Source organism: Oncorhynchus masou, chromosome 30 (assembly GCF_036934945.1).
Source record: "Oncorhynchus masou masou isolate Uvic2021 chromosome 30, UVic_Omas_1.1, whole genome shotgun sequence".
Classification (NCBI taxonomy): Eukaryota; Metazoa; Chordata; class Actinopteri; order Salmoniformes; family Salmonidae; genus Oncorhynchus; species Oncorhynchus masou.
In genome coordinates this window covers 2,438,563-2,509,519 of record NC_088241.1, presented here as the reverse complement: position 1 = coordinate 2,509,519, position 70,957 = coordinate 2,438,563, and the positions used below count along the sequence as shown (strand labels likewise).

Genomic DNA, 70,957 nt, shown 5'->3' with positions numbered 1-70,957 from the left:
GTGACAAGAGTGCACACTTGTATGTTTGTCAGAATAGTTCTATGGATGAAGAGGTTGGGATGAAGTTCTAATAGAATGTAATTTTATTCAGTTACATCTTCATTGTCCCCAGAGTGAGAACACCTTCAGATCATTGGAGCGTCATTGGCTTTGAGACTGTCCTGAATGCGTGCATTTAACTAGCACAAGCAGATACAAACAAAAGAATGTTCAAACTCCAAAATTCTAATTGGTAAACTGCAATGCACCATGCACACCACAGGAGGCTGCTGATGGAAAGATGGTTCATAATAATGGCCGGAATGGGGCCAATGGAAACCATGTGTTTGATACGATTTCACCGATTCCGCTCCAGCCATTATCACAAGCCCGTCCTTCCCAATTAAGGTAACACCAAACTCCTTTGATGCGCACTTATCAGGAGTTGGCTGTGTATTGGTGTTTGGCATCATCAGTTTAATACAGCATACAGTAGTCCTCCTGACCAGAAGAAGAAACCTGGGCATAAGTAATAGGCAAAGCATGTGTTCTTCTGACACATATGTGATGGATATTCCAAGCTGATGTTCTATTGCTTCCCCAGCATCAGAACAGCACAGTCAGTCATTGGTAGTCATGAGAATCAACTCTCCCTCTTTTGGGTCTTGTGTTACATGGTATAATTAACCTCTTTCTATATACATACAGTTGAAGTCGGAAGTTTACGTACACATAGGTTGGAGTCATTAAAACTCGTTTTTCAACCACTCCACAAATGTCTTGTTAACAAACTATAGTTTTGGCAAGTCGGTTAGTACATCTACTTTGTGCATGACACGAGTAGTTTTTTCAACAATTGTTTCCAGACAGATTATTTTTACTTATAATTCAGTGTACCACAATTCCAGTGGGTCAGAAGTTTACATACATTAAGTTGACTGTGCCTATAAACAGCTTGGAAAGTTCCAGAAAATTATGTCATGGCTTTAGAAGCTTCTGATAGGCTAATTGACATAATTTGAGAAAATTGGAGGTGTACCTGTACCATGTATTTCAAGGCCTACCTTCAAACTCAGTGCCTCTTTGCTTGACATCGTGGGAAAAAATTTAAGAATCAGCCAAGACCTCAGAAAGAAAATTGTAGACCTCCACAAGTCTGGTTCATCCTTGGGAGCAATTTCCAAACCACGTTCATCTGTACAAACAATAGCACGTAAGTATAAACGCCATGGGACCTCCTAGAGATGAACATACTTTGGTGCGAAAAGAGCAAATCAGTCCCAGAACAACAGCAAAGGACCTTGTGAAGATTCCTTGATGCCCTTCCAGACTCCCTCTGCCTACCCAAGGACGTCAGAAGACAAACATTAGTTAACCACCTAACTGAAGAACTCAATTTAACCTTGCGCAATACCCTAGACGCAGTTGCACCCCTAAAAACATTTGTCATAAGAAACTAGCTTCCTGGTATACAGAAAATACTCGAGCTCTGAAGCAAGCTTCCAGAAAATTGGAAAGGAAATGGCACCACACCAAACTGGAAGTCTTCCGACTAGCTTGGAAAGACAATACCGTGCAGTATCGAAGAGCCCTCACTGCTGCTAAATCATCCTATTTTTCCAACTTAATTGGGGAACATAAGAACAATCCGACATGTCTTTTTAATACTGTCGCAGAGCTAACTAAAAAGCAGCATTCCCCAAGTGAGGATGGCTTTCACTTCAGCAGTAATACATTCATGAACTTCTTTGAGACAAAGATCATGATTATTAGAAAGCAAATTACAGACTCCTCTTTAAATCTGCGTATTCCTTCAAAGCTCAGTTGTCCTGAGTCTGCACAACTCTGCCAGGACCTAGGATCAAGAGAGACACTCAAGTGTTTTAGTACTATATCGCTTACACAATGAAGAAAACAATCATGGCCTCTAAACCTTCAAGCTGCATACTGGACCCTATTCCAACTAAACTACTGAAAGAGCTGCTTCCTGTGCTTGGCCCTCCTATGTTGAACATAATAAACGGCTCTCTATCCACCAGATGTGTACCAAACTCACTAAAAGTGGCAGTAATAAAGCCTCTCTTGAAAAAGCCAAACCTTGATCCAGAAAATATGAAAAACTATTGGCCTATATCGAATCTTCCATTCCTCTCAACATTTTTAGAAAAAGCTGTTGCACAGCAACTCACTGCCTTCCTGAAGACAAACAATGTATACGAAATGCTTCAGTCTGGTTTTAGACCCCATCATAGCACTGAGACTGCACTTGTGAAGGTGGTAAATTACCTTTTAATGGCATCAGACTGAGGCTCTGCATCTGTCCTTGTGCTCCTAGACTTTAGTGTTGCTTTTGATACCATCGATCACCACATTCTTTTGGAGAGATTGGAAACCCAAATTGGTCTACATGGACTGGTCTAAATCTTATCTGTCGTAAAGATATCAGTTTGTCTCTGTGAATGGTTTGTCCTCTGACAAATCAACTGGACATTTCGGTGTTCCTCAAGGTTCCGTTTTAGGACCACTATTGTTTTCACATACCCTAAGGGAACATTTTGACAATCACCGTATGGTTAGTGAGAAAGTCCCTATTGGAACTGTACGGTCCCTTACTAGACGTCCGAAAACATTTTAAAAATTCGGGGACGGCGTCGGGCCGAGCGGCAGGGCCAGACCTACCGGGAAGTCATCAAATGAACTTTGTCGGACATTCGGTTTTCGTTTAATAAAATAAACAAATTTTGGCCCATTTTTCCGCTATGCCGGAAGATCCCACAAGAGGGCATAAGCAATCATATTGCTATTGAACAAAACATCCCGAATCACGACGTGCCATATCTCGAAAACTGAAAATATTTCGAAGCCGAAACTTGGTGAGCGTAGGTTTGGCATAATGGGAAGATGGCCCCGAACAAGATGGCGTCTAGGCCTCAACGGTTTTTGAGTTATGGCCATATTTCTGGGATTAAAGGTCCAAAATGAAAATAGAGAAAAGATTTTTTCACTTCACGTCAAAGTCAAGGAGCCTCCGGTGTCAATAAAAAAAAATCAGCCATTTATCTATCGTCATTTAAGAGAAATCGTACGATGACCAGATCGTGATGTTCAGATATAGGTGTTTTTTTTTTCAACGGTTACAGATCCAGTTGCAGGGTGTTCATACGAATATTTTTAAAATGTGCTGCGGAGCTCTGCGACATTTCTGTGATTTTCTATGATTTTCTGAAATAACACACACTCACTAAACCCTCCGTAAATAACTCAGTTCTTAACGTAAAGACTTAAATTGGATTCTGTAAAGGCATACCCCAATGAGGATATGAGTTTATTTATAGCTTCCTGTGCCAACCGGAAGTGCCATAATTGGTGTCTCAGGGGCTGTTTGGAAGGGTTAAAAAAATCTGATCTGTCCAAAACTTCATATGTGTGATTAGACAACCCCCATGAACTGTAAATCAGTCATTTTTCCCAACAGATGTCAAAGAAAAGCTCTCACACACACACACAGCAAGGATGGAGTGACAAAGCGTGGTGTTTAAAGACACAGAGAGCAGGCAATGGCATAAACATAATCCCAAGGCCGTGCCGAGTCCAACGAGGTGCCCCGCTTGACCGTAGCTCGCTCGGTCTGAGCGCAGCGACCATGAGAAAAATAGGCCCACAATGATGCCTGCACCACAATGTCATTTGATTTTGGGTGACAGCGGCGGAACCGTTAGGTTTAGAAGGACAATTCAAACACAGGACTGTTCCTAAGGTCCTCCCGATCTGTGCAAGCCTAACCTTGACTGTGTGGCATTAACCTTTCACAGTTAAAAGAAGGTGTTTACAAAAAAACAGTGTGCATTGACTTCTCTCCCCATAGGAATACATTGCCTGCTCCCCTAAATACAACCTGGAGTCTATATGGGTTATGAATGCTGTATGAACCTGTCTTCTATGACATTCCATCAGACCACTATGAGGTCTATCTGTGTCGATTCTAAGCTTCCTGGAGCAACCGGAAGTGGTTAAATTGACCCAAAAGGTATTTGGATGTACATCACCTCGAAAGGTGAAAAGGCCTCTGCATTATTCAACCCTGTGTAGATCAGTCAATTCTCAACTTAAAGACTTAAAACTCAGGATTCCGTAGGTTTCTATGTCAGTAAAGACATGTGTGTATTTATAGCTTCCTGTGCCAACCGGAAGTGCCATAATTGGTGTCTCAGGGGCTGTTTGGAAGGGTTAAAAAAATCAGATCTGTCCAAAACTTCATATGTGTGATTAGACAACCCCCATGAACTGTAAATCAGTCATTTTTCCCATAAAAATTCAAAGGAAAAATAAATCACACATATACACAACTTGGATGGAGGGACGTATTGGGGTGTGTAGAGACTGACAGTGCCTCCAATAGTTAGCTTTGTTCGAGCTAAAAAAGAACCGTCAGACCTAGAGTTCCGAAACTTTAGAATCCTGTTCTAGACCTCAGGTAGATAGTGCGTGGTGAGTTACGGCGCTCTAGGAGGTTCTCGGACCGAGAAACAGCGTCGAACATTTGCAATGACTTCAATTCATTTTGACCATTACGAAAATGGCGACATTTAGAAATGTCCCAGAGACACAAGACTAGGTGCATTGTGACCGTCTCGGCCCATAGAGACAGAACCCAACATCTCGGTCCGATAGCTCATTCAAGGACCCCGTAGCAAGGCATGGAAAAAAGTGGATTTTCAGCACCAATTAGGCTTTTACTCGGACACCAAATGACCTATCGGGCCGAAACTCGGGATTCGGGGTCGCCTCACATAGGACTACACATAATGTCCGAACTGGCCCCGTAGCTAGAAAGTAACTATGTGTTTTATGGGTTTTTTACGTTTTGTACCGAAGGCCTTGTGAATTTTGGGCCAGCTCTGAAGTATGTTATACTTGGCTCCTAAATGAGTTGGGAAAAGTGGGTTTGGTGTCAGTTTGTATCAGCTTGGTGTCAGAATGATATCAAATTGACTGATGGACGGTGACTTGCAGGTGACTCTTGTCCATTAGCAATATGTTTAAGCGGTGAGGTACCATCACCAAAAGCGACATTCTGAAATCAACCCAAACGAGCGATGGAGAGGTACCAGTATCACTGCCCAGCCATCCCTATGTCATCGGGCCAGTCAATTTGGCATTCCTGCATGATTTTTATAGCATGACAAATTGGTGATGGTGACTGCCCAGTTAACCATATGGCAAATGCACAGTGACTTTGCAAAAGTGAGACAACATTTGCAATATGTTTTAACAGTGAGGTACCATCACCAAAAGCGACATTCTGAAATCAACACTAATGAGCAATGGAGAGGTACCAGTATCACTGCCCAGCCATCCCGAGTTCATTGGGCCAGTCAATTTGGCATTCCTGCATGATTTTTATGGCATGACAAATTGGTGATGGTGACTGCCCAGTTAACCATATGGCAAATGCACAGTGACTTTGCAAAAGTGAGAAAAAATTACCAAATGGACATTCTGAAATCAACACAATAAATGGCATCACCATAGTGTCCAGACTGTGCCGAGTCCAACGAGGCGCCCCGCTTGACCGTAGCTCGCTCGGTCTGAGCGCAGCAACCATGAGAAAAATAGGCCCAATATGAAGCCTGCAACAGTACGTCATTTGATTTTGGGTGACAGCGGCGGAACCGTTAGGTTTAGAAAGACAATTCAACCACAGGAATGTTCCTAAGGTCCTCCTGATCTGTCCAAGCCTAACCTTGACCGTGTGACATTAACCCTTCACAGTCAAAAGAAGGTGTTTACATAAAAACAGTGTTCATTGACTTCTCTCCCCATAGGAATACATTGGCTGCTCCACTAAATACAACCTGGAGTCTATATGGGTTATGAATGCTGTATGAACCTGTCTTTGGTACCAGTCCATCAGGCCACTATAAGGTCTACCTGTGTCGATTCTAAGCTTCCTGGACCAACCGGAAGTGGTTCAAATCGCCCTAAAAGTGTATACCCATACACTGCCTGCAATTTGATGGACATAGTGCATTGAACCCTGTGTAAATCAGTCAGTTTTCATGGTAAAGACTTAAAACTCAGGATTCTCTAATGGAATACCCCAATGAGGATGTATGTTGAGTTACAGCTTCCTGTGCCAACCGGAAGTGCCATAATTGGTGTCTCATGGGCTGTTTGGAGGGGTTAAAAAAATCAGATCTTTCCAAAACTTCATATATATGATTAGGCAACCCCCATGAACTGTAAATCAGTCATTTTTCCCATAAAAATTCAAAGGAAAACTAAATCACACAGATACACAACATGGATGGAGGGACGTATCATTGGGGTGCGTAGAGACTGACAGTGCCTCCAATAGTTAGCTTTGAATGACATCAAATTGACTGATGGACGGTGACTTGCAGGTGACTCTTGTCCATTAGCAATATGTTTAAGCGGTGAGGTACCATCACCAAATGGACATTCTGGAATCAACCCTAACGAGCGATGGAGAGGTACCAGAATCACTGCCAAGCCATCCCGAGTTCATCGGGCCAGTCAATTTGGCATTCCTGCACAAATTTTCAGTGACTTTGCAAAAGTCAGAAAACATTTGCAATATGTTTTAACAGTGAGGTACCATCACCAAAAGTGACATTCTGAAATCAACCCAAACGAGCGATGGAGAGGTACCAGAATCACTGCCAAGCCATCCCGAGTTCATCGGTTCAGTCAATTTGGCATTCCTGCATGATTTTTATAGCATGACAAATTGGTGATGGTGACTGCCCAGTTAACCATATGGCAAATGCACAGTGACTTTGCAAAAGTGAGACAACATTTGCAATATGTTTTAACAGTGAGGTACCATCACCAAAAGCGACATTCTGAAATCAACCCAAACGAGCGATGGAGAGGTACCAGAATCACTGCCCAGCCATCCCGAGTTCATCGGTTCAATCAATTTGGCATTCCTGCATGATTTTTATAGCATGACAAATTGGTAATGGTGACTGCCCAGTTAACCATATGGTAAATGCACAGTGACTTTGCAAAAGTGAGACAACATTTGCAATATGTTTTAACAGTGAGGTACCATCACCAAAAGTGACATTCTGAAATCAACCCAAACGAGCGATGGAGAGGTACCAGAATCACTGCCCAGCTATCCCAAGTTCATCGGGCTAGTCAATTTGGCATTCCTGCATGGTTTTTATAGCATGACAAATTGGTGATGGTGAATGTCCAGTTAACCATATGGCAAATGCACAGTGACTTTGAAAGAGTGAGAAAAATCACCAAATGGACATTCTGGAATCAACCCTAACGAGCGATGGAGAGGTACCAGAATCACTGCCAAGCCATCCCGAGTTCATCGGGCCAGTCAATTTGGCATTCCTGCACAAATTTTCAGTGACTTTGCAAAAGTCAGAAAACATTTGCAATATGTTTTAACAGTGAGGTACCATCACCAAAAGCGACATTCTGAAATCAACCCAAACGAGCGATGGAGAGGTACCAGAATCACTGCCAAGCCATCCCGAGTTCATCGGGCCAGTCAATTTGGCATTCCTGCATGATTTTTATAGCATGACAAATTGGTGATGGTGAATGCCCAGTTAACCATATGGCAAATGCACAGTGACTTTGAAAGAGTGAGAAGAATCACCAAATGGACATTCTGGAATCAACCCTAACGAGCGATGGAGAGGTACCAGAATCACTGCCAAGCCATCCCGAGTTCATCGGGCCAGTCAATTTGGCATTCCTGCATGATTTTTATAGCATGACAAATTGGTGATGGTGAATGCCCAGTTAACCATATGGCAAATGCACAGTGACTTTGCAAAAGTGAGAAAACATAAACAAATGGACATGATGAAATCAACACCACGAGTGATTGAAAGGAACAACAATCACTGCCCGGCCATCCCGAGTTCATCAGGCCAGTCAATTTTGCATTTCTGAAGGATTTTTGAGAATGTCATATTTCTTATGACATTTGGCCCCCACAAAACATATGCCTTATGCACAAGCAAAAAAAAAAAAACATTATGATAATAAAATATGACTAAAGTATGTTGATACAGTTCTTATACGTGTGTAACTGACACAAAATTCGAAAATTTTTCAAAAAACGGTCCAGAAAGCACTTTTTTAGGGGTGTGTGAAGTTTTTTATGAAATTTAATAATTTTTGACTTTTGACTTCTGACTTCTTATGAAATCATATTGCAGATGGACAAAACACATGCAATAATGCGCAAGTAAAAAAAAAAAAAAAAAAATTATGATAATAAAATATGACTAAAGTATGTTGATACAGTTCTTATACGTGTGTAACTGACACAAAATTCGAAATTTTTTCGAAAAACGGTCCAGAAAGCACTTTTTTAGGGGTGTGTGAAGTTTTTTATGAAATTTAATAATTTTTGACTTTTGACTTCTGACTTCCTATGAAATCATATTGCAGATGGACAAAACACATGCAATAATGCGCAAGTAAAAAAAAATTAAAAATTATGATAATAAAATATGACTAAAGTATGTTGATACAGTTCTTATACGTGTGTAACTGACACAAAATTCGAAAATTTTTCGAAAAACGGTCCAGAAAGCACTTTTTTAGGGGTGTGTGAAGTTTTTTATGAAATTTAATAATTTTTGACTTTTGACTTCTGACTTCCTATGAAATCATATTGCAGATGGACAAAACATATGCAATAATGCGCAAGTAAAAAAATTAAAAAAATTATGATAATAAAATTGGACAAAAGTATTTTCATACAGTTCTTATACATGTGTAATTGACTAAAAAAGCGAAAGAATTTCGAAAAACGGTCCAGAAAGCACTTTTTTAAGGGGTGATAAGTTTTTGACAAAAAATCCATTTTTTCAAAATTTGGCTTTTGGATGTTGACTTGGAGTCCAATATCAATATGAAAAACCATGGTGGAGCGCACACGCCACCTGTTGGATTTTTGAAGTGTTACAACTGGCAATAGCCATATGGCATATGAAGTAAACTTTGCATGAATCAACGCCGCTTTGGGTGGTATTGGCCAATGTGTACATGGTTTGTCCTATGCCAATAATTTGCCATTCATTTTTGTCCACTACGGGGGTGAATTCCCTTACTATATACAGTGCCTTGCGAAAGTATTCGGCCCCCTTGAACTTTGCGACCTTTTGCCACATTTCAGGCTTCAAACATAAAGATATAAAACTGTATTTTTTTGTGAAGAATCAACAACAAATGGGACACAATCATGAAGTGGAACGACATTTATTGGATATTTCAAACTTTTTTAACACATCAAAAACTGAAAGATTGGGCATGCAAAATTATTCAGCCCCCTTAAGTTAATACTTTGTAGCGCCACCTTTTGCTGCGATTACAGCTGTAAGTCGCTTGGGGTATGTCTCTATCAGTTTTGCACATCGAGAGACTGAAATTTTTTCCCATTCCTCCTTGCAAAACAGCTCGAGCTCAGTGAGGTTGGATGGAGAGCATCTGTGAACAGCAGTTTTCAGTTCTTTCCACAGATTCTCGATTGGATTCAGGTCTGGACTTTGACTTGGCCATTCTAACACCTGGATATGTTTATTTTTTTAACCATTCCATTGTAGATTTTGCTTTATGTTTTGGATCATTGTCTTGTTGGAAGACAAATCTCCATCCCAGTCTCAGGTCTTTTGCAGACTCCATCTGGTTTTCTTCCAGAATGGTCCTGTATTTGGCTCCATCCATCTTCCCATCAATTATAACCATCTTCCCTGTCCCTGCTGAAGAAAAGCAGGCCCAAACCATGATGCTGCCACCACCATGTTTGACAGTGGGCATGGTGTGGTCAGGGTGATGAGCTGTGTTGCTTTTATGCCAAACATAACGTTTTGCATTGTTGCCAAAAAGTTCAATTTTGGTTTCATCTGTTTCATCTGACCAGAGCACCTTCTTCCATATGTGTGTCTCCCAGGTGGCTTGTGGCAAACTTTAAACAACACTTTTTATGGATATCTTTAAGAAATGGCTTTCTTCTTGCCACTCTTCCATAAAGGGCAGATTTGTGCAATATACGACTGATTGTTGTCCTATGGACAGAGTCTCCCACCTCAGCTGTAGATCTCTGCAGTTCATCCAGAGTGATCATGGGCCTCTTGGCTGCATCTCTGATCAGTCTTCTCCTTGTATGAGCTGAAAGTTTAGAGGGATGGCCAGGTCTTGGTAGATTTGCAGTGGTCTGATACTCCTTCCATTTCAATATTATCGCTTACACAGTGCTCCTTGGGATGTTTAGAGCTTGGGAAATCTTTTTGTATCTAAATCTGGCTTTAAACTTCTTCACAACAGTATCTCGGACCTGCCTGGTGTGTTCCTTGTTCTTCATGATGCTCTCTGCGCTTTTAACGGACCTCTGAGACTATCACAGTGCAGGTGCATTTATACGGAGACTTGATTACACACAGGTGGATTGTATTTATCATCATTAGTCATTTAGGTCAACATTGGATCATTCAGAGATCCTCACTGAACTTCTGGAGAGAGTTTGCTGCACTGAAAGTAAAGGGGCTGAATAATTTTGCACGCCCAATTTTTCAGTTTTTGATTTGTTAAAAAAGTTTGAAATATCCAATAAATGTCGTTCCACTTCATGATTGTGTCCCACTTGTTGTTGATTCTTCACAAAAAAATACAGTTTTGTATCTTTATGTTTGAAGCCTGAAATGTGGCAAAAGGTCACAAAGTTCAAGGGGGCCGAATACTTTCGCAAGGCACTGTATATAGTGAAAACAATAGTGGTCCTAAAACGGAACCTTGAGGAACACCGAAATGCAGTTCGTTCCAGTCAGTGGCAGCAGAGAACTGGAAGGAAAGGCGACCAAAGGAGGAATTGGCTTTCGGGGTGACCAGTGATATATACCTGCTGGACCGTGTGCTACGAGTGGGTGCTGCTATGGTGACCAGTGAGCAGAGATAGGGCAGGGCTTTATCTAGCAGAGACTAGTAGATAACCTGTAGCCAGTTGGTTTTGCGATGAGTATGAAGCGAAGGCCAGCCTACGAGAGCTTACAGGTCGCAGTGGTGGGTAGTATATGGGGCTTTGGTGACAAAACGGATGGCACTGTGATAGACTACATCCAGTTTGCTGAGTAGAGTGTTGGAGGCTATTTTATAGATGACACCGCCGAAGTCAAGGATCGGTAGGATGGTCAGTTTTACGAGGGTATGTTTGGCAGCATGAGTGAATGAATCTTTGTTGCGAAATAGGAAGCCAAATTCTAGATTTAATTTTTGATTGGACATGCCTAATGTGAGTCTGGAAGGAGAGTTTACAGTCTAGCAAGACCCCTAGGTATTTGTAGTTATCCATGTATTCTAAGTCAGAGCCGTCCAGAGTAGTGATGCTGGATGGGCGGGCAGGTGCGGGCAATGATCAGTTGAATAGCATGCATTTAGTTTTATTTGTGTTTAAGAGCAGTTGGAGGCCACGGAAGGAGAGTTGTATGGCATTGACGCTCGTCTGGAGGTTAGTTAACACAGTGTCCAAAGAAGAGCCAGAAGTATACAGAATGGTGTCGTCTGCGTAGAGGTGGATTAGAGAATCACCAGCAGCAAGAGCGACATCATTGATGTATACAAAGAAGAGAGTCGGACTGAGAATTGAATCCTGTGGCACCCCCATAGAGACTGCCAGAGGTCCGGACAACAGGCCCTCCGATTTGACACACTGAGCTCTATCAGAGAAATAGTTGGTGAACCAGGCGAGGCAATCATTTGAGAAACCAAGGCTGTTGAGTCTGCCAATAAGAATGTGGTGATTGACAGAGTCGAAAGCCTTGGCCAGGTCGATGAATACAGCTGCACAGTAATGTCTCTTATCGATGGCGGTTATGATATCGTTTAGGACCTTGAGCGAGGATGAGGTGCACCCATGACCAGCCCGGAAACCAGATTGCATGGCGGAGAAGGTACGATGTGATTCAAAATGGTCAGTAATCTGTTTGTTAATTTGACTTTCGAAGACCTTAGAGATGCAGGGTTGGAAAGATATAGGTCTGTAGCAGTTTGGGTCTAGAGTGTCTCCCCCTTTGAAAAGGGGGATGACCGCAGCAGCTTTCCAATCTTTGGGAATATCAGACGATACGAAAGAGAGGTTGAATAGGCTAGTAATAGGGATTGCAACAATTTCTGCAGGTAATTTAAGAAAGAGATGGTCCAGATTGTCTAGCCCGGGTTTTGCAGCTCTTTCAGAACATCAGCTATCTGGATTTTGGAGAAATGGTGGGGGCTTGGGCGGGTTGCTGTGGAGGGTGCTGGGCAGTTGACCGGGGTAGGGGAAGCCAGGTGGAAAGCATGGCCAGACGTAGAGAAATGCTTATTGAAATTCTCAATGATAGTGGATTTGTCGGTTGTAACAGTGTTTCCTAGCCTCAGAGCAGTGGGTAGCTGGGATGAGGTGCTCTTATTCTCCATAGACTTTACAGTGTCCCAGAACTTTTTTGAGTTTGAACTGCAGGATGCAAATTTCTGTTTAAAAACGCTAGCCTTAGCTTTCCTAACTGCCTGTGTATATTGGTTCCTAACTTCCCTGAAAAGTTGCATATCACGGGGGCTATTCGATGCTAATGCAGAATGCCACAGGATGTTTTTGTGCTGGTCAAGGGCAGACAGGTCTGGAGTGAACCAAGGGCTATATCTATTCCTGGTTCTACATTTCTTAATGGGGCATGCCAATTCAAAATGGTGAGGAAGTCACTTTTAAAGAATAACCAGGCATCCTCTACTGTCGGGATGAGGTCAATGGCGTTCCAGGATACCCCGGCCAGGTCAATTAGAAAGGCCTGCTCGCAGAAGTGTTTTAGGGTGCGTTTGACAGTGATGAGGGGTGGTCGTTTGCTCGCAGACCCATTACGGATGCAGGCATAACATATCAAGACTGTTTCAAGGACAGCTTTTTTCCATCTACTCAACATTGCAAAAATCTGAAACTTTCTGTCCAAAAATGATACAGAAAAATGTATCCATGCTTTTGTTACTTCTAGGTTAGACTACTGCAATGCTCTACTTTCCGGCTACCCGGATAAAGCACTAAATAACTTCAATTAGTGCTAAATACGGCTGCAAGAATCCTGACTAGAACCAAAAAATTTGATCATATTACTCCAGTGCTAGCCTCCCTACACTGACTTCCTGTTAAGGCAAGGGATGATTTTAAGGTTTTACTGCTAACCTACAAAGCATTACATGGGCTTGCTCCTACCTATCTTTCTGATTTGGTCCTGCCGTACATACCTACATGTATGCTACGGTCACAAGACGCAGGCCTCCTAATTGTTCCTAGAATTTCTAAGCAAACAGCTGGAGGCAGGGCTTTCTCCTATAGAGCTAGATTTTTATGGAATGGTCTGCCTACCCATGTGAGAGACGCAGACTCAGTCTCAACCTTTAAGTCTTTACTGAAGACTCATCTCTTCAGTGGGTCATATGATTGAGTGTAGTCTGGCCCAGGAGTGTGAAGGTGAACGGAAAGGCTCTGGAGCAACGAACCGCCCTTGCTGTCTCTTCCTGGCCAGTTCCCCTCTTTCCACTGGGATTCTCTGCCTCTAACCCTATGACAGGGGCAGAGTCACTGGCTTACTGGTGCTCTTTCATGCTGTCCCTAGGAGGGGTGTGTCACTTGAGTGGGTTGACTCACTGATGTGATCTTCCTGCCTGGGTTGGCGCCCCCCTTGGGATGTGCCTTTGCAGAGATCTTTGTGGGCTATACTCGGCCTTGTCTCAGGATGGTAAGTTGGTGGTTGAAGATATCCCTCTGGTGGTGTGGGGGCTGTGCTTTGGCAAAGTGGGTGGGGTTATATCCTTCCTGTTTGGCCTTGTCCGGGAGTATCATTGGATGGGGCCACAGTGTCTCCTCACCCCTCCTGTCTCAGCCTCCAGTATTTATGCTGCAGTAGTTTATGTGTCGGGGGGCTAGGGTCAGTTTGTTATATCTGGAGGACTTCTCCTGTCTTATCCGGTGTCCTCTGTGAATTTAAGTATGCTCTCTCTAATTCTCTTTCTCTCTTTCTTTCTCTCTCTCGGAGGACCTGAGCCCTAGGACCATGCCTCAGGACTACCTGGCATTTGGACTCCTTGCTGTCCCCAGTCCACCTGGTCGTGCTGCTGCTCCAGTTTCAACAGTTCTGCTTGCGGCTATGGAATCCTGACCGGTTCACCGGACGCGCTACCTGTCCCAGTCCTGCTGTTTTCAACTCTCTAGAGACAGCAGGAGTGTTAGAGATACTCTTAATGATTGGCTATTAAAAGCCAACTGACTTACTGATTTACTCCTGAGGTGCTGACTTGCTGCACCCTCGACAACTACTGTGATTATTATTATTTGACCATGCTGGTAATTTATGAACATTTGAACATCTTGGCCATGTTCTGTTATAATCTCCACCCGGCACAGTCAGAAGAGGACTGTCCACCCCTCATAGCCTGGTTCCTCTCTAGGTTTCTTCCTAGGTTTTGGCCTTTCTATGGAGTTTTTCCTAGCCATCGTGCTTCTACACCTGCATTGCTTGCTGTTTGGGGTTTTAGGCTGGGTTTCTGTACAGCACTTTGAGATATCAGCTGATGTACAAAGGGCTATATAAATACATTTGATTTGAAGATGCTTTAGGAAACAGCTACAAAAGTATCTAAATCCACAGTAAAACGAGTCCTATATAGACATAACCTGAAAGGCCGATCAGCCAGGAAGAAGCCACTCCCTGAGGAGGGAAAATGGTGTGGATATATTGAAGCAACGGCTCAAGACATCAACCGGGAAGTTAAAGCTTGGTCGCAAATTGGTCTTCTAAATGGAAAATGACCCAAAGCATACTTCCAAAGTTGTGGAAAATGGCTCAAGGACAACAAAGTCAAGGTATTGGAGTGGCAATCACAAAGCCCTGACCTCAATCCCATTGAGAATTTTTGGGCAGAACTTGATAAGCATGTGCGAGTAAGGAGGCCTACAAACCTGACTCAGTTACACCAGCTGTCAGTAGGAATGGGACAAAATTCACCCAATTTATTGTGGGAAGCTTGTGGAAGTCTACCTGAAATGTTTGACTCAAGTTAAACAATTTAAAGGCAATGCTACCAAAAACTAATTGAGTGTATGTAAATGTCTGACTCCCTGGGAATGTGATGAAATAAATAAAATATGAAATAATTATCTCTACTATTATTCTGACATTTCACATTCTCCTAAAATAAAGTGGTGATCCTAACTGACCTAAGACAGATACTTTTTACTTGGGTTAAAAGTCAGGAATTGTGAAAAACTGTGTTTAAATGTATTTGGCTAAGGTGTATGTAAACTTCCGACTTCAACTGTATATTATTCTCTTCTACTTTCTTATGACTCTTCTACTTTCTTTCATTCTGCACATAAACAATATGTTTCATTGTCACATACACAGGTTAGGTGCAGTGAAATGTGTTGTTTTACAGGGTCAACCACAGTAGTATTCAAGGGCACATCGGCAGGTTGCCTGTGGATCTCTCCATGTGTCTGTGGTAGGAGGGGTGGGTCTGCTGGTTCTCTCTGGATCTCTCCACGTGTCTGTGGTAGGAGGGATGGGTCTGCTAGTTTTCTAGTGAAAGTTCACATTTGAGAGTAGGCTTGGTTTTGTCTTCCGGGATATACAGTACCAGTCTAAAGTTTGTACACCTACTCGTTCCAGGGTTTTTCTATAAAAAAAACTATTTTCTACATTGTAGAATAATAGTGTAGTAACTACATGATTCCATGTGTTATTTCATAGTTTTGATGTCATCACTATTATTCTACAATGTAGAAAATTGTAAAAATTGACTGGTACTGTATATATATATGTACAGTGGCGCAAAAAAGTATCTAGTCAGCCACCAATTGTGCAAGTTCTCCCACTTAAAACGATGAGAGGCCTGTAATTTATCATAGGTACACTTCAACTATGACATACAAAATGAGAAAAAAAATCCAGAAAATCACATTGTAGGATTTTTAATGAATTTATTTGCAAATTATGGTGGAAAATAAGTATTTGGTCACCTACAAACAAGCAAGATTTCTAGGTCTCACAGACCTGTAATAACTTCTTTAAGAGGCTCTTCTGTCCTCCACTCGTTACCTGTATTAATGGCACCTGTTTGAACTTGTTATCAGTATAAAAGACACCTGTCCACAACCTCAAACAGTCACACTCCAAACTCCACTATGACCAAGACCAAAGAGCTGTCAAAGGACACCAGAAACAAAATCCATTGTGTACACTGGTGTGCTACAACTTTGAGTTAAAGCATCTTAGTACATGGCTGCTCTGTAAAAGGGATGTCAGATGTGTGTGTACCTGGAGCATCGATTAGGGGAACTTTGCCCATAGCAGCACTGAAGCGACAGTGCTTACCTTGACTTGTCTGTTTCAAGTAGCTTAAACCAAAAACAAATATAGACACTATTTTCAATGTGTTTTAATTACAAATTCAGTAACAACAAAGTTTTCATACCAAAACAAAAAGGATGTCAATCAAGAGTATGGAGCTGTAGACAAGCATTTTGAAACAAGTGCAGAGTACATGGGGATGATGTAGGGAATGTAGAGACATGATTCTGGCTAGATCCCAAACTGCTTCCTTTCCTCCACCCCAGGCCTCATGACTGCTGAGAACAGTGTATGGATGGGCTGGGTAGGTCTCAGGTTATCTATACTGCTGAGAACAGTGTATGGATGGGCTGGGTAGGTCTCAGGTTATCTATACTGCTGAGAACAGTGTATGGATGGGCTGGGTAGGTCTCAGATTATCTATACTGCTGAGAACAGTGTATGGATGGGCTGGGTAGGTCTCAGATTATCTATACTGCTGAGAACAGTGTATGGATGGGCTGGGTAGGTCTCAGGTTATCTATACTGCTGAGAACAGTGTATGGATGGGCTGGGTAGGTCTCAGATTATCTATACTGCTGAGAACAGTGTATGGATGGGCTGGGTAGGTCTCAGGTTATCTATACTGCTGAGAACAGTGTATGGATGGGCTGGGTAGGTCTCAGATTATCTATACTGCTGAGAACAGTGTATGGATGGGCTGGGTAGGTCTCAGGTTATCTATACTGCTGAGAACAGTGTATGGATGGGCTGGGTAGGTCTCAGGTTATCTATACTGCTGAGAACAGTGTATGGATGGGCTGGGTAGGTCTCAGGTTATCTATACTGCTGAGAACAGTGTATGGATGGGCTGGGTAGGTCTCAGGTTATCTATACTGCTGAGAACAGTGTATGGATGGGCTGGGTAGGTCTCAGGTTATCTATACTGCTGAGAACAGTGTATGGATGGGCTGGGTAGGTCTCAGATTATCTATACTGCTGAGAACAGTGTATGGATGGGCTGGGTAGGTCTCAGGTTATCTATACTGCTGAGAACAGTGTATGGATGGGCTGGGTAGGTCTCAGATTATCTATACTGCTGAGAACAGTGTATGGATGGGCTGGGTAGGTCTCAGGTTATCTATACTGCTGAGAACAGTGTATGGATGGGCTGGGTAGGTCTCAGATTATCTATACTGCTGAGAACAGTGTATGGATGGGCTGGGTAGGTCTCAGGTTATCTATACTGCTGAGAACAGTGTATGGATGGGCTGGGTAGTTCTCAGATTATCTATACTGCTGAGAACAGTGTATGGATGGGCTGGGTAGGTCTCAGGTTATCTATACTGCTGAGAACAGTGTATGGATGGGCTGGGTAGGTCTCAGGTTATCTATACTGCTGAGAGGTGTCCAGTCCTTGGAGATCAGTGATCATAGAGTTAAGAAGTCAAGGAAAATATCTAAGAATGCTGGTTGGCACGACCTACAAAAAGGAAACTGGGGTGCACTGTCATTGGCTAACCTACACCATTTCCCCCTTGCCTGGTTAGCCGTTGTAGTGGATGCTGATTGGATGACGGTATGAAAGTTTGATCTAATTAGTGACTTAGTTCTTTTTCTTGCCCTTGCTGGCAGCCTTGGCTGGCATTGCCGTGGGAACGGCTGCCTGGTACAGAGCAGCTGACACTTTGTTGATGTAGTAGAGGGCGAACAGAGAGAATATCAGACTGGAGAGAGAACAAAATGAAACAGTCAGCACAGCAACAGCACAATATGGTTTGAGAAGAAAAAAAAAATACACCCAAAGTTCATTGATAATAGTAGTACATCATTACTATTCCTTTTTTCCCTATACGATTTTATTTGATCAACAATACAAAACATACAATCGACGACATCATACAAACATCAACTACATCAATCCTGCCCAGTCCCACCAGCCCTCACCCCCCTATCTCCAGCGCCCGCATCACTTTCTGCCACATGGCCTCAAACAGCACAAATTTGTTTCTCTCCGTCTCCTGCGCACTTTCAATTTTTTAGATAGTAAAGCATTTGACTTTTCCATTGCGTGAACGACAGATGATTGATGAGAAGTGTTGTCCTATCCATCGGGTATCTCACTGCACCCTCATATGCCATGTCTTTAAATACGCAGACAGACTCATGAAAAGCTCATTTACATTGTAATACTTCTGAGCCATCTTTCCAACTCCACCCATAACTTTAGGATTTTATAGCAATTCCAGAAGGTCATGAATTATTGAGTCATTAGTAGTTTTACACTTCAGACCTCTCTGTCTCTTGTATAATATATTCACTACATGAATTTATGCTGGATTAAGCATCAGACATTTTTGTAAACTGTAATGTCGTTAGTTATGGTCCAACATTACTTCGATCTTGTGCCAATATCAGTTTTTTTTTTTAAATCTTGGTTCCAATAGTTTCTATTTCTATCTAAGAGATTGTCAGTTGGATAGGCTCTCTGCTATTCCATAAGTCCTCCATGTCATCACTGAGTTCAGTTGTTAAGAGAGTTTCTGTGTGTGGTGCGCCTGAGTTTTTCAGTAGTCTGGGAGTTCATACTTACCATGTGGTGACACACACACGGTGCACCAGCCCAGAGGCAAACAGAGAGAGGCACAGGCACACCAGGACTGGTGGACAGGAGAGAAATGAACACCCGTTAAAACAGGACCGAGTGGGTGCTGATCCGCTATACTATTCAGATGCACCCATACTCATGACTAGAGGCTCAGTGAATGTGTGTGAAACACAGGAAATAGATTCTGTGCATCACTCTGTAGTTGTGAAGACGGACTTACTCTCTGGGAAGATCTTGACCTGGAATCCCTTGCCGAAGATGAGGTTTTCCAGGTTATTGAAGGCCTGGTTGGAGAAAGGGTTAAGGAGGGAAACACACAGTGGGAGAGAAGAGACACCTAATGTGGTGGTTTTATTAGACCTTTAGACTTTCAGTGATTCTTACTATATTTATTTATCCCCTTACTGTATTTATTTATCCACATACAGTATTTATTAATCTTGCTCCTTTGCACCCCAGTATCTCTATTTGCACATTCATCTTCTGCACATCAATGACTCCGAGTGTTTAATTGGTATATTGCAATTACTTCGCCTCCATGGCCTATTTATTGCCTTACCTCCCTTATCTTACCTCATTTACACACACCTTATATAAACTTTTTGTACTGTATTATTGACTGTATGTTTGTTTATTCCATGTGTAACTCTGTATTGTTGTTTGTGTCGAACTGCTTTGCTTTAGTCTTGGCCTGGTCACAGTTGTAAATGAGAACTTGTTCTCAACTAGCCTACCTGGTTAAATAAAGGTTAAATAAAAAACCCTGCCACCATGACTCACAGTGCTGCATTTGGACTATAGAACCAACCAACTATCTGCTTCCATCACTTGGGAACTCAAGGGAGCACAGAACATAAACAAAGACTATCTGTCTGGCTTTACAAACAGCTTACTCTGACAAGTTTACAACCCTAAGCTTATCTGAGGTCTACCTAGATTGCATTGTATGCAGTGCTGCTATGTTGTGGTGTGTTTTGGTGTAAGGAGGATACTGTGAGGGAGCAGATGAAGAGGACAGAGCCCAGGAAGCCTCCCAGGATGGTGAGCAACTCTGTAGAGCCCAGCTGTCTGCTGAACATCTGCATCCCAGCAAACACCAACACAGAGAACAGACTGGACAGAACCAGGGATGTGCCTGTGTTCACCGCTAGAGGGACGGGAGAGGCAGATTACACATAGATGATTGTTGTACTACGGTCAAACTAAGGGACTGCAGCTGGACTGAAGAGGCCAGATTCTAACATAATAATAACATCAACAGTTGGGTTTATATTTCATCTTTGAGTGACAGAAACATAAAATAACTAGCCTATACGAAACATTTCGCTGCATCTTATTAACAGCAATCTTTACGCCACGTCAGTGTACACTCTTGAAAGATTCCGTGTGGAAACACCCTCTCCCGAATAATGAAAATACCTAACTACGTAGCGACAAGAAAACTTTATCATACATTTTGACAAAACAGCCTACCTACCGTTAAACTGAAGAAATATATATTGTTGGCAAGTGTATTCTGCACAAAATAGCTACGTAACTAACAAAGTTAGCAATGGATGGCAAGTCTAGTTAAACAGCTAGCTATTGTTAGCTAGTTTCCATTACGTTTGTTTTCTATCCCTCAATACATATGTTCAAAGCACAAACATTGATCAAAATTAAACAGTAGCCTTGCATAACTTACCCATGTTTTGATATTTAATCTATAATTACGTTTTTGACACAACGGATCATGCGTTTTCGATATCCTTTCAAAACACAGGCAGCTCCAGGAACAAACTCCGTTTCTGCTACCCGGAACCGGTGAGAGGTGGCACACGTAGGAGTCGAATGTGAAGTGCCAATCAGATTCTAGCGACGCAAAAAGTGCGTCAAGACTGACACACCCACCGCACAATTTTTTTCAAGGAAGGTTTATGAAATAAATACTAGATTACACAGGTAAAATACGTTAATCTTAAAAAAAAAAAAGAATAACACTTTGACATATAGAGGTGTAGCAACCATCAGATATCACCACATTTTAGATTAATGTAAAAAGCATATTAAAAGGAAGGAAGGAATGGTAGGTATAGCTTCAGCTTGATAAAACATATTTTTTAGGTAAACACTTTAGAAAGGTGGTACTAAAACCCTATGGTACACAGGACCATTTATCATGGTGAAGAGAAAGATGGTTACTTGTGTCTATACATTCAGCGTAGCAATTAGGATCAATATGCTGGAGTTTTTACAAATCATCCTCTCCGCCTTGGTACATACAGTAGCTCTGTTTCCATCTACAACGCCCACAATCCTGAAACACAGACCACAGCTTAAAATAAATAAAAATAATCTGACTATTGATGGATAGATAAAGGCTGTGTCAAAAGTGAGAAGGCCAGATTTGAACCTATGCTGTCACCGTATCGGATACTGCAGCTTTGACCATCCACATCTTAACCAGCTCTGTTGTCTTTATCACTACGATCACCATCCAGCATCAATAACATCAACTATGTCTCCTTGACACTATTGAACAGTCACAATGTGTCACACACTTGGACAGCTATGTACAAGTGCTGGGAAGGATGGACACTACATTCCAGACCGAACATTGATGTGAAACACTGCTCTCGGTTATAGTGGCTTCTTCTTCAGTCCGAACACTGCGATGAAGAGTAGGATCTCCACAAATGCAGGGAGAACACTACGGGAGATAGAGAGGATGGCAGCATTATAAGCAAAGCATCAACCTGAACGAGGCAAAAATGACCCAAATAACTCCAGGACACACACACACGATGTCCGTCTGTCTGTTAGTCAGTCAGTCTGTCTGTCAATCACACACAAACCTGCAGAAGGCAAAAATAACCCAGTATGTCCAACACTCCCATCTCTGGAAGACAAAGAAAGACAGGGAGATGGACGCGCTGCAGTGGACAGCCAACGCTGGAGGAGACGTCAGTCAGGGAAACAAAACCTCTGAGGAGAAGCACACACACACACACACACTAACCTGCAGAAAGCAAGGATCCACCAGTATATTTCACATGCCCATTGTTCAAACAGAAAGAACAGCAGAGCCACAGAGGCACTGGCATGGGCTGCAGTCGCTAGTGTGTGGATGGAGAGATGGATGCATGGATGGTGTATGGGGAGGGAGTCCTGAGTCAGGGAATCTTAACCACACCAATAAAGAGATGACTTCCTCAACCTTATATCCGTGTCCATATTAACGTCCCCTTGTTGATCTGAAAGAAGAGTATAACTTCCTGCATACATCTATCAATTCCCTCCCATGTTATTCACTATTCCCAGAGTCACACTGTGCAGGCTTTCATTCTTGCCCAGCACCAAAACTCAGCTACTCAACAAAACATCAAGACCTTGAGTACCTACTTGTTGATGTGACTGGCCACACAAAATTAGTACTGTGCAAGAACGAAAGCAAACTGTAGTTCTCCAGGACTAGGACTGGTGACCACTGCTGTACTATGCATTATGTATACTTTGGTAATGTACAGAGTTTTGTGGAAGAGTTTTGAGAACATGCAAAGGATACAGAGGAGGCCCTGGGTGCAGTTGAACATAGACACACCAGAGAAGAAGCCAGCCAGCTCTATAGCAAACAGACCCATGGTGACTGACAATGCTACCACCAACCTAGAAGAGAGAGACAGAGAAAGATAGAGGAGAGAAAGATCGAGAGTGTGTAAGACATGTGACTATTCAAAACCTCTAGCAATTATTTTGGGATATACTGTGTGTGTGTAGGGTTAGGAGTCCTGTCCTGGGCGAAAGATGCTTACTTGGTGTCCTCCTTGTCGTATTGGTCCTGTGTGAAATCCAAAGGCAGGCAAGCTTCAACATTGTTCTCCTGTGGGCCAATGAGTATGATTACTTCAGAGATAGATCTACGCAGTGTCACTAGATTCCGAGCACGGTTGAAACACAATATACACTGCTCAAAACAATAAAGGGAACACTAAAATAACACATTCTAGATCTGAATTAATGAAATATTCCTATTAAATACTTTTTTTCTTTCATAGTTGAATGTGTTGACAACAAAATCACAAAAAATTATCAATGGAAATCACATTTATCAACCCATGGAGGTCTGGATTTGGAGTCACACTCAAAATTAAAGTGGAAAACCACACTACAGGCTGATCCAACTTTGATGTAATGTCCTTAAAACAAGTCAAAATGAGGCTCAGTAGTGTGTGTGGCCTCCACGTGCCTGTATGACCTCCCTACAACGCCTGGGCATGCTCCTGATGAGGTGGCGGATGGTCTCCTGAGGGATCTCCTCCCAGACCTGGACTAAAGCATCCGCCAACTCCTGGACAGTCTGTGGTGCAACGTGGCGTTGGTGGATGGAGCGAAACATGATGTCACAGATGTCCTCAATTGGATTCAGGTCTGGGGAACGGGCGGGCCAGTCCATAGCATCAACGTCTTCCTCTTGCAGGAACTGCTGACACACTCCAGCCACATGAGGTCTAGCATTGTCTTGCATTAGGAGGAACCCAGGGCCAACCGCACCAGCATATGGTCTCACAAGGGGTCTGAGGATCTCATCTCGGTACCTAATGGCAGTCAGGCTACCTCTGGCGAGCACATGGAGGGCTGTGCGGCCCCTCAAAGAAATGCCACCCCACACCATGACTGACCCACCACCAAACCGGTCATGCTGGAGGATGTTGCAGGCAGCAGAACGTTCTCCACGGCTTCTCCAGACTGTCACATGTGCTCAGTGTGAACCTGCTTTCATCTGTGAAGGGCACAGAGCGCCAGTGGCGAATTTGCCAATCTTGGTGTTCTCTGGCAAATGCCAAACGTCCTGCACGGTGTTGGGCTGTAAGCACAACCCCCACCTGTGGAAGTCGGGCCCTCATACCACCCTCATGGAGTCTGTTTCTGACCGTTTGAGCAGACACATGCACATTTGTGGCCTGCTGGAGGTCATTTTGCAGGGCTCTGGCAGTGCTCCTCCTCCTCCTCCTTGCACAAAGGCAGAGGTAGTGGTCCTGCTGCTGGGTTGTTGCCCTCCTACGGCCCCCTCCACATGTCCTGATGTACTGGCCTGTCTCCTGGTAGCGCCTCCATGCTCTGGGCACTACGCTGACAATCACAGCAAACCTTCTTGCCACAGCTCGCATAGATGTGCCATCCTGGATGAACTGCACTACCTGAGCCACTTGTGTGGGTTGTAGACTCCGTCTCATGCTACCACTAGAGTGAAAGCACCGCCAGCATTCAAACATAAGCCAGGAAGCATAGGAACTGAGAAGTGGTCTGTGGTCACCACCTGCAGAACCACTCCTTTATTGGGGGTGTCTTGCTAATTGCCTATAATTTCCACATGTTGTCTATTCCATTTGCACAACAGCATGTGACATTTATTGTCAATCGGTGTTGCTTCCTAAGCGGACAGTTTGATTTCACAGAAGTGTGATTGACTTGGAGTTACATTGTGTTGTTTAAGTGTTCCCTTTATTTTTTTTGAGCAGTGTATTATAGAAGAGCATGTTGATGATGTATCATCTGGTGTCTTCTAGATGCCAGATACAGGCATGAAACATGTCACACACAGAGGATATGGTTTTTCCAGAACCTTGCCAGTTCTCAGAACATACCCGTGACCAGAAAATGGTGATGACGATGACGAGGTGAGCAGTGAGAGTCAGGAATCGAGCCGGGACCAGGCTGCTGACTGCAGACATTGCCCCAGCAAAGATGTACCTAGAATAAAGAGGCGGAATAGGCAAACGTTGACAAGTAACGTTAATGCTAATATTGTCAATAGAAACAACAAAATCCGTGTGTTGACTTGAGCAATACAATATTGGCTGTATACAATGTGTAGACTAAGTAACGTTACTATTAGCAAATGTATAAACTAATGTATCCGCACACTCACCTTGATAGTGCTAGCTAATGTACCCAACACAGGACATACGACGTTATTCAACTCGTTAGTCAATATTTGGAGCCAAAAACTAGCCACATTTGATGATGTATTTACTATTAATTGAAACAACTGTGTGTAGGACTAGAAACAACAGACGCTTCAGCTGCAGGCATGGTTTAGCTCGTTGCTACAATTTAAATCCGGGGTGCGTTCAAGAACGTAAGGTTTCGTTAACGATTTAGGACGGAAACAGACCAGTTGAGGCTGAGGAACGCGTGAATGCGTCATTCTCGTAGCGTTTTATAATCTCACGTCGCCATCTAGTGGCTAGAATCAAATCTAATTTTATTGGTCACAAACACATATTTAACAGATGTAATTGCGGGTGTAGCGAAATGCTTGTGTTCCTAGCTCCAACAGTGCAGTAGTTTCTAACAATTCACAACAATACACACAAATCTAAAATTAAAATAATGTAATTAAGAATTATATAAATATTAGGATGAGTAATGTCGGAGTGGCGTTGACTAAAATACAGTAGGATAGAGTACAGTATATGAGATGTCATATAGGTAGTGTCATATGCAATGTATGCATCAATATCAGTGTTCTGTTTTCTCCAGACATGATATGCAGTGGCAGTAAAATAATGTCATTCATTTTTGTGTCAATTACACTTTAAACCAATCTGCCCAAAATATTCTGAATGATTACGCGTGAGGCCTACACAGTGAGGAACACACACACACACACACACACACACACACACACACACACACATACAGTAGCAGATTTAGGTATAAGGCATCTTGCCCGGGGCCCCGCACAAAAAAAAATTGGAATGGTGGCATTTCTGCGATCAGTTTTCTATCGCTCATTTGCACTTCAAGTCAATGATATCATATCACAAGTGGGACTGTGGGTCAATTAACCATGCCGGAGTGGGTGCCCTGATTCTAGTTTGTGAGCTAGGCAGTCTACTGCCTGGGAAGGTCTCCCACTCAGAAGTATGAGATGGGGAGGGGGCGGGGGTAGGATGACCTCAGTACTCCCCACTTGAAGCCCGAAGTAGAGGGACGGGGGAATCTATGAAATAGCGCACCTCTAACTTTGTACAGTACAAATGCAATTAGTAAAATCAGTCACGCTACGAAATATTACCAAATAAACCACAATTCATTCATAATACTGTGAATAATATATAGTTTCAGAGACATATTGTTGCATTTTTTCTGGTTTGTGCGAAATCGTTAAAAATAAAATAAAACCAGTCTGTACACCACCAAGGTGAATTGGTTTAGTCTTGTCTCTTGGTTAACAGTGTTGGGGGATGAGTAATGTATTAATGCTAGAGTGACAAATCAACCCAAATTTGTTTCTATTTGTCTTTGTAACTTCTTTTTGAAATTTACAAGTCTTATTTTTGTATATATTTTTATATTTATATAGTTTTAAATGTTTAGTTTATTTATTTGTGTTGTTCCAAATGTCAGAATAAAAATGACAGTTAGTGCAGAATGGTGCTTTTGGGAGGGAGGGGGGGGGGGGGTCGCTCAGGGAGCCATAGAAGCTAGAACCGCCACTGCACACGCACACACACACACACACACAGATAGAGCGAGAAAGAGAGCACTTAAACCTGTTTCACTCAGCAGAAATCGCCACGCATGCTCTATCCCCCACTATTGAACATCACCTTATCAGCGCGAGCCCAGTGGAAAGGGACCGAAGTCAACGCTGCGCACTCCAGACCATATACATCCGGTCAGACTAATATGCGATAGCCTATATCTAGGCTACATATGGTTCATTGACCAAGCTATTAACATTTTCCTTATTCACCCTAGGACAACATATTTGAGTATATTACTAGGCCTAGGCTACGATTGTGAATTTGACAGACCAGGCTACATTCGCATCAACACCGCGTTTTATCCTAAAGGATGGCTGAAGCAGAACTCCAGGCGTTTACGTCTATGATGGACGCACTCGTTCAAATCAGCGTAAGTGTGGTGATGATTAATTAGACCTATTTGTTGACCATAAATGTGATGTGGAGACTGGAGCCTATTTTGTTATTCTGTAGGCCACCAGACCAAGGCTATAGCAAACAGATGTGGTTTGGTTACCTGTATATCAATTGGCCGTCTCCTCATATATATATGTGTGTTATTAATATTGCATAATGTTTTTAGTTAAACTGTGTTTTCAGCACGCCACGTAGGCCAACCTACATAAGATATAGAGGCCTTCACATCCGTTTTGGCATCAACATTGCATCATCCTTCATACATAATTCTTAGGCTATATTTTTCTTCAATGTGAAATGGTCTGCTTTTGTTATTCGATTGACTAAAATTGAACCAGACATTCATTAATAAGTCTGAGCTATAAATTAGAAATGGGTAGCATTTGGCTCCAACACTTTGGCTTGACGCCAGCGGCTGGTCACTATCGGCTGGTTATTGACACACCTAGCTATGAGGTAAAAGGAGGATTAAATGGATAGGATTCAAAAATAGATATACTGGCTATCTGTCTAATGCGTACCCCAGCATGCACAGACAAAAACAAGGGGTCCGATGATACGATTTGCTATCTCGCAACACGGTGAGCAGGGAACGGATGATGTTTGTCGCCATAGAAACGGGATTCAGGGAGCGCCAGCACGCGGCGGCGGTCTTGGCTCTCGTGCAACATAGGTGCAGAACCCCCCCTGAGCGCAGAAAGGACCCGCTGACACCGACTATTCTGGCCGAGCCAGGGAAAGAAAAAACATTGATAGAGAGAGAGAGGTGTAGTCATTCTTATTGAAGCCTAATCGATGTGAATGCTATTTTCCCGGTAGCCAGTCGCCTTGGGCCATCATTAATCCCATTGATATTTCTATATAGCCGGCCTAGGGAAGGTGAAGTCGGCTAGGACTTGCCCGGTAATATAGCCTATTTTGTGCATTGAAATCCATTTGAATGTAATTCATTGTTCCCGTAAAATGAATCTCTTCTCACCATCATGGTGGCTTGTATTAACTGAACCGAGGAGGGTTAGAATCAAGCAACTAGTCCTACAACAGCGCTATAGATAGAGGGATCTATTAGTCCTCTATACGGGGTTTACATCATGCTGTTGGCCAGACAGAGCCTGAATGAAGTGATGACACTCATATTTAAGGAGACTGGCTGTAGGGCCTTAGACAGCCCTGGCCTGGGTATTTATACACACACACACACGCCTGCTTTCTCCTTTCATGTGTCCAACATAAATTCTAAACCAAGAATGGTTCAATAATGTAAGATGCTGTTTCTATCTCCCTCTCTCTCATTCAATTAAATTCAATTCAAGGGGCTTTATTGGCATGGGAAACGTGTTAACATTGCCAAAGCAAGTAAGGTATATAATATATATAAAGTGAAATAAACAATAACAATTAACAGTAGACATCACACATACAGAAGTTTCAAAACAATAAAGACATTACAAAAGTCGTATTATATATATATATATATATATATATATATATATATATATATATATATATATACAGTGTTTTTACAATGTGCAAATGGTAAAGGACACAATATAAAATAAATTAGCATAGATATGGGTTGTATTTACAATGGTGCGTGTTCTTCACTGGTTGCCCTTTTCTCGTGGCAACAGGTCACAAATCTTGCTGCTCTGATGGCAAACTGTGGAATTTCACCCAGTAGATATGGGAGTTTTTAAAAATTGGATTTGTTTTCGAATTCTTTGTGGATCTGTGTAATCTGAGGGAAATATGTCTCTCTAATATGGTCATACATTGGGCAGGAGGTTAGGAAGTGCAGCTCAGTTTCCACCTCATTTTGTGGGCAGTGAGCACATAGCCTGTCTTCTCTTGAGAGCCATGTCTGCCTACGGCGGCCTTTCTCAATAGCAAGGCTATGCTCGCTGAGTCTGTACATAGTCAAAGCTTTCCTTAATTTTAAGTCAGTCACAGTGGTCAGGTATTCTGCCGCTGTGTACTCTCTGTGTAGGGCCAAATAGCATTCTAGTTTGCTCTGTTTTTTTGTTAATTCTTTCCAATGTGTCAAGTAATTATCTTTTTGTTTTCTCATGATATGGTTGGGTCTAATTGTGCTGCTGTCATGGGGCTCTGTAGGGTGTGTTTGTGAACAGAGCCCCAGGACCAGCTTGCTTAGGGGACTCTTCTCCAGGTTCATCTCTCTGTAGGTGATGGCTTTGTTGTGGAAGGTTTGGGAATCGCTTCCTTTTAGGTGGTTATAGAATTTAACAGCTCTTTTCTGGATTTTGATAATTAGTGGGTATCGGCCTAATTCTGCTCTGCATGCATTATTTGGTGTTCTATGTTGTACACGGAGGATATTTTTGCAGAATTCTGCGTGCAGAGTCTCAATTTGGTGTTTGTCCCATTTTGTGAAGTCTTGGTTGGTGAGCGGACCCCAGACCTCACAACCATAAAGGGCAATGGGCTCTATGACTGATTCAAGTATTTTTAGCCAAATCCTAATTGGTATGTTGAAATTTGTGTTCCTTTTGATGGCATAGAATGCCCTTCTTGCCTTGTCTCTCAGATCGTTCACAGCTTTGTGGAAGTTACCTGTGGCGCTGATGTTTAGGCCAAGGTATGTATAGTTTTTTTGTGTGCTCTAGGGCAACAGTGTCTAGATGGAATTTGTATTTGTGGTCCTGGTGACTGGACCTTTTTGGAACACCATTATTTTGGTCTTACTGAGATTTACTGTCAGGGCCCAGGTCTGACAGAATCTGTGCATAAGATCTAGGTGCTGCTGTAGGCCCTCCTTGGTTGGTGACAGAAGCACCAGATCATCATCAAACAGCAGACATTTGACTTCAGATTCTAGTAGGGTGAGGCCGGGTGCTGCAGACTTTTCTAGTGCCCGCGCCAGTTCGTTGATATATATGTTGAAGAGGGTGGGGCTTAAGCTGCATCCCTGTCTAACCCCACGACCCTGTGTGAAGAAATGTGTGTGTTTTTTGCCAATTTTAACCGCACACTTGTTGTTTGTGTACATGGATTTTATGATGTCGTATGTTTTACCCCCAACACCACTTTCCATCAGTTTGTATAGCAGACCCTCATGCCAAATTGAGTCGAAGGCTTTTTTGAAATCAACAAAGCATGAGAAGACTTTGCCTTTGTTTTGGTTTGTTTGGTTGTCAATTAGGGTGTGCAGGGTGAATACATGGTCTGTTGTACGGTAATTTGGTAAAAAGCCAATTTGACATTTGCTCAGTACATTGTTTTCATTGAGGAAGTGTACGAGTCTGCTGTTAATGATAATGCAGAGGATTTTCCCAAGGTTACTGTTGACGCATATTCCATGGTAGTTATTGGGGACAAATTTGTCTCCATTTTTGTGGATTGGGGTGATCAGTCCTTGGTTCCAAATATTGGGGAAGATGCCAGAGCTAAGGATGATGTTAAAGAGTTTTAGTATAGCCAATTGGAATTTGTTGTCTGTATATTTGATCATTTCATTGAGGATACCATCAACACCACAGGCCTTTTTGGGTTGGAGGGTTTTTATTTTGTCCTGTAACTCATTCAATGTTATTGGAGAATCCAGTGGGTTCTGGTAGTCTTTAATAGTTGATTCTAAGATCTGTATTTGATCATGTATATATTTTTGCTCTTTATTCTTTGTTATAGAGCCAAAAAGATTGTAGAAGTGGTTTACCCATACATCTCCATTTTGGATAGATAATTCTTCATGTTGTTGTTTGTTTAGTGTTTTCCAATTTTCCCAGAAGTGGTTAGAGTCTATGCATTCTTCAATTACATTGAGCTGATTTCTGACATGCTGTTCCTTCTTTTTCCGTAGTGTATTTCTGTATTGTTTTAGTGATTCACCATATTGAAGGCGTAGACTCAGGTTTTCCGGGTCTCTATGTTTTTGGTTGGACAGGTTTCTCAATTTCTTTCTTAGAATTTTGCATTCTTCATCAAACCATTTGTCATTGTTGTTAATTTTCTTCGGTTTTCTATTTGAGATTTTTAGATTTGATCTCTCTCCTCTATTTAGAGCAGTTAAGTTATTCCTCTGCCTCATTCTCACTCCTGTTTTCACTTCCCCCTCTTTCCCCTCACACCCTCTGCACCCTCCTTATCCCCCTCCCTGCTCCTCTAACTCCTCTCCACGTCTCTCTACTATCTCCAACCCCTTATCCCCCTCCCTGCTCCTCTAACTCCTCTCCCCGTCTCTCTACTATCTACAACCCCTTATCCCCCCTCCCTGCTCCTCTAACTCCTCTCCCCGTCTCTCTACTATCTCCAACCCCTTATCCCCCTTCCTGCTCCTCTAACTCCTCTCCCCGTCTCTCTACTATCTCCAACCCCTTATCCCCCCTCCCTGCTCCTCTAACTCCTCTCCCCGTCTCTCTACTATCTCCAACCCCTTATCCCCCCTCCCTGCTCCTCTAACTCCTCTCCCTGTCTCTCTACTATCTCCAACCCCTTATCCCCCTCCCTGCTCCTCTAACTCCTCTCCCTGTCTCTCTACTATCTCCAACCCCTTATCCCCCTCCCTGCTCCTCTAACTCCTCTCCCCATCTCTCCACTATCTCCAACCCCTTATCCCCCCCTCCCTGCTTCTCTAACTACTCTCCTCATCGCTCTACTATCTCCAACCCCTTATTCCCCCTCCCTGCTCCTCTAACTCCTCTCCCCGTCTCTCTACTATCTCCAAACCCCTTATCCCCCCTTCCTGCTCCTCTAACTCCTCTCCCTGTCTCTCTTCTATCTCCAACCCCTTATCCCCCCTCCCTGCTCCTCTAACTCTTCTCCCCGTCTCTCTACTATCTCCAAACCCCTTATCCCCCCTTCCTGCTCCTCTAACTCCTCTCCCTGTCTCTCTTCTATCTCCAACCCCTTATCCCCCCTCCCTGCTCCTCTAACTCCTCTCCCCGTCTCTCTACTATCTCCAACCCCTTAACCCCCCTTCCTGCTCCTCTAACTCCTCTCCCTGTCTCTCTTCTATCTCCAACCCCTTATCCCCCCTCCCGATCCTCTAACTCCTCTCCGTGTCTCTCTTCTATCTCCAACCCCTTATCCCCCCTCCCTGATCCTCTAACTCCTCTCCCCGCGTCTCTACTATCTCCAACCCCTTATCCCCCCTCCCTGATCCTCTAACTCCTCTCCCTGTCTCTCTTCTATCTCCAACCCCTTATCCCCCCTCCCTGCTCCTCTAACTCCTCTCCCTGTCTCTCTTCTATCTCCAACCCCTTATCCCCCCTCCCTGCTCCTCTAACTCCTCTCCCTGTCTCTACTATCTCCAACCCCTTATCCCCCCTCCCTGATCCTCTAACTCCTCTCCCCGTGTCTCTACTATCTCCAACCCCTTATCCCCCCTCCCTCCCTCTCTCGTCCTCCAGTCTAACATGAAGAGTATGGAGCGGGAGCTGCATTGCCCGGTGTGTACTGAGATGGTGAAGCAGCCCATCATCCTGCCATGCCAGCACAGTGTGTGTCTGCTGTGTGCTGCTGAGGTGTTAATCCAGAGAGGATATCCTGCCCCAGACCTCCCCCCAGAGCCCAACTCCCCGGCCGCCTCCCCCAACACACGCTCCCCGCGCGGGGCACGCAGGCCCCCGCCCAAGACCACCGACCGCCTGGACCGCGTCCTCAGACCAGGTGGGTTAATGTGTGTGTGAATGCTGATGTCGATCTCACTTGTGTGCCAGTGCCTACTTTTTTTGTCCATTAAAATAACATCAAATTGATCAGAAATACAGTGTAGACATTGTTAATGTTACATTGTTAATTTTAAAAGGCTAATTGATCATTACAAAACCCTTTTGCCACTATGTTATTACAGCTGAAAACTGTTGTGCTGATTAAAGATACAATAAAATTGGCCTTCTTTAGACTAGTTGAGTATCTGGAGCGTCAGCATTTGTGGGTTTGATTACAGGCTCATGATGGCCAGAAACAAAGCCCCTTTCTTCAGAAACTCCTCAGTCTATTCTTGTTCTGAGAAATGAAGGCTATTCCATGCGAGAAATTGCCAAGACACTGAAGATCTGGTACAACGCTGTGTACAACTCCCTTCACAGAACAGCGCAAACTGTCTCAAACCAGAATAGCAAGAGGAGTGGGAGGCCCCGGTGCACAACTGAGCAAGAGGACAAGTACATTAGAATGTCTAGTTTGAGAAACAGACGCCTCACAAATCCTCAACTGGCAGCTTTATTAAATAGTACCCGCAAAACATCAGTCTCAACTTCAACAGTGAAGAGGCGACTCCGGGATGCTGGCCTTCTAGGCAGAGTTGCAAAGAAAAGGCCATATCTCAGACTGGCCAATAAAAAGAAAAGATTAAGATGGGCAAAAGAACACAGACACTGGACAGAGGAACTCTGCCTAGAAGGCCAGCATCCCGGAGTCGCCTCCTCACTGTTGACGTTGAGACTGGTGTTTAGCGGGTATATTTAATGAAGCTGCCAGTGTCTATACTTTTGACTGGTGCTGTATAGCAAACAGTTCAGCCAGGTTTCAGAACATCTGCCATGTGAGCGTATTTATTGTCTAAACGTTGATGATGTAACAATAGGAGAGCTCCTCCTCCAGTTCCCTATGAAATGACCCGCTGTAAACAAACAAAACAGAACTGCCAATTTAAAATAGGTTTTTATTGATTACCATTCTGCGTAATGTGCATCCAAGTCTGTACAGTGTTGGTGTGTCTTCGTTGGCTTGGAAATCTATCTGAAATAAACAACACCATTTGGAAGTGTCAATTTTCACTTAGTAATAGCTACAGTTGAAGTCGGAAGTTTATATTCACCTTAGCCAAATAAGTTTGAACTCAGTTTTTCACAATTCCTGACATTTAATCCCCGTAAAAATTCCCTGTCTTAGGTCAGTTAGGATCACCACTATATTTTAAGAATGTGAAATGTCAAAATAATAGTGGAGAGAATGATTTATTTCAGCTTTTATTTCATCACATTTCCAGTGGGTCAGAAGTTTCAATACACTCAATTAGTATTTGGTAGCATTGCCTTTAAATTGTTTAACTTGGGTCAAACGTTTCGGGTAGCCTTCCAAAAGCTTATGTAAGTTGGATGAATTTTGTCCCATTCCTCCTGACAGAGCTGGTGTAACCGAGTCAGGTTTGTAGGCCTCCTTACTCACACATACCTTCTCAGTTCTGCCCACATTTTCTATGGGTTTGAGGTCAGGGCTTTGTGATGGCAACTCCAATACCTTGACTTTGTTGTCCTTAAGCCGTTTTGCCACAACTTTGGAAGTATGCTTGGGGTTATTGCTGTTGTTCTGAGATTGATTTGCACTTTCCGCACCAAAGTACGTTCATCTCTAGGAGACAGAACGCATCTCCTTCCTGAGCAGTATGACAGCTGCGTGGTCCCATGGTGTTTATACTTGCGTACTATTGTTTGTACAGATGAACGTGGTACCTTCAGGTGTTTGAAAATTGCTCCTAAGGATGAACCAGACTTGTGGAGGTCTACAATTTTTTGTTTTCTGAGGTCTTTGCTGATTTATTTTGATTTCCCCATGATGTCAAGCAAATAGGCACAGAGTTTGGAGGTAGGCCTTGAAATATATCCACAGGTACACCTCCAATTGACTCAAATGATGTCAATTAGCCTATCAGAAGCTTCTAAAGCCATGACATCATTTTCTGGAATTTTCCGAGCTGTTTAAAGGTACAGTCAACTTAGTGAATGTAAACTACTGACCCACTGGAATTGTGATACAGTGAATTATAAGTGAAATAATCTGTCTGTAAACAATTGTTGGAAAAATGACTTGTCATGCACAACGTAGATGTCCTAACCGACTTGCCAAAACTACAGTTTGTTAACAAGAAATTTGTGGAGTGGTTGAAAAACTAGTTTTAATGACTCCAACCTAAATGTATGTAAACTTCAGATTTCAACTGTATGTAGGAGAAAGAGTCGCTCTCGGAATGTTCAACTGCAATGGTGCAACTCTCTATATACACAGAGTATACTAAACATTAGGAACCCCCTTTTGCCCTCAGAACAGCCTCAATTCAAGGTGTCGAAAGCATTTCACTTGGATGCTGGCTCATGTTGACTCCAATGCTTTCCACGTGTGTGTCATGTTGGCTGGATGTCCTTTGGGTGATGGACTGTTCTTGATACACACAGGAAACTGTTGAGCGTAAAAACCCAGCAACATTGCAGTTCTTGACACAAACTGGTGTGCCTGACACCTACTACCAGACCCTGTTCAAATGCACTAAATTCCATTGTCTTGTTCATGCACCCTCTGGATGGCACACATACACAATCCATGTCTCAGTTGTCTCAAGGATTACAATCATTATTTAACCTGTCTCCTCCCCTTCGACTACAATAAGGGATCATAGCTTTCACCTGGTCACTCTATGTCAGGGAATGAGCAGGTGTTGTTAATGTTTTGTACGTGCAGTTTATATGACTGGTTCATTCATCATAACACTTCAAAGACGCTCAGAGAGAGATGTTGGGGTGCAGTAGTGTGTGTGTGTGTGTGTGTGTGTGTGTGTGTGTGTGTGTGTGTGTGTGTTTGAACTAGCACGTGTTCTAGGTGTGAAGCAGCAGTTCCTGTCTGTGTCAGCATGTAGTGTGCAGTGCAGTCAGGGGATAGAACAGTATGGCTCTTGTTTTATCAAACTGTGATGGAACTATCACACTCATACTGATTACTTTCTATCTCACACTGTCTCCTCTCTCCCTCTCCAACCTTACCCCCTCCTCCCCCCACCTCTCAGGTTTTGGGACGTACCCCGGGCGTCGTCGTAAGGACATGTCTCCTGCCCCCATGCTGTTCCCCTGTCCGTCCTGTCACAAGGAGGTGGAGCTGGGAGAGAGAGGACTGACCAATTGCCTCAGGAATCTCACCTTGGAACGCATTGTAGAGAGGTACAAACACAGACAGACAGACAGACAGACAGACAGACAGACAGACAGACAGACAGACACGTAGAGAGAGTTGCTTACTTACAGAGGAATGTAGGTTCTGAACCAATCCTGCAGGAAATAAAGATAAGCACAGAAAGAAGGAAAAGTCAATAGTGCTTTATAAATGAGACAGAAAACCATTGATTTTGGTACGGGGAGAACCCCCCCCTCTCCTGAAGCAGGGCCTAACCAGCTGAGTGTGTGGGAACTGGGAAGCTGAGGTGACTTCATCATTCGCACGAACGGTAAACATATAGACATTGTGATTCTCATAAATGGCCTCCTTTCCTTGTTTCCTTTCCTTCATTAGTAGTGATCTGAAAGAGAGGAAGAGAGGAGGCCTTTGTAGACTACTGAGATTCACATAGAAAAGGGAAGAGAGATTTGGGAGAGGTATAGGGAGAGAGGGAGAAATAGTTGGGATAAGAGGGAGAGAGGGAGAGAGGGGGAGAAGGAGAGAGAGAGAGAGAGAGAGAGAGAGAGGTATAATATCCATTATTTGAGATGCAGCAGCAGCAGTTTCAGAGGAGTTTGCTGCAGCTGTTCTCTCTCCCCTGGAGGCTGGGTTGTCTCTGTCAGTAAAGACTGGGCATGTTGAGAGTCCATAGCTCACTGGAAGTAGAAACAGCACAGTCTGCAGGAACACAGAAAACAGCTGAAGGATCCAGGTCAGGAAGTTGGATAACATTTAAAAAAGCATACATCTGAAGGCAGAGCAGAACAGGACAGAACAGAACAGACAGTACAGTAGCACATTTAGCTCATACCCCCTCTCCTTCTCACCTCTCACACCCCCTCTCCTTCTCATCTCTCACACCCCCACACTCCTTCTCACACCCCCTCTCTTTCTCACCTCTCATACCCCCTCTCCTTCTCACCGCTCACACCCCCTCTCCTTCTCATCTCTCACACCCCCACACTCCTTCTCACACCCCCTCTCTTTCTCACCTCTCATACCCCCTCTGCTTCTCACCTCTCATACCCCCTCTCCTTCTCACCTCTCATACCCCCCTCTCTTTCTCACCTCTCATACCCCCTCTGCTTCTCACCTCTCATACCCCCTCTCCTTCTCACCTCTCATACCCCCTCTCTTTCTCACCTCTCATACCCCCTCTCCTTCTCACCTCTCATACCCCCTCTCCTTCTCACCTCTCATACCCCCTCTCTTTCTCACCTCTCATACCCCCTCTCCTTCTCACCTCTCATACCCCCTCTCCTTCTCACCTCTCATACCCCCTCTCCTTCTCACCTCTCATACCCCCCTCTTTATCACCTCTCATACCCCCTCTCTTTCTCACCTCTCATACCCCCTCTGCTTCTCACCTCTCATACCCCCTCTGCTTCTCACCTCTCATACCCCCTCTCCTTCTCACCTCTCATACCCCCTCTCCTTCTCACACCCCCTCTCCTTCTCACCTCTCATACCCCCTCTCCTTCTCACTTCTCATACCCCCTCTCCTTCTCACACCCCCTCTCCTTCTCACCTCTCATACCCCCTCTCCTTCTCACACCCCCTCTCCTTCTCACTTCTCATACCCCCTCTCCTTCTCACCTCTCATACCCCCTTCCTAACCTTTACCTAACCCATGTCCAGTCTCGCCCTCGCTCGCTCTCTCTCTCTTTCACTCTCTCTTTCGCTCTCTCTCTCTCTCTCTCTCTCTCTCTCTCTCTCTCTCTCTCTCTCTCTCTCTCTCTCTCTCTCTCTCTCTCTCTCTCTACAGTGATCTTGGCCAGTGACATTATGGTTTAATGTTGCTCTGTGTTCTCACTCTCCTCTTTTTGTATCAACCTCCACCCTCTCCACTGTTTCTCCCCCTCCCCTGTCTGGCTCCAGGTACAGACACACAGTGAGCCTGGGCAGCGTGGCTATAATGTGTGGCTTCTGTAAGGCTCCTCAGTCCTTGGAGGCCACTAAGGGCTGTGCTGACTGCAGGTCCAACTTCTGCAACGAGTGTTTCAAGCTCTACCACCCCTGGGGTACGCTCCGTTCCCAGCACGAACACATACTGCCCACCAACAACTTCAGACCCAAGGTATGTGTGTGTGTGTGTTTACATAGTATTTGGGGGGTGTATGTAAGGGTTAATTAACTATGTTTCATGAAATTGCTGTTTTTGTCCTGCATTTCCCTCTTCTCTGTATCTATCCATATCTCTATAATTTCTTTACCTGTTTCATCTGCAGTACCTCTCTCTCTCTCTCTTCACCTGTTTCCTCTACAGTACCTCTTTCTCTTCACCTGTTTCCCCTACAGTCCCTCTCACTCTGCCCTTCACCTGTTTCCTCTATAGTCCCTCTCTCTCTCCTTCACCTGTTTCCTCTACAGTCCCTCACTCACTCTCCTTCACCTGTTTCCTCTACAGTACCTCTCTCTCCTTCACGTGTTTCCTCTACAGTACCTCTCTCTGTTCTTCACCTGTTTCCTCTAATGTACCTTTCTCTGTCTTTCACCTGTTTCCTCTACAGTACCTCTCTCTGTCCTTCACCTGTTTCCTCTACAGTACCTCTCTCTCCTTCACCTGTTTCCTCTACAGTACCTCTCTCTGTCCTTCACCTGTTTCCTCTAATGTACCTTTCTCTGTCTTTCACCTGTTTCCTCTACAGTACCTCTCTCTGTCCTTCACCTGTTTCCTCTACAGTACCTCTCTCTGTCCTTCACCTGTTTCCCCTACACTACCTCTCTCTTTCGCCTTCACCTGCTGCCCCTACACTACTTCTCTCTTTCTCCTTCACCTGTTTCCTCTACTGTACCTCTCTCCTTCATGTGTTTCCTATATATTACCTCTCTGTGAGTTTGGCTGGTGACCTCCTTTTCCTCCTTCTCCTGTTATATCTTCTTCCTCCTCTCCTCCCTGCCCACCCCTGTATCTACACCTCTACTGTACCTGTCTTCCTCCTCTCCTCCCTGCCCACCCCTGTATCTACACCTCTACTGTACCTGTCTTCCTCCTCTCCTCCCTGCCCACCCCTGTATCTACACCTCTACTGTACCTGTCTTCCTCCTCTCCTCCCTGCCCACCCCTGTATCTACACCTCTACTGTACCTGTCTTCCTCCTCTCCTCCCTGCCCACCCCTGTATCTACACCTCTACTGTACCTGTCTTCCTCCTCTCCTCCCTGCCCACCCCTGTATCTACACCTCTACTGTACCTGTCTTCCTCCTCTCCTCCCTGCCCACCCCTGTATCTACACCTCTACTGTACCTGTCTTCCTCCTCTCCTCCCTGCCCACCCCTGTATCTACACCTCTACTGTACCTGTCTTCCTCCTCTCCTCCCTGCCCACCCCTGTATCTACACCTCTACTGTACCTGTCTTCCTCCTCCCCTCTCCTCTCCTCTCCTGCCTCTCCCCCTCCTCCCCTCTCCCCTCCTCCCCTCTCCTCTTCCTCTCCCCCCTCTCCTCTCCCCTCCTCTCCCCCTCCTTCCTTCATCTCCGCTCCTGCGCTCTCCTTTCCCCTCCTCTCCCCCTCAACCCTCTCCCCCTCCTCCCCTCTCCTCTCCCCTCTTGCCCTCTCCCCCCCTCTCCTCCTCCTTCTCTCCTCTTGCCCTCTCTCCTCTCCTCATCTCCCCCTCCTCCCCTCTCCTCTCTCCTCCTGCCCTCTCCTCTCTCCTCCTTCTCTCCTCTCCCCCTTCTCCCCTATTAGGTCCTAACGTGTCTGGAGCATGAGCAGGAGAGGTTGTTGTGGTACTGTCGCTCCTGCCAGAGGCTGCTGTGTCCTGTCTGTAAGCTCCACAGAGTCCACCACGGCCACAAGGTGGCGCCCATCGCACAGGCCTGCCAGGCACTAAAGGTATCTATCTATCTATCTATCTATCTATCTATCTATCTATCTATCTATCTATCTATCTATCTATCTATCTATCTATCTATCTATCTATCTATCTATCTATCTATCTATCTATCTATCTATCTATCTGTCTATCTATCTATATCTATCAAACCATGAAGCTACATGTTTGCTTGCTGATATTGTCATCTGTCTCTCTTAACACCTGAGGACAAAATCACCAAGGAGATCAACTACATTCTGGCCAATCAGGACACAGTAAAGGCTCAGATAACTCAGCTGGAGAGTGCCATCACACACATGGAGGTAAACTCTCACTCCATCCTTTCTGTCTCTCTTTCGTCCAATCCACTACTTTCTTCCCTCTATCCTTCGATTGCCTCTTTCTCTCCATCACAGTATAACCTTCATGCTCTTCTTTCCCTCCCTCTACTCCCTCCCTTCTTCTCCCCTCCCCTACACTCTTCTCCCTCTCACTCTCCCTCTACCCTCTCCCTTCTCCCTCCCTCTCTCTCTCCCTCTACCCTCTCCCTTCTCCCCCCTCTCTCTCTCCCTCTACCCTCTCCCTTCTCCCCCCTCTCTCTCCCTCTACCCCCTCCATTCTTCCCCCCTCTCTCTCTCCCTCTATCACATCCCCTTAAATCCCCTCTCAACTCCCTCTCTAGTTGAACAGTGCGTTGGCGAGGGAGCAGTTGTCTCAGTCTGTGAGGGAGCTGGGGGCGTCTCTAGTGGAGCGACAGGGAGCGTTGACCCTGGCCCTGGAGGGGGCCCGGCTGAGGAGGGGGGAGGCCCTGTCGGCCCAGGTGTCTGAGAGGAGGGGTCTGCAGGAGCACGGCGGTTTAATGGCCTACACACAGGAGCTGCTCAAAGAGACCGACCAACCCTGCTTCGTACAGGCCGCACGAATCACCCACAACAGGTACGGGTGGTAGATGCAAGACAGACATGCACACGCGCACACACACACCATGGGTAAATAACAGGTCAATATCAACGTTTAACACTTACCAGCCACGCCCCCCTCTATATTTTCTCTCTCCCCATTTCTATTTTCTCTCTCGCTCTTTCTCTCCCTTTCTCTCTGTCTCTAACTCTCTCTCTCTGTCTCTGACTCTCTCTCTTTCTCTCTGTCTCTGACTCTCTCTCTTTCTCTCTGTCTCTGACTCTCTCTTTCTCTCTCCAGGCTGGTGAAAGCCATAGAGAATCTGCAGTGTTTCTCTCTCTCGGCTGATCCCTCCTTCAGACACTTCCACATGGACGCCTCCAGAGAAGTGAAACTCATCAGCAGCATGGGATACATAAGAGGTCCGTCTGTGTAAGAGGTTAGATCTGAAAGCTAACTCATCCCATCCACCAATATAACTCCCTTTTCTTCTCTGCCCCGCCCCTTTTACAGCCCCATTGGCTCCTGTGATTGACACCCAGCGCACGCTGGCCTATGACCAGCTGTTCCTGTGCTGGCGACTCCCCCAGGACTCCGCCCCTGCCTGGCACTTCTCCGTGGAGTTCCAGCGGCGAATGGGATTGACCGAGGCAGGCTGGGGAGGAGAGGTCAGGAGTCCCAATGCTCCACTGGTGTGGCAACGCCTGGAGGAGGTGGGCGGGACTAGTGCTGTGATTGACAGGCTGGAGATGGACAGTGTGTACGTGTTAAGGGTGAAAGGAAGCAATAAGGCGGGGTTTGGAGAGTACAGCGAAGAGGTTTACCTGCACACACCACCCGCACCAGGTGAGACACACACACAGACACATACGTACGCAATTCATGATACAATTATTGTTGGGGAATTGTTTAACAAAGTCAATACCTCTTTTGTCCCAATCCATCCCTTAAGCTTCTCAATTCCCTCATCTTCTCTCTGCATAACCCACTCCCTCTCTCCATCCCTCCATCCTCTCTCCATCCCTCCATCCTCTCTCCATCCTCTCTCCATCCTCTCTCCATCCCCCCATCCTCTCTCCATCCCTCCATCCTCTCTCCACCCCCCCATCCTCTCTCCATCCTCTCTCCATCCATCCTCTCTCCATCCCTCCATCCTCTCTCCATCCATCCATCCTCTCTCCATCCCCCATCCCCTCTCCATCCATCCATCCACTCTCCATCCCCCATCCCCTCCTCATCCCTCCATCCTCCCTCCATCCTTCCTCCATCTTCTCTCCATCCCACCATCCTCTCTCCATCCCTCCATCCCTCCATCATCTCTTCATCCGTCCATCCTCTCTCCTTCCCTCCATCCTCTCTCCATCCATCCATCCTCTCTCCATCCTCTCTCCATCCCCACATCCTCTCTCCTTCCCTCCATCCTCTCTCCTTCCCTCCATCCTCTCTCCATCCATCCATCCTCTCTCCATCCCCATCCCCTCTCCATCCATCCATCCTCTCTCCATCCCCCATCCCCTCTCCATCCCTCCATCCTCCCTCCATCCTCTCTCCATCCCTCCATCCCTCCATCCTCTCTCCATCCGTCCATCCTCCATCCTCTCTCCATCCTCCATCCTCTCTCCATCCCTCCATCCTCTCTCCATCCCTCCATCCTCTCTCCATCCATCCATCCTCTCTCCATCCCTCCATCCTCTCTCCATCCCTCCATCCCTTTATCTCCTTATCTCTCCTTCCTCTCTCCATCCCCCACCCTCTCTCCGTCCCTCCATCCTCTCTCCATCCCTCCATCCTCTCTCCATCCCTCCATCCCTCCATCCTCTCTCCATCCGTCCATCCTCCATCCTCTCTCCATCCTCCATCCTCTCTCCATCCCTCCATCCTCTCTCCATCCCTCCATCCTCTCTCCATCCATCCATCCTCTCTCCATCCCTCCATCCTCTCTCCATCCCTCCATCCCTTTATCTCCCTATCTCTCCTTCCTCTCTCCATCCCCATCCTCTCTCCACCCCCCCATCCTCTCTCCATCCTCTCTCCATCCATCCTCTCTCCATCCCCCATCCCCTCTCCATCCCTCCATCCTCCCTCCATCCTCTCTCCATCCCTCCATCCTCTCTCCATCCGTCCATCCTCCATCCTCTCTCCATCCTCCATCCTCTCTCCATCCCCCCATCCTCTCTCCATCCCTCCATCCTCTCTCCATCCATCCATCCTCTCCATCCCTCCATCCTCTCTCCATCCCTCCATCCCTTTATCTCCCTATCTCTCCTTCCTCTCTCCATCCCCATCTTCTTTCCATCCCTCCATCCTCTCTCCATCCCTCCATCCTCTCTCCATCCCTCCATCATCTCTCCACCCCTCCATCCCTTTATCTCCCTATCTCTCCTTCCTCTCTTTCACCTTGCAAACACTTGATTCATCTCAGAAGAATCCTACCAATTCAATTAAATTCAAGGGGCTTTATTGGCATGGGAAACATGTGTTAACATTGCCAAAGCAAGTAAGGTAAACAATAAAAATTAACAGTAGACATCACACATACAGAAGTTTCAAAACAATAAAGACATTACAAATGTCATATTATATATATATATATATATATATATATATATATATATATATACAGTGTTTTTACAAGGTACAAATTTGAAAGGACACATGATAAAATAAATAAGCATAGATATGGGTTGTATTTACAATGGTGTTTGTTCCTCACTGGTTGCCCTTTTCTCGTGGCAACAGGTCACAAATCTTGCTGCTCTGATGGCACACTGTGGAATTTCACCCAGTAGATATGGGAGTTTTTCAAAATTGGATTTGTTTTCGAATTCTTTGTGGATCTGTGTAATCTGAGGGAAATATGTCTCTCTAATATGGTCATACATTGGGCAGGAGGTTAGGAAGTGCAGCTCAGTTTCCACCTCATTTTGTGGGCAGTGAGCACATAGCCTGTCTTCTCTTGAGAGCCATGTCTGCCTACGGCGGCCTTTCTCAATAGCAAGGCTATGCTCGCTGAGTCTGTACATAGTCAAAGCTTTCCTTAATTTTGGGTCAGTCACAGTGGTCAGGTATTCTGCCGCTGCGTACTCTCTGTGTAGGGCCAAATAGCATTCTAGTTTGCTCTGTTTTTTTGTTAATTCTTTCCAATGTGTCAAGTAATTATCTTTTTGTTTTCTCATGATTTGGTTGGGTCTAATTGTGCTGCTGTCATGGGGCTCTGTAGGGTGTGTTTGTGAACAGAGCCCCAGGACCAGCTTGCTTAGGGGACTCTTCACCAGGTTCATCTCTCTGTAGGTGATGGCTTTGTTGTGGAAGGTTTGGGAATCGCTTCCTTTTAGGTGGTTATAGAATTTAACAGCTCTTTTCTGGATTTTGATAATTAGTGGGTATCGGCCTAATTCTGCTCTGCATGCACTATTTGGTGTTCTACGTTGTACACGGAGGATATTTTTGCAGAATTCTGCGTGCAGAGTCTCAATTTGGTGTTTGTCCCATTTTGTAAAGTCTTGGTTGGTGAGCGGACCCCAGACCTCACAACCATAAAGGGCAATGGGCTCTATGACTGATTCAAGTATTTTTAGCCAAATCCTAATTGGTATGTTGAAATTTATGTTCCTTTTGATGGCATAGAATGCCTTTCTTGCCTTGTCTCTCAGATCGTTCACAGCTTTGTGGAAGTTACCTGTGGCGCTGATGTTTAGGCCAAGGTATGTATAGTTTTTTGTGTGCTCTAGGGCAACAGTGTCGAGATGGAATTTGTATTTGTGGTCCTGGTGACTGGACCTTTTTTGGAACACCATTATTTTGGTCTTACTGAGATTTACTGTCAGGGCCCAGGTCTGACAGAATCTGTGCATAAGATCTAGGTGCTGCTGTAGGCCCTCCTTGGTTGGTGACAGAAGCACCAGATCATCAGCAAACAGCAGACATTTGACTCTCTCTCTCTTTATCAACATCTCTCCCTCTCTGTCTTTCTCCTACATCTCTCTCTCTTTATCAACATCTCTCCCTCTCTGTCCTTCTCCTACCTCTCTCTCTCTCTATCAACATCTCTCCCTCTGTCCTTCTCCTAACTCTCTCTATCAACATCTCTTCCTCTCTGTCCTTCTCCTACCTCTCTCTCTCTTTCTTTATCGACATCTCTCCCTCTCTGTCCTTCTCCTACCTCTCTCTCTCTTTATCGACATCTCTCCCTCTCTGTCCTTCGCCTACCTCTCTCTCTCTCTCTTTATCAACATCTCTCCCTCTCTGTCTTTCTCCTACCTCTCTCTCTCCCTCTTTATCGACATCTCTCCCTCTCTCTCTTTCTCCTACCTCTCTCTCTCTTTATCGACATTTCTCCCTCTCTGGCCTTCTCCTACCTCTCTCTCTCTCTCTTTATCGACATCTCTCCCTCTCTGTCCTTCTCCTACCTCTCTCTCTCTCTCTTTATCGACATCTCTCCCTCTCTGTCCTTCTCCTACCTCTCTCTCTCTCTCTTTATTGACATCTCTCCCTCTCTGTCTTTCTCCTACCTCTCTCTCTCTCTTTATCGACATCTCTCCCTCTCTGTCCTTCTCCTACCTCTCTCTCTCTCTCTTTATCGACATCTCTCCCTCTCTGTCTTTCTCCTACCTCTCTCTCTCTCTCTTTATCGACACCTCTCCCTCTCTGTCCTTCTCCTACCTCTCTCTCTCTCTTTATCGACATCTCTCCCTCTCTAGCCTTCTCCTACCTCTCTTTCTCTCTTTATTGACATCTCTCCCTCTCTGTCTTTCTCCTACCTCTCTCTCTTTATCGACATCTCTCCCTCTCTGTCCTTCTCCTACCTCTCTCTCTCTCTCTCTTTTATCGACATCTCTCCCTCTCTGTCTTTCTCCTACCTCTCTCTCTCTCTTTATCGACATCTCTCCCTCTCTGTCTTTCTCCTACCTCTCTCTCTCTTTATCGACATCTCTCCCTCTCTGTCTTTCTCCTACCTCTCTCTCTCTCTTTATCGACACCTCTCCCTCTCTGTCTTTCTCCTACCTCTCTCTCTCTCTCTTTATCGACATCTCTCCCTCTCTGTCCTTCTCCTACCTCTCTCTCTCTCTCTTTATCGACATCTCTCCCTCTCTGTCCTTCTCCTACCTCTCTCTCTCTCTCTCTTTATCGACATCTCTCCCTCTCTGTCTTTCTCCTACCTCTCTCTCTCTCTTTATCGACACCTCCCCCTCTCTGTCCTTCTCCTACCTCTCTCTCTCTCTCTCTTTATCGACATCTCTCCCTCTGTCCCTCTCCTACCTCTCTCTCTCTCTCTCTTTATCGACATCTCTCCCTCTCTGTCCTTCTCCTACCTCTCTCTCTCTCTTTATCGACATCTCTTCCTCTCTGTCCTTCTCCTACCTCTCTCTCTCTCTCTTTATCGACATCTCTCCCTCTCTGTCTATCTCCTACCTCTCTCTCTCTCTCTTTATCGACATCTCTCCCTCTGTCTTTCTCCTACCTATCTCTCTCTCTTTATCGACATCTCTCCCTCTCTGTCCTTCTCCTACCTCTCTCTCTCTCTTTATCGACATCTCTCCCTCTCTGTCCTTCTTCTACCTCTCTCTCTCTCTTTATCAACATCTCTCCCTCTTTGTCCTTCTCCTACCTCTCTCTCTCTCTATCAACATCTCTCCCTCTCTAGCCTTCTCCTACCTCTCTCTCTCTCTCTCTCTTTATCAACATCTCTCCCTCTCTAGCCTTCTCCTACCTCTCTCTCTCTCTTTATCAACACCTCTCCCTCTCTGTCCTTCGCCTACCTCTCTCTCTCTTTATCAACATCTCTCTCTCTTTATCAACATCTCTCCCTCTCTGTCCTTCTCCTACCTCTCTCTCTATCTTTATCAACATCTCCCCCTCTCTGTCCTTCTCCTACCTCTCTCTCTCTTTATCAACATCTCTCCCTCTCTAGCCTTCTCCTCTCTCTCTCTCTCTCTCTCTCTCTCTCTCTCTCTCTCTCTTTATCAACATCTCTCCCTCTCTGTCCTTCTACCTCTCTCTCTCTCTCTATATCAACATCTCTCCCTCACTGTCCTTCTCCTACCTCTCTCTCTCTCTATCAACATCTCTCCCTCTGTCCTTCTCCTACCTCTCTCTATCAACATTTCTCCCTCTCTGTCCTTCTCCTACCTCTCTCTATCAACATCTCTCCCTCTCTGTCCTTCTCCTACCTCTTTTTATCAACATCTCTCCCTCTCTGTCCTTCTCCTACCTCTCTCTCTCTCTTTATCAACATCTCTCCCTCTCTGTCCTTCTCCTACCTCTCTCTCTCTCTCTCTTTTTATCGACATCTCTCCCTCTCTGTCTTTCTCCTACCTCTCTCTCTCTCTTTATCGACATCTCTCCCTCTCTGTCTTTCTCCTACCTCTCTCTCTCTTTTATCGACATCTCTCCCTCTCTGTCTTTCTCCTACCTCTCTCTCTCTCTTTATCGACACCTCTCCCTCTCTGTCTTTCTCCTACCTCTCTCTCTCTCTCTTTATCGACATCTCTCCCTCTCTGTCCTTCTCCTACCTCTCTCTCTCTCTCTTTATCGACATCTCTCCCTCTCTGTCCTTCTCCTACCTCTCTCTCTCTCTCTCTTTATCGACATCTCTCCCTCTCTGTCTTTCTCCTACCTCTCTCTCTCTCTTTATCGACACCTCCCCCTCTCTGTCCTTCTCCTACCTCTCTCTCTCTCTCTCTTTATCGACATCTCTCCCTCTGTCCCTCTCCTACCTCTCTCTCTCTCTCTCTTTTTATCGACATCTCTCCCTCTCTGTCCTTCTCCTACCTCTCTCTCTCTCTTTATCGACATCTCTTCCTCTCTGTCCTTCTCCTACCTCTCTCTCTCTCTCTTTATCGACATCTCTCCCTCTCTGTCTATCTCCTACCTCTCTCTCTCTCTCTATATCGACATCTCTCCCTCTGTCTTTCTCCTACCTATCTCTCTCTCTTTATCGACATCTCTCCCTCTCTGTCCTTCTCCTACCTCTCTCTCTCTCTTTATCGACATCTCTCCCTCTCTGTCCTTCTTCTACCTCTCTCTCTCTCTTTATCAACATCTCTCCCTCTTTGTCCTTCTCCTACCTCTCTCTCTCTCTATCAACATCTCTCCCTCTCTAGCCTTCTCCTACCTCTCTCTCTCTCTCTCTCTCTCTCTTTATCAACATCTCTCCCTCTCTAGCCTTCTCCTACCTCTCTCTCTCTCTTTATCAACACCTCTCCCTCTCTGTCCTTCGCCTACCTCTCTCTCTCTTTATCAACATCTCTCTCTCTTTATCAACATCTCTCCCTCTCTGTCCTTCTCCTACCTCTCTCTCTATCTTTATCAACATCTCCCCCTCTCTGTCCTTCTCCTACCTCTCTCTCTCTTTATCAACATCTCTCCCTCTCTAGCCTTCTCCTCTCTCTCTCTCTCTCTCTCTCTCTCTCTCTCTCTCTCTCTCTCTCTCTTTATCAACATCTCTCCCTCTCTGTCCTTCTACCTCTCTCTCTCTCTCTATATCAACATCTCTCCCTCACTGTCCTTCTCCTACCTCTCTCTCTCTCTATCAACATCTCTCCCTCTGTCCTTCTCCTACCTCTCTCTATCAACATTTCTCCCTCTCTGTCCTTCTCCTACCTCTCTCTATCAACATCTCTCCCTCTCTGTCCTTCTCCTACCTCTTTTTATCAACATCTCTCCCTCTCTGTCCTTCTCCTACCTCTCTCTCTCTCTTTATCAACATCTCTCCCTCTCTGTCCTTCTCCTACCTCTCTCTCTCTCTTTATCGACATCTCTCCCTCTCTGTCCTTCTCCTACCTCTCTCTCTCTCTCTTTATCGACATCTCTCCCTCTCTGTCTTTCTCCTACCTCTCTCTCTCTCTTTATCGACACCTCTCCCCCTCTGTCCTTCTCCTACCTCTCTCTCTCTCTCTCTTTATCGACATCTCTCCCTCTCTGTCCCTCTCCTACCTCTCTCTCTCTCTCCTTATCGACATCTCTCCCTCTCTGTAATTCTCCTACCTCTCTCTCTCTTTTATCGACATCTCTCCCTCTCTGTCCTTCTCCTACCTCTCTCTCTCTCTCTTTATCGACATCTCTCCCTCTCTGTCTATCTCCTACCTCTCTCTCTCTCTCTCTTTATCGACATCTCTCCCTCTCTGTCTTTCTCCTACCTATCTCTCTCTCTTTATCGACATCTCTCCCTCTCTGTCCTTCTCCTACCTCTCTCTCTCTCTTTATCGACATCTCTCCCTCTCTGTCCTTCTTCTACCTCTCTCTCTCTCTTTATCAACATCTCTCCCTCTTTGTCCTTCTCCTACCTCTCTCTCTCTCTATCAACATCTCTCCCTCTCTAGCCTTCTCCTACCTCTCTCTCTCTCTCTCTCTTTATCAACATCTCTCCCTCTCTAGCCTTCTCCTACCTCTCTCTCTCTCTTTATCAACACCTCTCCCTCTCTGTCCTTCGCCTACCTCTCTCTCTCTTTATCAACATCTCTCTCTCTTTATCAACATCTCTCCCTCTCTGTCCTTCTCCTACCTCTCTCTCTATCTTTATCAACATCTCCCCCTCTCTGTCCTTCTCCTACCTCTCTCTCTTTTATCAACATCTCTCCCTCTCTAGCCTTCTCTCTCTCTCTCTCTCTCTCTCTCTCTCTCTCTCTCTCTCTCTTTATCAACATCTCTCCCTCTCTGTCCTTCTACCTCTCTCTCTCTCTCTATATCAACATCTCTCCCTCACTGTCCTTCTCCTACCTCTCTCTCTCTCTATCAACATCTCTCCCTCTGTCCTTCTCCTACCTCTCTCTATCAACATTTCTCCCTCTCTGTCCTTCTCCTACCTCTCTCTATCAACATCTCTCCCTCTCTGTCCTTCTCCTACCTCTTTTTATCAACATCTCTCCCTCTCTGTCCTTCTCCTACCTCTCTCTCTCTCTTTATCAACATCTCTCCCTCTCTGTCCTTCTCCTACCTCTCTCTCTCTCTCTCTTTATCGACATCTCTCCCTCTCTGTCTTTCTCCTACCTCTCTCTCTCTCTTTATCGACATCTCTCCCTCTCTGTCTTTCTCCTACCTCTCTCTCTCTTTATCGACATCTCTCCCTCTCTGTCTTTCTCCTACCTCTCTCTCTCTCTTTATCGACACCTCTCCCTCTCTGTCTTTCTCCTACCTCTCTCTCTCTCTCTTTATCGACATCTCTCCCTCTCTGTCCTTCTCCTACCTCTCTCTCTCTCTCTTTATCGACATCTCTCCCTCTCTGTCCTTCTCCTACCTCTCTCTCTCTCTCTCTTTATCGACATCTCTCCCTCTCTGTCTTTCTCCTACCTCTCTCTCTCTCTTTTATCGACACCTCCCCCTCTCTGTCCTTCTCCTACCTCTCTCTCTCTCTCTCTTTATCGACATCTCTCCCTCTGTCCCTCTCCTACCTCTCTCTCTCTCTCTCTTTATCGACATCTCTCCCTCTCTGTCCTTCTCCTACCTCTCTCTCTCTCTTTATCGACATCTCTCCCTCTCTGTCCTTCTCCTACCACTCTCTCTCTCTCTTTATCGACATCTCTCCCTCTCTGTCTATCTCCTACCTCTCTCTCTCTCTTTATCGACATCTCTCCCTCTGTCTTTCTCCTACCTATCTCTCTCTCTTTATCGACATCTCTCCCTCTCTGTCCTTCTCCTACCTCTCTCTCTCTCTTTATCGACATCTCTCCCTCTCTGTCCTTCTTCTACCTCTCTCTCTCTCTTTATCAACATCTCTCCCTCTTTGTCCTTCTCCTACCTCTCTCTCTCTCTATCAACATCTCTCCCTCTCTAGCCTTCTCCTACCTCTCTCTCTCTCTCTCTCTCTCTCTTTATCAACATCTCTCCCTCTCTAGCCTTCTCCTACCTCTCTCTCTCTCTTTATCAACACCTCTCCCTCTCTGTCCTTCGCCTACCTCTCTCTCTCTTTTATCAACATCTCTCTCTCTTTATCAACATCTCTCCCTCTCTGTCCTTCTCCTACCTCTCTCTCTATCTTTATCAACATCTCCCCCTCTCTGTCCTTCTCCTACCTCTCTCTCTCTTTATCAACATCTCTCCCTCTCTAGCCTTCTCCTCTCTCTCTCTCTCTCTCTCTCTCTCTCTCTCTCTCTCTCTCTCTCTCTTTATCAACATCTCTCCCTCTCTGTCCTTCTACCTCTCTCTCTCTCTCTATATCAACATCTCTCCCTCACTGTCCTTCTCCTACCTCTCTCTCTCTCTATCAACATCTCTCCCTCTGTCCTTCTCCTACCTCTCTCTATCAACATTTCTCCCTCTCTGTCCTTCTCCTACCTCTCTCTATCAACATCTCTCCCTCTCTGTCCTTCTCCTACCTCTTTTTATCAACATCTCTCCCTCTCTGTCCTTCTCCTACCTCTCTCTCTCTCTTTATCAACATCTCTCCCTCTCTGTCCTTCTCCTACCTCTCTCTCTCTCTTTATCGACATCTCTCCCTCTCTGTCCTTCTCCTACCTCTCTCTCTCTCTTTTATCGACATCTCTCCCTCTCTGTCTTTCTCCTACCTCTCTCTCTCTCTTTATCGACACCTCTCCCCCTCTGTCCTTCTCCTACCTCTCTCTCTCTCTCTCTTTATCGACATCTCTCCCTCTCTGTCCCTCTCCTACCTCTCTCTCTCTCTCCTTATCGACATCTCTCCCTCTCTGTAATTCTCCTACCTCTCTCTCTCTCTTTATCGACATCTCTCCCTCTCTGTCCTTCTCCTACCTCTCTCTCTCTCTCTTTATCGACATCTCTCCCTCTCTGTCTATCTCCTACCTCTCTCTCTCTCTCTCTTTATCGACATCTCTCCCTCTCTGTCTTTCTCCTACCTATCTCTCTCTCTTTATCGACATCTCTCCCTCTCTGTCCTTCTCCTACCTCTCTCTCTCTCTTTATCGACATCTCTCCCTCTCTGTCCTTCTTCTACCTCTCTCTCTCTCTTTATCAACATCTCTCCCTCTTTGTCCTTCTCCTACCTCTCTCTCTCTCTATCAACATCTCTCCCTCTCTAGCCTTCTCCTACCTCTCTCTCTCTCTCTCTCTCTTTATCAACATCTCTCCCTCTCTAGCCTTCTCCTACCTCTCTCTCTCTCTTTATCAACATCTCTCCCTCTCTGTCCTTCTCCTACCTCTCTCTCTCTCTTTATCAACATCTCTCCCTCTCTGTCTTTCTCCTACCTCTCTCTCTCTCTCTTTATCAACATCTCTCCCTCTCTGTCCTTCTCCTACCTCTCTCTATCAACATCTCTCCCTCTCTGTCCTTCTCCTACCTCTCTTTATCAACATCTCTCCCTCTCTGTCCTTCTCCTACCTCTCTTTATCAACATCTCTCCCTCTCTAGCCTTCTCCTACCTCTCTCTCTCTCTTTATCAACATCTCTCCCTCTCTGTCCTTCTCCTACCTCTCTCTCTCTCTCTCTTTATCAACATCTCTACCTCTCTGTCCTTCTCCTACCTCTCTCTCTCTCTTTATCAACATCTCTCCCTCTCTGTCCTTCTCCTACCTCTCTCTATCAACATCTCTCCCTCTCTGTCCTTCTCCTACCTCTCTTTATCAACATCTCTCCCTCTCTGTCCTTCTCCTACCTCTCTTTATCAACATCTCTCCCTCTCTGTCCTTCTCCTACCTCTCTCTCTCTCTTTATCAACATCTCTCCCTCTCTGTCCTTCTCCTACCTCTCTCTCTCTATTTTTCGACATCTCTCCCTCTCTGTCCTTCTCCTTCCTCTCTCTCTCTCTTTATCAACATCTCGCCCTCTCTCCTCCTACCTCTCTTTCTTTATCAACATCTCTCCCTCTCTGTCCTTCTCCTACCTCTCTCTCTCTCTCTCTCTCTCTCTTTATCAACATCTCTCCCTCTCTGTCCTTCTCCTACCTATCTCTCTCTCTTTTTCAACATCTCTCCCTCTCTGTCCTTCTCCTACCTCTCTTTATCAACATCTCTCCCTCTCTGTCCTTCTCCTATCTGTCTCTCTCTCTTTATCAACATCTCTCCCTCTCTGCCCTTCTCCTACCTCTCTCTCTCTCTTTATCAACATCTCTCCCTCTCTGTCCTTCTCCTACCTCTCTTTATCAACATCTCTCCCTCTCTGTCCTTCTCCTACCTCTCTATCTCTCTCTTTATCAACATCTCTCCCTCTCTTGCCTTCTCCTACCTCTCTCTCTCTCTTTATCAACATCTCTCCCTCTCTAGCCTTCTCCTACCTCTCTCTCTCTTTATCAACATCTCTCCTTCTCTATCTTTCTCCTACCTCTCTCTATCAACATCTCTCCCTCTCTGTCCTTCTCCTACCTATCCCTCTCTCTTTATCAACATCTATCCCTCTCTGTCCTTCTCCTACCTATCTCTCTCTCTTTATCAACATCTCTCCCTCTCTGTCCTTCTACCTCACTCTCTCTCTTTATCAACATCTCTCCCTCTCTGTCCTTCTACCTCTCTCTCTCTCTTTATCAACATCTCTCCCTCTCTGTCCTTCTCCTACCTCTCTCTATCAACATCTTTCCCTCTCTGTCCTTCTCCTACCTCTTTTTATCAACATCTCTCCCTCTCTGTCCTTCTCCTACCTCTCTCTCTCTCTTTATCAACATCTCTCCCTCTCTTGCCTTCTCCTACCTCTCTCTCTCTCTCTCTTTATCAACATCTCTCCCTCTCTAGCCTTCTCCTACCCCTCTCTCTCTCTTTATCAACATCTCTCCCTCTCTGTCCTTCTCCTACCTCTCTCTATCAACATCTCTCCCTCTCTGTCCTTCTCCTACTTCTCTCTCTGTCTTTATCAACATCTCTCCCTCTCTCTTCCTTCTCCTACCTCTCTCTCTCTTTATCAACATCTCTCCCTCTCTTTTTCCTTCTCCTACCTCTCTCTCTCTCTCTTTATCAACATCTCTCCCTCTCTGTCCTTCTCCTACTTCTCTCTCTCTCTTTATCAACATCTCTCACTCTCTGTCCTTCTCCTTCCTCTCTCCCTCTCTTTATCGACATCTCTCACTCTCTGTACTTCTCCTACCGCTCTCTCCCTCTCTCTTCATCAACATCTCTCCCTCTCTGTCCTCACACTGTCCATACTGTATAAACACTCCCCCAGTCTCCTGTGTTATTAAGTGTTCATGTGGCTTACTAAAGGAGACTAGTTTATTAATTTCTCAAAACCTGATCGGTGATCAGCAGTCGTACCTGTATTGGTCTCGGTTTCTCTCCCTCTTTAGAACTCTCTCTCTTATTTCCTGCTCTCCTCATTCCCTCTCTTTCCTGGGGTGTATTTATTCCTCCAGAATACATCAGTTTCCTGTAGATGTAAGCAGGTTGCTCCTCTGCTCCTCTCCCTGATGCTATATCAAACCCTTCCCCTTCCTCCCCCTCTCCCTCCTCTTCCTCTTCCCCTACCTTTCCTCTATATCCTCTTCTCCCTCCTCCTCCTCTCACTGTCCCTCCTCTTCCTCCCCTCCCCTCTTCCTCTCCTTCTCCCTCCCCCTCACCCTCTCCTCCTCCTTCTTCCTCTCCTTCTCCCTCTCCTTGTCCTCCTCTCCTCCCCCTCTCCTCCTCCTCTCCTTCTCCCTCCTCTTCCTCTCACTGTCCCCCTTCTTCCTCCCCCTCTCCTCCTCCCCTCCTCTCCCTCTCCTCCTCCCCCTCTCCCTCTCCTCCTCCCTCTCCTCTCCTCCTCCTCCCTCTCCTCCCCCTCTTCTCTCCCACTCCTCCTCCTCCCCCCCCTCTCCCTCCTCCTCTTCTCCTCCTCCTCCTCCTCCTCCTCCCCTCCCCCTCTCCTCCCCCTCCCCCTCCCTCCTCCTCCCCTCTCCCTCCTCCCCCCCTCCCTCCTCCTCCTCCCTCTCCTCCTCCTCCTCCTCCTCCTCCCCTCCCTCCTCCCCCTCTCCTCCTCCTACTCTCACTCTCCTCTCCCTCCCTCCCTCTCCTCCCCCTCTCCTCCTCCTACTCTCCCTCTCCTCTCCCTCTCTTCCTCCTCCCCCTCTCCTCCTCCTCCTCCTCCCCCTCCTCCTCCTCCCCCTCTCCTCCTCTCCTCCTCCTCTCCCCCTCCTCCCCATCTCCCTCCTCCGTCAGTGTTGTCTTTCTCTCTGGACTCTCGCTGGGGTTTGCATGCCGACCGACTGGCTCTGGGTAAAGGACAGACGTATGCCCGCAGCGTGCCCGGCCTCTCCCTTCTGCAGGCCGCTGACCGCTCCCTCACTTCCTGTCACCTGACCTCTGACCTCCTCATAGGCGACCTGGCCATCACCCAGGGAAGGCACTACTGGGCATGCTCGGTGGAGCCCGGCTCCTACCTGGTCAAGGTGAGAAATAAAGATTTTGAGTGTGTGTGTGTGTGTATGTGTGTGTGTGTGTGTGTGTGTGTGTGCATACATGCGTGGGTGTGTGTAATTCACTCAATTTAATTTGTCATTTTTCTATCTGCGTTCCTCAGGTGGGAGTTGGACAGGAGGCCAAGCTCCAGGAGTGGTTCCACCTTCCCCAGGACATGGCCAGCCCCCGGTGAGAGAGGAGAGAGGGAGGTAGAGGGAGGGATGGAGAGGCAGGTAGAGGGAGTGATGGAGAGAGAGGGGGGACACAGAGGGAGGGATGGAGAGGGAGGGGGACAGAGGGAGGTAGAGGGAGGGATGGAGAGGGAGGGGGACAGAGGGAGGTAGAGGGAGGGATGGAGAGCGAGGTAGAAGGAGGGATGGAGAGGGAGGGGGGACAAGGGAGGTAGAGGGAGGGATGGAGAGGGAGGGGGGACAGAGGGAGGTAGAGGGAGGGATGGAGAGGGAGGGGGGACAGAGGGAGGTAGAGGGAGGGATGGAGAGGGATGGGGGACAGAGGGAGGTAGAGGTAGGGGGGACAGAGGGAGGGGGACAGAGGGAGGTAGAGGGAGGGATGGAGAGGGAGGGGGACAGTGGGAGGTAGAGGTAGGGGGACAGAGGGAGGTAGAGGTAGGGGGACAGAGGTAGGTAGAGGTAAGGGGGACAGAGGGAGGTAGAGGTAGGGGGACACAGGGTGGTAGAGGTAGGGGGACAGAGGGAGGTAGAGGTAGGGGGACAGAGGGAGGTAGAGGTAGGGGGACAGAGGGAGGTAGAGGTAGGGGGACAGAGGGAGGTAGAGGTAGGGGGACAGAGGGAGGTAGAGATAGGGGGACAGAGGGGGTAGAGGTAGGGGGACAGAGGGAGATAGAGGTAGGGGGCAGAGGGAGGTAGATGTAGGGGGACAGAGGGAGGTAGAGGTAGGGGGACAGAGGGAGGTAGAGGTAGGGGGCAGAGGGAGTTAGAGGTAGGGGGACAGAGGGAGGTAGAGGTAAGGGGACAGAGGGAGATAGAGGTAGGGGGACAGAGGGAGGTAGAGGTAGGGGGACAGAGGGAGGTAGAGGTAGGGGGACAGAGGGAGGTAGAGGTAGGGGGACAGAGGGAGGTAGAGGTAGGGGACAGAGGGAGGTAGAGGTAGGGGGACAGAGGGAGGTAGAGGTAGGGGGACAGATGGAGTTAGAGGTAGGGAGACAGAGGGAGGTAGATGTAGGGGGTCAGAGGGAGGTAGAGGTAGGGGGACAGAGGGAGGTAGAGGGAGGGGGCAGAGGGAGGTAGAGGTAGGGGGACAGAGGGAGGTAGAAATGGCTCCAGTGACACTAAAACTAACCAAGTAAACTCAGTCTCCCCCCGTCCTCCCTCTTCCTCACTCCCCATCCCCCCTTCTCTCTTCCTGTTCCCCTCCTCTCTCTCCCCCTTCCATCTCTCCAGCTATGACCCAGACAGTGGCCATGACAGTGGGGCTGAGGATTCCCCAGACTCCTCCCCTCCCTTCTGCTTCCTCACCATGGGCATGGGCAAGGTCCTCTTACCCCAGGGGACAGCAAACTTACACCACAGTACCCATGGGAACAACCATGGCCCCCCTACTGCCCCCCTGCCCCCGCGCCTGGGGGTTTGTCTGGACTTCGAAAAGGGGCGGGTCACGTTCTACGACGCCCACTCGCTGCGCACCCTGTGGGAGGGGCATGTGGATTGCTCTGCCCCTGTGTGCCCGGCCTTTTGTTTCATTGGTGGAGGTGCACTGCAGCTGCAGGAGCTGGTGGCCAATCGGAGCACAGAGGAGCCACCGCACAGAAGGGTTACCATCCAATCACGCGCCACCAATTTAGGTAACTGAAGAAGTATGGAGTGGAATGATATGGAAAGACCCTTCATCAACTTGATGTTTACTTGTTTATGTTTAGGTTTCATGTGTAATGTCTGCAACTGTTGATGATGTACATTATGCAGAATAGAAGAATGTCAATGTCCCGGAATCCAGGGGATTATAAAGCGTTCTGCAGGTTACATCAGGATACGTGTATTCTGTGATTCCAACTGTTGCTGTGTTGCATCTGACAAGGACTCATGAGTGGGACGTTAACTGTTAAATGACTCATGAGTGGGACGTTAACTGTTAAATGACTCATGAGTGGGACGTTAACTGTTAAATGACTCATGAGTGGGGCGTTAACTGTTAAATGACTCATGAGTGGGGCGTTAACTGTTAAATGACTCATGAGTGGGGCGTTAACTGTTAAATGACTCATGAGTGGGACGTTAACTGTTAAATGACTCATGAGTGGGACGTTAACTGTTAAATGACTCATGAGTGGGACGTTAACTGTTAAATGACTCATGAGTGGGCCGTTAACTGTTAAATGACTCATGAGTGGGACGTTAACTGTTAAATGACTCATGAGTGGGCCGTTAACTGTTAAATGACTCATGAGTGGGACGTTAACTGTTAAATGACTCATGAGTGGGCCGTTAACTGTTAAATGACTCATGAGTGGGACGTTAACTGTTAAATGACTCATGAGTGGGACGTTAACTGTTAAATGACTCATGAGTGGGATGTTACATGTTAAATGATTCATGAGTGGACGTTAACTGTTAACTGTTAAATGACTCATGAGTGGGACGTTAACTGTTAACTGTTAAATGACTCATGAGTGGGACGTTAACTGTTAACTGTTAAATGACTCATGAGTGGGACGTTAACTGTTAACTGTTAAATGACTCATGAGTGGACGTTATCTGTTAGGACTCATGCTACCTGCACTTCACATAGACCTTATTGTTTGAAACCAAACCAAAATGCTCACATTGTGGAATATTCTCACATAAACTTCAAACATGTATTACAAATCAAGAGGGTATACATATATATTCTATATTTTGAGACAAAATAGAGATGAATGGGATTTACACATTATGGATAGAAAGGATTTTTTGTAAATCATGCGTTGATGTCAATGGGAAGATTTAGGATGTGTGTGTGTTCACCTGAATTAAAATTATAATACTTTTATCATTCTCATCTGAGCTGGCTGAATATTTATACTGTTTTATAGCTTTTTATTCATAGCTTTTATGATTATTATGACTGGCAATAATACATTTTTACTCAACAGATTATTACTAAAAAGATAGATCTTACAGGGTTGAGGCTCAGACTGTCAGTATTCATACAGTATATTGAATGTGTGTGTGAGAGTGTGGATTTTTCCTTGAATGCATGTGTGTGTGTGTGTGAGAGTGTGGATTTTTCCTTGAATGCATGTGTGTACGTGTGTGTGTGAGAGAGAGGGAGATATATACAGTGCCTTGCGAAAGTATTCGGCCCCCTTGAACTTTGCGACCTTTTGCCACATTTCAAGCTTCAAACATAAAGATATAAAACTGTATTTTTTTGTGAAGAATCAACAACAAGTGGGACACAATCATGAAGTGGAACGACATTTATTGGATATTTCAAACTTTTTTAACAAATCAAAAACTGAAAAATTGGGCGTGCAAAATTATTCAGCCCCTTTACTTTCAGTGCAGCAAACTCTCTCCAGAAGTTCAGTGAGGATCTCTGAATGATTCAATGTTGACCTAAATGACTAATGATGATAAATACAATCCACCTGTGTGTAATCAAGTCTCTGTATAAATGCACCTGCACTCTGATAGTCTCAGAGGTCCATTAAAAGCGCAGAGAGCATCATGAAGAACAAGGAACACACCAGGCAGGTCCGAGATACTGTTGTGAAGAAGTTTAAAGCCGGATTTGGATACAAAAAGATTTCCCAAGCTTTAAACATCCCAAGGAGCACTGTGCAAGCGATAATATTGAAATGGAAGGAGTATCAGACCACTGCAAATCTACCAAGACCTGGCCGTCCCTCTAAACTTTCAGCTCATACAAGGAGAAGACTGATCAGAGATGCAGCCAAGAGGCCCATGATCACTCTGGATGAACTGCAGAGATCTACAGCTGAGGTGGGAGACTCTGTCCATAGGACAACAATCAGTCGTATATTGCACAAATCTGGCCTTTATGGAAGAGTGGCAAGAAGAAAGCCATTTCTTAAAGATATCCATAAAAAGTGTCATTTAAAGTTTGCCACAAGCCACCTGGGAGACACACCAAACATGTGGAAGAAGGTGCTCTGGTCAGATGAATCCAAAATGGAACTTTTTGGCAAAAATGCAAAACGTTATGTTTGGCGTAAAAGCAACACAGCTCATCACCCTGAACACACCATCCCCACTGTCAAACATGGTGCTGGCAGCATCCTGGTTTGGGCCTGCTTTTCTTCAGCATGGACAGGGAAGATGGTTAAAATTGATGGGAAGATGGATGGAGCCAAATACAGGACCATTCTGGAAGAAAACCTGATGGAGTCTGCAAAAGACCTGAGACTGGGACGGAGATTTGTCTTCCAACAAGACAATGATCCAAAACATAAAGCAAAATCTACAATGGAATGGTTCAAAAATAAACATATCCAGGTGTTAGAATGGCCAAGTCAATGTTCAGACCTGAATCCAATCGAGAATCTGTGTGGAAAGAACTGAAAACTGCTGTTCACAAATGCTCTCCATCCAACCTCACTGAGCTCGAGCTGTTTTGCAAGGAGGAATGGGAAACAAATTCAGTCTCTCGATGTGCAAAACTGATAGAGACATACCCCAAGCGACTTACAGCTGTAATCGCAGCAAAAGGTGGCGCTACAAAGTATTAAGTTAAGGGGGCTGAATAATTTTGCACACCCAATTTTTCAGTTTTTGATTTGTTAAAAAAGTTTGAAATATCCAATAAATGTCGTTCCACTTCATGATTGTGTCCCACTTGTTGTTGATTCTTCACAAAAAATATAGTTTTATATCTTTATGTTTGAAGCCTGAAATGTGGCAAAAGGTCGCAAAGTTCAAGGGGGCCGAATACTTTCGCAAGGCACTGAATATACAGTGCATGTCAACAGTTTATTTTTACTATTTTCTATTTTCTAATATTAGTGAAGACATCAAAACTATGAAATAACACATTTGGAATCATGTAGTAACCAAAAAAGTGTTTAACAAATATATTTGTGGAGGCCAGGTCATCTGATGCAGCAGTCCATCATTCTTGATCAAATAGCCCTCTTACAGTCTGGAAGTGTGTTGAGTTATTGTCCTGTTAAAAAACAAATGATAGTCCCACTAAACCAGATGGGGTGGTGTATCGCTGCAGAATGCTGTGGTAGCCATGTTGGTTAAGTGTGCCTTGAATTCTAAATAAATCACAGACAGTGTCACCAGCAAAGCACAATCACACCATCACACCTCCTCTTCCATGCTTCACGTTGGGACCAACACATGCAGAGATCATCCGTTTACCAACTCTGCTTCTCACAAAGACACTGCAGTTGGAACCAAAAATCTCAAATTTTGACTAATCAGACCAAAGGACAGATTTCCACCAGTCTAATGTCCATTGCTTATGTTTCTTGGCCCAAGCAAGTCCCTTATTCTTATTGGTGTCCTTCAGTAATGGTTTATTTGCAGCAATTCGATCACGAAGGCCTGATTCACGCAAACTCTGAACAGTTGATGTTGAGGTGTCTGTTACTTGAGCTCTGTGAGGCATATATTTGGGCTGCAGTCTGATGTGCAGTTAACTCTAATGAACATATCCTCTGCAGCAGAAGTAACTCTGGGTCTTCCTTTCCTGTTGCGGTCCTCATGAGAGCCATGTCTTAAAGTAATGATGGACTGTCGTTTCTCTTTGCTTATTTGAGCTGTTCTTGCCATAATATGGACTTGGTCTTTTACCAAAAAGGACTATCTTCTGTATACCACCCCTACCTTGTGACAGCACAACTGATTGGCTCAAACACATTAAGAAGGAAATTAATTCCACAAATTAACCTTTAACAAGGCACACCTGTTAAAACCTCTTTGGGCTAGACGTGGCGCTAGCGACCCACCTCGACAACAGGAGTGCGAAATTCAAATTATAGAAATAGTAATATTCAACATTCATGAAAATACACGTGTCATATATCAGAAAAAAGCTTAACATATTGTTAATCCAGCTGCTGTGTCAGATTTCAAAAAGGCTTTACGGCGAAAGCACACCATGCGATTATCTGAGGACAGCGACCCGCACACAAAATAATTAAAAACATTTTCCAACCAGGCAGGGGCGCCACGAAAGTCAGAAATAGCAATAAAATAAATGCCTTACCTTTTGAAGATATTCTTCTGCTGGCACTCCAAAAGGTCCCAGCTACATCACAAATGGTCCTTTTGTTCGATAAAGTCCTTCTTTATATCTCCAAAAACTCAGTTTAGCTGGCACGCTTCATTCAATAATCCACTGGTTTCCCTCCTTCAAAATGCATACAAAATGAATCCCAAACGTTGCCAAAAAACTTCTCCAAACAAGCCAAACAACGTTTATAATCAAACCTCAGGTACGATAATACGTACATACATGATCAAATTTAAAATGGAGAATCATTATTGTCTTTACCGGAGATAAACAACAAAGTACACGCTCTCATCCACGCACATGAAAACACTACAGCGAAAATGGGAGCCACTTAGAAAAGCTACAAATTCAAGCAAATTTTTCCAAAAACAAGCCTGACACTCTTTCTAAAGACTGTTGACATCTAGTGGATGCCCAAGGAACTGCAATCTGGGAGGTTTTCCCTTCATATTAAACATGACAGCCATTGGAATCAGTGGTGGGCTGAATTTTTTTGGGATGGTTTGTCCTCGTGTTTTTGCCTGCCATATCAGTTCTGTTATACTCACAGACATTATTTTAACAGTTTTAGAAACTTTTGAGTGTTTTCCATACAAATCTATCCAATTATATGCATATCCTAGCTTTTGGGCCTGAGTAACAGGCAGTTTACTTTGGGCACACTTTTCATCCAGGCGTAAAAATACTGCCCACTAGCCCAGAGAGGTTAATTGAAATGCATTCCAGGTGACTACCTCATGATGCTGGTTGAGAGAATGCCAAGAGTGTGCAAAGCTGCCATCAAGGCAAAGGGTGGCTACTTTTAAGAATCTCAAATATAAAATATATTTTGATTTGTTTAACACTTTTTTGGTTACTACATGATTCCATATGTGTTATTTCATAGTTTTGATGTCTTCACTATTATTCTACAATGTAGAAAACAGTACAAATAAAGAAAAACCCTTGACTGAGTAGGTGTGTCCAGACTTTTGACTGGTACTGTATATATATATCAATAGAGCCTGCTGAGGGGAGAACAGCTAATAATAATGGCTGGAATGGAGTGAATGGAATGGTATCAAGAACATGGTTTTCATGTGTTTTATTCCACTCCATTCCAGCCATTATTATGAGCCGTCCTCCCCTCAGCAGCCTCCACTGATATATATATAGAGAGAGTCCAGTCCAGTCCAATCCAATCTGTTGCTCGGAGGTCTGGCTGTAACAACCATGCTTTCTGTTCTGTCTGTCCTGAATGATCTGGTGGTAAAATGCAGTCTTATACCTTACAGCACTTGAATGACTTTAGACTGTAGCATCTCCCTCATTTAGACTTTTCCATGCTGGCAGAATGTGTGTAAACGTCATGAGAAAAAGGAATAAACAATTCAACAGTTACATTGAGGTGTTATGTGGATGATGTTCTGTTTCAGGTACTAGCACATATCAGTAATGAGGATCAGACAGGAAGAGGAATCACTGGGTCATTCAAGAACCCTGCATACTTTTGTTGTCATCTAGAAAATGAAGTCAAATTTAGAACATAGAACAGAAGACACTGGTCAGTAGTTATTACATCACGTTAAATTGACGGGTCGTTATGAGAAAATTCATGGCTCTTTGAACTCAGATTTAGCATCTGATTTCATCACAGCTTTTGTTTTGGTTCTCTCTGGCCTCACATAGGGAAGAGCAGGAAGCCACTGAAGGGGCAACGTTGATTTGAATCTTCCTAGAGACCATAGCCTGAGGGAAGGTACATGTAGATGAACTGCCCCTCCTCCAGAGTCACTGCATTAGATACATAAAGCCCTTCCTGGCTGTTGTACTGATTTGACAATATTTCATGCAACTTATTCTTAAATAAACATACACCCATATATGCCGATGTGCAGGCGTCTATGCTAGAGAATCTGAAGTAGTAGACTCCTCTCAATGGGACTGTGAAGACATCTGCATCAGAGGAAAGGAGGGAGAGATCAACACTGTCTGTCTCTCATGAACACTGGAGCAGCCTGTTAGTGATGTAGGTGTCTGTTACTAATGTCATATACGTAGTAGCAGTACCTGTATGTGGGCTGTAGGTGTCTGTTACTAATGTCATATACGTAGTAGCAGTACCTGTATGTGGGCTGTAGGTGTCTGTTACTAATGTCATATACGTAGTAGCAGTACCTGTCACTGGGCTGTAGGTGTCTGTTACTAATGTCATATACGTAGTAGCAGTATCTGTATGTGGGCTGTAGGTGTCTGTTACTAATGTCATATACGTAGTAGCAGTATCTGTATGTGGGCTGTAGGTGTCTGTTACTAATGTCATATACGTAGTAGCAGTACCTGTCACTGGGCTGTAGGTGTCTGTTACTAATGTCATATACGTAGTAGCAGTATCTGTATGTGGGCTGTAGGTGTCTGTTACTAATGTCATATACGTAGTAGCAGTATCTGTATGTGGGCTGTAGGTGTCTGTTACTAATGTCATATACGTAGTAGCAGTATCTGTATGTGGGCTGTAGGTGTCTGTTACTAATGTCATATACGTAGCAGCAGTACCTGTCACTGGGTTGTAGGTGTCTGTTACTAATGTCATATACGTAGTAGCAGTACCTGTCACTGGGCTGTAGGTGTCTGTTACTAATGTCATATACGTAGTAGCAGTATCTGTATGTGGGCTGTAGGTGTCTGTTACTAATGTCATATACGTAGCAGCAGTACCTGTCACTGGACTGTAGGTGTCTGTTACTAATGTCATATACGTAGTAGCAGTACCTGTCACTGGACTGTAGGTGTCTGTTACTAATGTCATATACGTAGTAGCAGTACCTGTCACTGGGTTGTAGGTGTCTGTTACTAATGTCATATACGTAGTAGCAGTACCTGTCAATGGACTGTAGGTGTCTGTTACTAATGTCATATACGTAGTAGCAGTACCTGTCACTGGGTTGTAGGTGTCTGTTACTAATGTCATATATGTAGCAGCAGTACCTGTCACTGGGTTGTAGGTGTCTGTTACTAATGTCATATACGTAGCAGCAGTACCTGTCACTGGGTTGTAGGTGTCTGTTACTAATGTCATATACGTAGTAGCAGTACCTGTCACTGGGCTGTAGGTGTCTGTTACTAATGTCATATACGTAGTAGCAGTATCTGTATGTGGGCTGTAGGTGTCTGTTACTAATGTCATATACGTAGCAGCAGTACCTGTCACTGGACTGTAGGTGTCTGTTACTAATGTCATATACGTAGTAGCAGTACCTGTCACTGGACTGTAGGTGTCTGTTACTAATGTCATATACGTAGTAGCAGTACCTGTCACTGGGTTGTAGGTGTCTGTTACTAATGTCATATACGTAGTAGCAGTACCTGTCAATGGACTGTAGGTGTCTGTTACTAATGTCATATACGTAGTAGCAGTACCTGTCACTGGGTTGTAGGTGTCTGTTACTAATGTCATATACGTAGTAGCAGTACCTGTATGTCAAATCAAATCAAATCAAATTTTATTTGTCACATACACATGGTCAGCAGATGTTAATGCGAGTGTAGCGAAATGCTTGTGCTACTAGTTTCGACAATGCAGTAATAACCAACAAGTAATCTAACTAACAATTCCTAAACTACTGTCTTATACACAGTGTAAGGGGATAAAGAATATGTACATAAGGATATATGAATGAGTGATGGTACAGAGCAGCATAGGCAAGATACAGTAGATAGTATCGAGTACAGTATATACATATGAGATGAGTATGTAAACAAAGTGGCATAGTTAAAGTGGCTAGTGATACATGTATTACCTAAGGATGCAGTCGATGATATAGAGTACAGTATATACGTATGCATATGAGATGAATAATGTAGGGTAAGAAACATTATATAAGGTAGCATTGTTTAAAGTGGCTAGTGATATATTTACATCATTTCCCATCAATTCCCATTATTAAAGTGGCTGGAGTTGAGTCAGTGTCAGTGTGTTGGCAGCAGCCACTCAATGTTAGTGGTGGCTGTTTTAACAGTCTGATGGCCTTGAGATAGAAGCTGTTTTTCAGTCTGTCGGTCCCAGCTTTGACGCACCTGTACTGACCTCGCCTTCTGGATGATAGCGGGGTGAACAGGCAATGGCTCGGGTGGTTGATGTCCTTGATGATCTTTATGGCCTTCCTGTAACATCGGGTGGTGTAGGTGTCCTGGAGGGCAGGTAGTTTGCCCCCGGAGATGCGTTGTGCAGACCTCACTACCCTCTGGAGAGCCTTACGGTTGAGGGCGGAGCAGTTGCCGTACCAGGCGGTGATACAGCCCGCCAGGATGCTCTCGATTGTGCATCTGTAGAAGTTTGTGAGTGCTTTTGGTGACAAGCCGAAATTCTTCAGCCTCCTGAGGTTGTAGAGGCGCTGCTGCGCCTTCTTCACGATGCTGTCTGTGTGAGTGGACCAATTCAGTTTGTCTGTGATGTGTATGCCGAGGAACTTAAAACTTGCTACTCTCTCCACTACTGTTCCATCGATGTGGATAGGGGGGTGTTCCCTCTGCTGTTTCCTGAAGTCCACAATCATCTCCTTAGTTTTGTTGATGTTGAGTGTGAGGTTATTTTCCTGACACCACACTCCGAGGGCCCTCACCTCCTCCCTGTAGGCCGTCTCGGCGTTGTTGGTAATCAAGCCTACCACTGTTGTGTCGTCCGCAAACTTGATGATTGAGTTGGAGGCGTGCGTGGCCAAGCAGTCGTGGGTGAACAGGGAGTACAGGAGAGGGCTCAGAACGCACCCTTGTGGGGCCCCAGTGTTGAGGATCAGCGGGGAGGAGATGTTGTTACCTACCCTCACCACCTGGGGGCGGCCCGTCAGGAAGTCCAGTACCCAGTTGCACAGGGCGGGGTCGAGACCCAGGGTCTCGAGCTTGATGACGAGCTTGGAGGGTACTATGGTGTTGAATGCCGAGCTGTAGTCGATGAACAGCATTCTCACATAGGTATTCCTCTAGTCCAGATGGGTTAGGGCAGTGTGCAGTGTGGTTGAGATTGAATCGTCTGTGGACCTATTTGGGCGGTAAGCAAATTGGAGTGGGTCTAGGGTGTCAGGTAGGGTGGAGGTGATATGGTCCTTGACTAGTCTCTCAAAGCACTTCATGATGACGGAAGTGAGTGCTACGGGGCGGTAGTCGTTTAGCTCAGTTACCTTAGCTTTCTTGGGAACAGGAACAATGGTGGCCCTCTTGAAGCATGTGGGAACAGCAGACTGGTATAGGGATTGATTGAATATGTCCGTAAACACACCAGCCAGCTGGTCTGCGCATGCTCTGAGGGTGCGGCTGGGGATGCCGTCTGGGCCTGCAGCCTTGCGAGGGTTAACACGTTTAAATGTTTTACTCACCTCGGCTGCAGTGAAGGAGAGACCGCATGTTTCCGTTGCAGGCCGTGTCAGTGGCACTGTATTGTCCTCAAAGCGGGCAAAAAAGTTATTTAGTCTGCCTGGGAGCAAGACATCCTGGTCCGTGACTGGGCTGGATTTCTTCCTGTAGTCCGTGATTGACTGTAGACCCTGCCACATGCCTCTTGTGTCTGAGCCGTTGAATTGAGATTCTACTTTGCCTCTGTACTGACGCTTAGCTTGTTTGATAGCCTTGCGGAGGGAATAGCTGCACTGTTTGTACTCGGTCATGTTACCAGACACCTTGCCCTGATTAAAAGCAGTGGTTCGCGCTTTCAGTTTCACGCGAATGCTGCCATCAATCCACGGTTTCTGGTTAGGGAATGTTTTAATCGTTGCTATGGGAACGACATCTTCAACGCACGTTCTAATGAACTCGCACACCGAATCAGCGTATTCGTCAATGTTGTTATCTGACGCAATACGAAACATGTCCCAGTCCACGTGGTGGAAACAGTCTTGGAGTGTGGAGTCAGCTTGGTCGGACCAGCGTTGGACAGACCTCAGCGTGGGAGCTTCTTGTTTTAGTTTTTGTCTGTAGGCAGGTATCAGCAAAATTGAGTCGTGGTCAGCTTTTCCGAAAGGGGGGCGGGGCAGGGCCTTATATGCGTCGCGGAAGTTAGAGTAACAGTGATCCAAGATTTTTCCAAACCTGGTTGCGCAATCGATATGCTGATAAAATTTAGGGAGTCTTGTTTTCAGATTAGCCTTGTTAAAATCCCCAGCAACAATGAATGCAGCCTCCGGATAAATGGTTTCCAGTTTGCAAAGAGTTAAATAAAGTTTGTTCAGAGCCATCGATGTGTCTGCTTGTATGTGGGCTGTAGGTGTCTGTTACTAATGTCATATACGTAGTAGCAGTACCTGTCACTGGGTTGTAGGTGTCTGTTACTAATGTCATATACGTAGTAGCAGTACCTGTATGTGGGCTGTAGGTGTCTGTTACTAATGTCATATACGTAGCAGCAGTACCTGTCACTGGGCTGTAGGTGTATGTTACTAATGTCATATACGTAGTAGCAGTACCTGTATGTGGGCTGTAGGTGTCTGTTACTAATGTCATATACGTAGCAGCAGTACCTGTCACCAGACTGTAGGTGTCTGTTACTAATGTCATATACGTAGCAGCAGTACCTGTCACTGGGTTGTAGGTGTCTGTTACTAATGTCATATACGTAGTAGCAGTACCTGTCACTAGACTGTAGGTGTCTGTTACTAATGTCATATACGTAGTAGCAGTACCTGTATGTGGGTTGTAGGTGTCTGTTACTAATGTCATATACGTAGTAGCAGTACCTGTCACTGGGCTGTAGGTGTCTGTTACTAATGTCATATACGTAGTAGCAGTACCTGTATGTGGACTGTAGGTGTCTGTTACTAATGTCATATATGTAGTAGCAGTACCTGTATGTGGGTTGTAGGTGTCTGTTACTAATGTCATATACGTAGTAGCAGTACCTGTATGTGGACTGTAGGTGTCTGTTACTAATGTCATATACGTAGTAGCAGTACCTGTCACTGGACTGCAGGTGTCTGTTACTAATGTCATATACGTAGCAGCAGTACCTGTATGTGGACTGTAGGTGTCTGTTACTAATGTCATATACGTAGTAGCAGTACCTGTATGTGGACTGTAGGTGTCTGTTACTAATGTCATATATGTAGTAGCAGTACCTGTATGTGGGTTGTAGGTGTCTGTTACTAATGTCATATACGTAGCAGCAGTACCTGTATGTGGACTGTAGGTGTCTGTTACTAATGTCATATACGTAGTAGCAGTACCTGTCACTGGGCTGTAGGTGTCTGTTACTAATGTCATATACGTAGTAGCAGTACCTGTCACTGGACTGTAGGTGTCTGTTACTAATGTCATATATGTAGCAGCAGTACCTGTCACTGGGTTGTAGGTGTCTGTTACTAATGTCATATACGTAGCAGCAGTACCTGTCACTGGGTTGTAGGTGTCTGTTACTAATGTCATATACGTAGCAGCAGTACCTGTCACTGGGTTGTAGGTGTCTGTTACTAATGTCATATACGTAGTAGCAGTACCTGTCACTGGGTTGTAGGTGTCTGTTACTAATGTCATATACGTAGCAGCAGTACCTGTCACTGGGTTGTAGGTGTCTGTTACTAATGTCATATACGTAGTAGCAGTACCTGTCACTAGACTGTAGGTGTCTGTTACTAATGTCATATACGTAGTAGCAGTACCTGTATGTGGACTGTAGGTGTCTGTTACTAATGTCATATACGTAGTAGCAGTACCCCTATGTGGGTTGTAGGTGTTGCCAATGTTGGTGAAGACTCTGGTGTAAATCAGTTGGGTATCAAAAGGTCCTAACTTTCTTGAGTTAGACAAACCAGCAGAGAAGGCCAGCTTTGTTCTGTCTGAGCACAAAATAGTTCAATAAGTTACTGTATGTTGATTAAGATAAATTCATAAAATGAACATATTCCCACACCACATTAGATACAATGAGATTCTGAAAGTCTGTGTTTGTCTTACCTGTGTTCTCTCTCTTCAGCCCCTCCACTTCCCCTTTCAGTTCCTCCACCTCTCTCTCACTGGCTGTCACTCTGGTCCCCATGGCTGACAGTTCTGCTGCTTGGGCTGGTATTATGGGAATAATATCTAGAGCTCTTAATCTGATGTCTAGAGCTCAAATAAACTGATGATGAATACAACACACTCTTCAGCTGCCTCATGTTAGCTTCATTCTCTCTCTCTCCCCTGTTCATTCACCATAGTGACACTCCGTTCTTTGGTTCTCCTTTCAGCTCATCCACCTCTCCTTTCAGCTCCTTAACCTCTCCTTTCAGCTCCTCCAGCTCCCCTTTCAGCTCCTCTACCTCTCCTTTCAGCTCCTCAACCTCTCCTTTCAGCTCCTCCATCTCTCCTTTCAGCTCCTCCACCTCTCCTTTCAGCTCCTTCACCTCTCCTTTCAGCTCCTCCACCTCTCCTTTCAGCTCCTTAACCTCTCCTTTCAGCTCCTTCACCTCTCCTTTTGAGCTCCTCCACCTCTACTTTCAGCTCCTCCACCTCTCCTTTCAGCTCCTCCACCTCTCCTTTCAGCTCCTCCACCTCTCCTTTCAGCTCCTCCAGCTCTCATTTCAGCTCCTCCACCTCTCCTTTCAGCTCCTCCACCTCTACTTTCAGCTCCTCCACCTCTCCTTTCAGCTCCTTAACCTCTCCTTTCAGCTCCTCCAGCTCTCCTTTCAGATCCTCCACCTGTCGTTTCAGCTCCTCCACCTCTCCTTTCAGCTCCTCCACCTCTCCTTTCAGCTCCTCCACCTCTCCTTTCAGCTCCTTTTCCTCTCCTTTCAGCTCCTCCACCTCTCCTTTCAGCTCCTCCACCTCTCCTTTCAGCTCCTTCTCCTCTCCTTTCAGCTCCTCCACCTCTCCTTTCAGCTCCTCCACCTCTCCTCTCAGCTCTCCTCCACCTCTCCTCTCAGTTCCTCCACCTCTCCTTTCAGCTCCTCCACCTCTCCTCTCAGCTCTCCTCCACCTCTCCTCTCAGTTCCTCCACCTCTACTTTCAGCTCCTCCACCTCTCCTTTCAGCTCCTTCACCTCTCCTTTCAGCTCCTCCACCTCTCCTTTCAGTTCCTCCACCTCTGCTCCACCTCTCCTTTCAGCTCCTCCACATCTCCTTTCAGCTCCTCCACCTCTCCTTTCAGCTCCTCCACCTCTCCTTTCAGCTCCTCCACATCTCCTTTCAGCTCCTCCACCTCTCCTTTCAGCTCCTCCACCTCTCCTTTCAGATCCTCCACCTCTCCTTTCAGCTCCTCCACCTCTCCTTTCAGCTCCTCCACCTCTCCTTTCAGCTCCTCCACCGCTCCTTTCAGCTCCTCCACCTGGCTCTTACTGGCACTCAGTCCGGTCTCAAATTAAAATAAAATGAGTTTTTTAATCCCTACTGAATGAAAAAGAAGCTAACCCACATGCAATGAACATAGTGTAGTGCCCATGGTACAAACGTTTGGATCTCTTGGTGTAATGGCTAAGATGTTAGACTGACACTTGCAGGGACTCGGGTTGGATTCCCAATTGTCCCTTCTTTACCTGAGTTCTCTCTCTTTAGTTCCACCGCCTGACCCTCACTGGCTGTCACTCTGGCCTACATGTTCCTCAGCTCCTCTCTCTGTTCCACCACCATGTTCCTCAGCTCCACTCTCTGTTCCACCACCATGTTCCTCAGCTCCACTCTCTGTTCCACCACCATGTTCCTCAGCTCCACTCTCGGTTCCACCACCATGTTCCTCAGCTCCACTCTCTGTTCCACCACCATGTTCCTCAGCTCCTCTCTCTGTTCCACCACCATGTTCCTCAGCTATTCTCTCTGTTCCACCACCATGTTCCTCAGCTCCTCTCTCTGTTCCACCACCATGTTCCTCAGCTCCACTCTCTGTTCCACCACCATGTTCCTCAGCTCCTCTCTCTGTTCCAGTTCCACCACCATGTTCCTCAGCTATTCTCTCTGTTCCACCACCATGTTCCTCAGCTATTCTCTCTGTTCCACCACCATGTTCCTCAGCTCCTCTCTCTGTTCCACCACCATGTTCCTCAGCTCCACTCTCTGTTCCACCACC

General features: G+C 45.4%; 3 protein-coding genes across 5 annotated transcripts; 1 reads left to right on the top strand and 2 right to left on the bottom strand.

Moving 5' to 3' along the window:
- Positions 1 to 16,427: 16,427 nt before the first annotated feature.
- Positions 16,428 to 20,752, bottom strand: LOC135521786 (keratinocyte-associated protein 2-like). Its single transcript, XM_064947517.1, has 5 exons — positions 20,627 to 20,752; positions 19,935 to 20,089; positions 19,163 to 19,226; positions 18,928 to 18,994; positions 16,428 to 18,061 (listed from the first exon to the last, which is right to left on the bottom strand). The coding sequence occupies exons 1-5, from the start codon at positions 20,628 to 20,630 to the stop codon at positions 17,941 to 17,943; spliced, it is 411 nt and encodes a 136-aa protein (XP_064803589.1). The 5' UTR covers positions 20,631 to 20,752; the 3' UTR covers positions 16,428 to 17,940.
- On the bottom strand, positions 20,621 to 25,099 carry LOC135521785 (transmembrane protein 107-like). Of its 3 annotated transcripts, XM_064947514.1 has the most exons (7): positions 24,851 to 25,099; positions 24,567 to 24,672; positions 22,734 to 22,801; positions 22,487 to 22,587; positions 21,941 to 22,037; positions 21,777 to 21,820; positions 20,621 to 21,631 (listed from the first exon to the last, which is right to left on the bottom strand). In XM_064947514.1, exons 2-7 carry the CDS (start codon positions 24,651 to 24,653, stop codon positions 21,579 to 21,581), a joined length of 450 nt encoding a protein of 149 aa, XP_064803586.1. In that variant the 5' UTR covers positions 24,654 to 24,672; positions 24,851 to 25,099; the 3' UTR covers positions 20,621 to 21,578. The 3 variants fall into 3 exon arrangements, with proteins under 3 accessions (XP_064803586.1, XP_064803587.1, XP_064803588.1); XM_064947515.1 differs by lacking the exon at positions 21,941 to 22,037 and having other exon boundaries at positions 21,777 to 21,873; positions 24,851 to 25,097; XM_064947516.1 differs by lacking the exon at positions 21,777 to 21,820 and having other exon boundaries at positions 24,851 to 25,096.
- A 1,488-nt stretch (positions 25,100 to 26,587) lies between these two features.
- LOC135521784 (tripartite motif-containing protein 46-like) lies at positions 26,588 to 56,908 on the top strand. Its single transcript, XM_064947513.1, has 12 exons — positions 26,588 to 26,844; positions 32,237 to 32,495; positions 35,608 to 35,758; positions 37,632 to 37,830; positions 39,442 to 39,588; positions 39,796 to 39,891; positions 40,251 to 40,504; positions 40,769 to 40,890; positions 40,982 to 41,314; positions 54,497 to 54,726; positions 54,858 to 54,925; positions 56,158 to 56,908. The coding sequence occupies exons 1-12, from the start codon at positions 26,785 to 26,787 to the stop codon at positions 56,564 to 56,566; spliced, it is 2,328 nt and encodes a 775-aa protein (XP_064803585.1). The 5' UTR covers positions 26,588 to 26,784; the 3' UTR covers positions 56,567 to 56,908.
- The last annotated feature ends 14,049 nt before the right edge of the window (positions 56,909 to 70,957 follow it).

Coding starts and splice junctions, on each gene's coding strand:
- LOC135521786 (XM_064947517.1), bottom strand. Junction 18,995..19,162: donor GGTCAAGATCTTCCCAGAGA/GTAAGTCCGTCT, acceptor CCTGTCCACCAG/TCCTGGTGTGCCTGTGCCTC. Junction 18,062..18,927: donor CGTGTGTGTGTCACCACATG/GTAAGTATGAAC, acceptor TTCTCTCTCCAG/TCTGATATTCTCTCTGTTCG.
- LOC135521785 (XM_064947514.1), bottom strand. CDS start 24,653: ATGTCTGCAGTCAGCAGCCTGGTCCCGGCTCGATTCCTGACTCTCACT. Junction 22,038..22,486: donor CTGCACCCAGGGCCTCCTCT/GTATCCTTTGCA, acceptor TCCACACACTAG/CGACTGCAGCCCATGCCAGT. Junction 21,821..21,940: donor TGGATCCTTGCTTTCTGCAG/GTTAGTGTGTGT, acceptor TTTGTCTTCCAG/AGATGGGAGTGTTGGACATA.
- LOC135521784 (XM_064947513.1), top strand. CDS start 26,785: ATGGCTGAAGCAGAACTCCAGGCGTTTACGTCTATGATGGACGCACTC. Junction 40,505..40,768: donor GCACGAATCACCCACAACAG/GTACGGGTGGTA, acceptor TTCTCTCTCCAG/GCTGGTGAAAGCCATAGAGA. Junction 40,891..40,981: donor CAGCATGGGATACATAAGAG/GTCCGTCTGTGT, acceptor CCCCTTTTACAG/CCCCATTGGCTCCTGTGATT.